We start from the raw sequence: 72089 nt of genomic DNA, 5'->3' as shown, positions 1-72089 counted from the left end.
AGACAAGATTTTTTTTTCATGTCATCCTTTGGATTTATTTGTGCTCCTCCATCCTGACATTTCCAGTTATTTGCCAAATAAGCGCCTGAAATGACAATGCATGAAAATGGAACAAGAAAATCCCTATGGAATTTGTTGTTTTTAGAGTGCATCTCCTCGCATACATCTTATTTTGGTGCTGTAGCAGATGGCTCTCTTTAAACTGACAACAGTCCAAACTGGCTCGGTGTGACATTGGCAACAGCAACGCATTTTGTGTGTGTGTGTGTGTGTGTGTGTGTGTGTGTGTGTGTGTGTGTGTGTGTGTGTGTGTGTGTGTGTGTGTGTGTGTGCGTGCGTGTGTGTGCGTGTGTGTGACTGTGTGCAGTAGCCAAGTCAAACCAGTTCCTACATGCCTATTCTTTATCTGCACTTCTGCGTTTCTAGAGACGATGCCACAAACGGGGGGAAGAAAACAGACTGGCTGGAATGGATTTGGCAGAAGTGAGAGAGAGTTATGCAATCAGAAACAGGAAATATAGTGAGGATATGCAACTAAGTTTATACAGGGAAGAAAATGCACAATTTGATATATATTTTTCCTCCGTTACGCTGATTCAATCAGCACAATGTCACCATTGTTGGGAACTGACTGAAATGTAAAGATATACTAATATACAAGTGAGATGACAGGATTATTGTGTTTATATCATCCCACTGATAATCCATTACAATTTCAATCCTTGAAAATGACTATCACTCCCATGATAAGACGTAATTGATTGATTCATGAAAAAAAGACTTTTTTTTGCAATGTTTTCATTTGACATATTGTGGGTTCAGCTTTAGAGAGAAACAAAAATCAAAACAAACCTGATGCGGGGCTACTTAACACATGAATGTTCTCCAGAGTAAATCCTGTGATATCATCACTAAGCCAAAACATCCAAGTGATAAACCTGTGTGCTCACGCTCGATCTGTTTGCTGAGAGGGGGGCAAACCTGTGTAAATGATTAGATGTGGAAGGCAAGGCTCTATTTCAGGGGGCTAGAGTTAAGGCCAGGCCATCCCTCCATATACTGTAGGTCTAGATCCAGAGGCACATAGCATCCATCTGCAGACACAATATTGTCTTTAATCTTTGGGAACTCGCTTAATCTGTCAAATCCCTGCTTCTGAAATATCAACAGTGGCAGCAACTAAGCTGCTGCAGACCTACATTTTCAGATTGTAAAAGATGTCAAAAATGGGGGGAGGTACAGTATCTCCACCAGTGGCAACCCAGATTTACTATCAATGCAACCCACACAGTAAGAGTGGGGGGGGGGACACAGCAGTTCTGTTCCATAATGCCAAAAACCAGTGTTGGGCAAGTTACTTTCAAAATGTAATATACTACATATTACTAGTTACTTTCATTTGAAAACAATAAGTTACTTTACAATATTACTGTCTGTGTAGAGTAACAAATTACTTATTATACTACTTTTGCATTACTTTCACCAAAATAACTGCAGTAGCAGAATGACATCGCCGCCCCGGAACCATCCCGAAAAATAATTTAAACTGTCCTGAAGTCAGTGTAAACCATCTAAAAGTCTAATGTTATCCTTTTCCTTTGTTATTGTCATCTATAGTGGTTATTTGCATAAAACACACAATTTGATTAGGAAATGATTGTATCTTTATGTGCTTTGATAAAAAAAAAAAGTAACTCAATTTGTAACTTGTGTTACTTGACATAACTGGTATAATTAAATGGCATCATATTGGTAATAAGTTATATTACTGAGTTACTGCTAAAAGTAATATATTACATGTAATGTGTTTATTTTGTAATGAGTTACCCCCAACACTGCCAAAAACATCACAACAGCATTGCATTAGGCTATTCAAGCAGACTGCTACTTTAACAGCTGAAGGAACTCTGTTCTGTGGGCAGATCATAATCTTGTAGACATGACAGATTCTTGTTGATTTAGTTAAATCTCCATTCTCTGAACACAGCTTGGAATAACTAAACTGCGGTGTGAAAACAAGTCAGTATGCAGTCATATTTGACTATCATCCAGTCCAGTGTTGCTCCCTGCGGATATGCTTTGTATTCTGGCAGGCCAATACAGCGTTAAATTAATAAACATTTTCATATTTTGGTTTAGCCCTCTGTGAACCGTGTTATGCAACTATTCATCTCGAAAAATGGTAACATTTGACATCCAGCTTCCTGCCTCTGTGTCACGTGCAAAAAGCATGCACATGCTGCAAGTGTAGCCTACTAGCCTACATGCTTTTATTTGTTTACATGCTGCTCATCAGCTTGTTACACACAGAAGCGTCTTCTATGAAGAAATGCATGTCACATAGGCCTAGACTACTTTCTCCCTCACATTTTTTGTTTTGTTTGTTTGTTGTTTCACAATAGGCAAAAATTGGCAACAAAATGTGTAACGTTAGCCCACAGTAGATACATATTTGTCAATTCTTCATTTTGAAACAAACATATGGCTACATTGTTGTTGTTGCTTTCAGATCATGAAAACATCAGCCGTGTAATACCGCCAGACAGAGGGAACATGCTCAGACATGCTGATAAACGAAACCACCGATGGGAAGAGGAACCCTATAAAACAAGGCAAATCAAAATAAGTTCGTCAATAGAAACCTACCTGTAGCTTTAAGTTGTGACTGTCCTCAGTTGATCACTCCCCAAAAAGTCCTCAAAAACTTTCTTCCCCGTTAGCCTGGACTGCGCAAGTGAAGTTGTCTTGTCCACTGACAGAAGAAACCTTGCTGTATTGATTGTAGGCCTACGTGCGCTGCGAAAGGCGTATTGAGGGAATGTTATAAAGCCGTGGGGGCGAGCAGCCCAGCCCACTTTCCCTGCTGCAGCCTCTATTGGGCAACAGCAGCGGGGCTGGAGCTCCTCTGTGTTGACTCTTTCCAGCGGTTGCATGTAACCTCGCGTCACCAGGCTCTTCAGGTTGCATGAGGAACCTGATGACAGAGACTCATGGCTGAAAAATGCTCCAGAAGCAACTCTCCTAGATTTAACCCAACGGCAAATTACCATAATAGTCTCATAATGTAGGCTAGTAGCCTATGCCTGTATCAATAGTGACCTTATGAGCTTTATGGTAGGCTATTTTATCTTCCATAGCCTACTATGGGGTCATTAGATATCCCCATAAGGATGTATAGTTTTGCTGTGATATTTCTATATATAGTATCCATCTAAACTCTATTATAGGATTAGTTCTTGCTTATAAGGGTAACAAAACCGTTGAGTGGAAGTTGACATAGGCTAAATTCCATTACATTCAGATCATTATTGTATTTGCACCAGTCAGTGGTATGTGGCATTATTTAACCTGCTGGTGTGATACGGTTGATAGTTGAATGCAGAGGTGGTAATTACTGGGTATATAGATCTCACTCCCACATTGCAGTGACAGGGTGTGCACTGGAATCTTGGCATGGCTGCACAAGCTTTTTACACGAGTCAATGCCAAACTACAATTCATCTGATTGCAGCTCAGGAATAGCAATAGGATGTATTTTCACAGTCTCCCAATCAGCCAACATTTTGGATGTGTTTGTGCTGCTAACCGGTGCTGTAGCGGCTAGGAATGCAGCCAGGCCTGCAACCTTGGTCCCAAGAGGAGATAAGTCTGTACAAAGGGAAGCCCTTCCCTCTTTTTGTATCATACTGGCCTTCCTTGATAACACTCCTCCTCCATTGTCTAATCAAAGTTAGTATGTGCGATGCCGACTTTAATCAATGGGCCAACAGAGGCCTCTCTGTCAGTTTGGCCCTATGTGACCTGCTGGAGAGGTGTCACTAGGTGTGCCGGAGCCTGGAAAGCACGAGGTGTAACGGGGCAATGATGTCCTCTACAATGACACTTTAAAACGGATATCTAAGCTGATGTAATGGCCATGTTGAATGGTCTATGTTGTGCCCTGTCATCTTTTTATAGGACATAACATAGTAGTCTGAGTGCTAACGATTGTGCTCGTTACAGAGAACACTGTGTCGAGTGTGTCGTCTGTCATTCCAGATCTGTGGCATGTCTTTCACTTAATTATTACACATCTACTAAGGCGAGTACAGCGCTCTTTAGTGGAATTTTCCACATCATACGGCCGGCGGTTACATTGTGAATCTGCCAATAAGTGCGACGACTAGTGGGAATGACTGTGTGTACGGCCCTTGTCGAGATACAATGGCTGCACTGTGCGCCCGTAATGTGAGGCAATCAATAGGAACACATGGGACAATAGATGCATTGGAGGGGGAACATATAACCACTGTGCTAATTTGAAGTCAGTCACTTACTACACACCACAACCGCAAGCTGAATAAGTTGTACAAGTATAGCCTACAAGGAAGATGCAGTCTCACTTTGAGATGTTTCAACGTGGTTGTACTATCGTGTGTGTATGTGTGTGTGTGGGTGTGTGTGTGTGTGTGTGTGTGTGTGTGTGTGTGTGTGGTGTGTTTATGCGTGTGTGTGTGTGTGTGTGTGTGTGTGTGTGTGTGTGTGTGTGTGTGTGTGTGTGTGTGTGTGTGTGCGTGCCCGCATGCGTGCGTATGTGTGTCGCACTCTACAATCATCCTTGTGAGACACAGATAGTATACAATAGCCTAAGCATTTGGATATGTGGGTCACAGAGAGCCTCAATATGTGATAACGCCTGTGGACTTTCACCTGGCTGATTACAGTGTTTGTGGGAGCAGCCATGCTGCAGCCTGTCCTGGGCCTAACGCCTGGGACACACCACAAGCATCTCCTGGGCCTAACGCCTGGGACACACCACAAGCATCTCCTGGGCCTAACGCCTGGGACACACCACAAGCATCTCCTGGGCCTAACGCCTGGGACACACCACAAGCATCTCCTGGGCCTAACGCCTGGGACACACCACAAGCCTCTCCTGGGCCTAACGCCTGGGACACACCACAAGCCTCTCCTGGGCCTAACGCCTGGGACACACCACAAGCATCTCCTGGGCCTAACGCCTGGGACACACCACAAGCATCTCCGAAGCAGCGCGTCAACGGAAGCGTCGAGCAGGAGGCTTGCCATTCACACCAGAAGGACTCTGTTTTGCTCCACGATGGCTCTGCGCGGTATCTGCTGTCTGTTAGTCAGTCAGGTAGGGGGTCACCCAGTTGAAATGTGTTTGATCACTGGGTTCGTGACCATGAGCCACTGCTGCTCACTGCAAATAGAGCAGATAGTAAATAGTGAGGGAAAGCACATTGGACAAAGCTCATCTATTAGAATGATTACGACTGTATCCGACGCTGCCTGGGGGGGATGCCCCTGAGCAGCACTATTCACATAAACTATATATAACAATGATATGAGAATGTGTCTCACTGCACGTCCCTCCCTACCTCGTGTAGCCTATGTGTATGGCTATGCTAGTATGTTTAACTAGAATGAACCAGCCAGATTCAGTTGTAATGTGTTGCAACAAGGGTGTAACAACAATGGATGATTCAGACACTCATGGCAGGCTTATGTCACGTAGTAAAATGCTTGTAAAGTGATGTAATTGAATCTAGACAGGAATTGGGACTGCTGCATTTTCAGTCACAGGTCCTGAAAACAATTCAATCATGATCAAGAAATATGTAAGGAATAAATGGGTTATTCTTACATGATTATGACAGCAAAGTCGTGGCACTGAAAGTGTCTCTTCACTTTGATAGTAAATCTTTACAGAGTTTGTGTCAAATTAACAACGCACCTGACCAGTTACTCTCCAACCACCTGCAGCAATAAATCATTAGATACAGTTTGTGGGTCAGTCTGTCTGTGTTAATGTAGATCAGTTTAATGGTAAAATGATCACAGAATGGAAGTCAAAACATGTGTCCGGCTGTTGTTTCGTCAGATTTCACTACTGTTTGACTAGTTTTAGGGAACTTGAGAAGAAACGATCTCTGATGTCTCTGCAAGTGTTTTCCGCCACTTATTCAAGTGTTTTATGGTTTTGTTGGGTCATTTTACCCCTCAGCACCACCAGCAGCAAGACCCAAGTCCTTTAGGAGCTTATGCAATGTGTAGTTATTACACCTGATTAGGCGAGTAGACAAACAAACCCGCCCTCTTTTTATTTGGCTGTAAAGTGGTTGTGTCTCCAATCCGGTTCTGATCCGAGGTGTCCGCCTGCCTGACCTGTATTCCAGAGGCCTATTGATTTCCTCAATAAAGTAACAACTGTGATGATAAGATTGCCATCTTTTCTCTTTGTGTTGATAAGTTTGTTACTGAGTGACCAGACTGCCCCGCTGATTGTTACACATTTATAACTAGCATCAAACAGTAAAGTCTTAACAACATCATTTGTTTGGTCTGTGTGAGCGCTTGGGAGCAAAGGTCAAACTAACATAACACCCAAAGTGTGCAGTCTCTTCTTAAAGTCTTTTCTCTTGACTGAATTTCATTTGATCGTTGTCTAATGCAGATGGTACAATATTTTGAGATGTATACATATGATTTTCAGTAAAGTTGTTTGAATCTCATAACCATACTGACATACTGTAAGTGGACACATTCTTAAGTGGGACTAATAAGTCTCTAATTATTAAAGAGCCTATCTTTGAAGGGCATCCATGAATATTATGCTATTGTAAGAGAAGGGTGGCCACAAGACTGGTGACAGATCAAAGTGTGTTCATTCTTCTTTTATTTTATTATTATTATTATTATTATTATTATTATTATTATTATATTCAAATAACCTATTTACAATGATGGCCTGTGCTAGGGTGATTGCGTGACTGTCTAGTAATAAATATGCATAGTTACCCTTGGATGTCGATCAGAATTTACCGTCATCAGGATAAATGTAAATGGCTTAGGGAGACCTGTCATCCAGTTTGTCATGTCATCCTTATTGCATAAGCCATCATGAGGAAACAAACAGTGAGGACCTCAGACTTCATCCTCTCAGAGTCACAGTCACTGTTCGTAGGGGGGGTTCTCCCTGTTACTATCATAGCGCTAATGTCTTTATCACCAACAGTTTTTAGATGCACAGCGTAAACATACCAAGACACATATGGTATTGATGATACAGTAGGCTAGCTACGCAAAGCTGAGATAGCATTTATTTATTTATTTATTTATTTATTTATTTATTTATTTATTTATTTTATTTATTTGAGGGACAATGCACATTAATGAACATCACTGTAAATGTGTCAGTGTTAGCCAGATGGCTAATTTTCAACTGCTGTCCCTTGGGACTCTAGACTTGCCAGTGCCTCACATGCATACAGGAGTATTAACCCTAACATACAGTACATGTTTTTTGATTGGTGGGAAACCGGAGCACCCGGAGGAAATCACACAAACAAACACAGGGAGAACATGCAAACTCTACACAGAAAAGACCACAGGGACGGACCGGGGTTTTGAACCTGGGACCTTCTTGCTGTGAGGCAGCAGCACTAACCACTGAGCCGCCTCTCAGTACATTTTACATTACCCTGTGCTGTGCGCCATGTGTAAATGAGTGCTAGTTTTGTATAGGTTGACCATTTGTGCTTGGAGCGATCCCTTAGATGCACAAACTTTGGAAACAGATTTTTACTATGCAGACTATATATTGGCAGTAAATTGATCTGCTGCTATTTCACGCAGTCTGCTAAATTAATTCCATTCCAAACATGTAGGCCTATATATTTTTGCCACTTGCGGATGTACAGTTATGAATGAAAGTTATTTTGTGTAATTGGAGGGGGAATCACGTTGACCTGCATGGCAGAAACAGGACATTCCAGCAGCAGGTCACTGCCCCAGCAGATAATCTTCTACCAATTACCAAAGTGGAAACTGCACTTAGACAAGCCCGTGTTTTCATTTTTAGAGTAAAAACGTCCAAGGTTAGGATAATGAGACAGGGGCTGCTGGGTGGTACTGCCTCGCACAACTCAAACTGAACCCAAAGAAAAAGCCATGCTATCAGCATTGGACCTTAGTGGCATTTAAGCTCAATGGCAGATTAAACGTTCCCATCAAGTTGATTAACATTGGCACCTCACCTCACAAACATTATTGGAGTATGGGGCGTCTGGGCCTGTGGACTGAAAAGCTCATCCTAGGACCGGGCCCCATCCTGCATCTAAGGGCCGATCTGCGTCCTGTGACATACAGAGGACAGACTGTGATAACAGACCTCGCTGTGTCGCAGGTGGGACTCTGTTTTCGCTGGTCCCTCACACAGGAAAATGAGTTGACGTACTGTGGAGCAACACGGTTTATATATAAACAGTGGACACAGCTGGCTGGAAGGGGCAGGGGGCAAGGGTTTGGGACACTGACCGACTTGCCACCAGCGGCCCGTGAGATATCAGAAGTCAAAAGGGGCACTGGGGAAGTGGACAGGGGTGGGAGGGTGTCACGGGGTGGGAATAGATGGTAGGACGCTGTTGAAATTAGATGGGGGAGGAGGGAGGGAGGGAGGGAGGGCATGCGCGCACAGAGCTGAGGAAGGACACTGAATCAGACATAGCGGGAACTCAGTGGGATTATTATGGTATGGGGGTCATTACATCTTTAAACCACAGGGACGAGTCAACAGGAAGTCTGCATGGAGCGTCCCCCGCGGCTGTAATCATCCCCCATAGGTACATTATGGGTGATGCAGAGGGCAGATAGGGATTTGGAAGGAGACTTTTGTATGTTAGGGATGTTTTGACTGACTTGGTCACCTCAGAGTTACATATTTATTCATGGTGAAGGGAAAACTTACAGTTGATTAACTCTAATATTAAACTGCAACCGAAAAACACATTGCCGTCCTCAGAGGGTCTAGCTCAATAATTGATTATGTTTTGACAACAGACTAAAATGGAGCATTGGGCTATGCTGTTGGCTGACTCAGTTTTTGTTAATAATTGATAGAGACTGGCCTTGATAGCGCAGCTGTTAATGATTTTTCATTCACCTTATAGTGGGGATCAGGTGGGGATAAACAAACAGAGCAGCTTTAGGCAATAGAGTCCAATTATTCCAACAATATTGTTGTAAATCAAAGGTTAATAAAGTGCTGTAAAATTTGATGTTTCGAATGGCTATAAATAAATTCCTACTGAAGTGTCACCTATGGCAGACACTTAATTTTGATAGTGTTTTGATAAATATAATCTGAATCATATATTGTGTTTGGCTATTAATATGCCACTTTCAAGATGTAGAAAAAACAGTGACATCAGCCAGTGGTTGTCAAGATTGATAAGATTTTAACTCTCCCTCCTCACCGATGCACCTTTTGTTATCTTCGTTTAGATGTTTCATTACAGAAAGTGTATGAAACCCATGTCCAAAATAGTCATACTATGTCAGTGAGTTTCCTAGTTAAAATAAATTGCCCTTTTTGCTGGGGACCCCCTGGAACCCTCTAAGGACCACTGGGGGTCCCCGGATCCCACTTTGAGAACCATTAGGCTACTTTGCTCTACATTACTATTATTATTATTATTATTATTGTTGTTGTTGTTGTTTATTATTATTCATTTATTAGACCTACTCCTTGTTAGTTGAACAAATGTTGGCTAATAAAACAATGCTTTTTTCACCTCTATGTTCTGCTACTGCAGCACATGCTCTGCGTCACTGGGCTTGAAAGACAAAACCACAGCCCCTGAATGCAGCATGATGACAGCGTGGCTGGGCTGGGCTGGACGAGGAAAACGAGCACGACGTGACTGCCGTGATTGTTTATCCTCAGTACAGTTAGCCTACAGTAGCTTACGTGTGAGTGCCACTCCTTGAGGCGACCTCCAGTAGCCTACTGAAGAAGGTTTCACTATGAGGAAATAGCCGACACTGCAGGGAGGTTTAGCTCAGCTGGTGACGTGCCAACAAGAAATTACTTTGTAGGCCTACTGCAGCATTGAGACAGCCTAATGAATATAATCAGCTGTAGGCTAGGCCTGCCAAAGAGAAACAAACTACAGTATTTCTATAATAGCCCTAAAGGGATGTAACCTCGACTGTGGTAGACCTAGCCTACATGGTCCATAATTTGTATATTTTATTATAGCATTATTAGGCCTGCAGTTTCTTTTCACACAGGTAGGCCCCGCCTAGTCCATTTACACTACAGCAAAAGTATGACAAAAAGCTGTTTGAAATAGTGTTCATAGCCTATTAGAGATCACATGACATCATATCATATTATGACAGACAGTGCAGTTTAATTGAGAGCCAAAATTAGTAGTGTGTACCAGCAGTGCAGCAGGGTCCCATGGTGTTCCCTGGCCTACATGTAAACAAGCTGAAGAACAGCTGTCCCCAGATTAGCCTGAAACGTGCCTGAAGCATGCACGCACACACACACACACACACACACACACACACACACACACACACACACACACACACACACACACACACACACACACACACACACACACACAGGCGGATTTGAGTCAATTCTGTTTAAAAATAGGAGCATGTTTATATGTTTATGTTCAGGGGTGAGGTTCAACAGATTTGCAGTTGGGATTAGGTTAAGGTTAGGGTCAGGGAATTTATGTAATAACATTCTTACAAGTAAAGCAATAAAAACACAGACACACACACACACACACACACACACACACACACACACACACACACACACACACACACACACACACACACACACAGGCGGATTTTAGTCAATTCTGTTTAAAAATAGGAGCATGTTTATATGTTTATGTTCAGGGGTGAGGTTCAACAGATTTGCAGTTGGGATTAGGTTAAGGTCAGGGAATTTATGTAATAACATTCTTACAAGTAAAGCAATAAAAACACAGACACACACACACACACACACACACACACACACACACACACACACACACACACACACATGTACAGAATAATGTAATGCATTGTATGGCATCCAGAGAAATTCTGGCCTGGACAGCCAATATGACAGCCAGTGTACACTGTCTGTGTGATATTACTGTACAGGATTAACACTTGAACCAGTTTACTGACCCACAGTAAACACACAGCAGCCTCTGAAGTTAATCCTTTAGTGGACACATGCAGACTGGCTCCGGTTTGCTCTGATTGTTCATTTAGAGGAAATAACCAGCTCAATCTCTTCACATTATTTTCCTCGACACTCACTTCTCCACCATTTGACACCACATCATGAAGCCTGCCAGGCAGTCACTATAAAACATGGGTCTGGTCTACAGTCAGAACAAACGGCTTGCTTGGAGCACTGTACGCCTGCCAGACTCCGTACATTATGTTCACATGTCGTCCTCTTCATAGCAAGGCATTGGTAGATCATGTCTGCTGTGGAAGAGGAAAGGCGACGTGTGGAGTGGATTGCACAAAAGTATAAGGAATAAGAAGACAAGCAGCTGAGAAGCAGTGGAGAAAAGGGAATTGAAATGTTTTTTTTTGTTTCTCACTCCCTCTCTGTGTGTCTGTGTCAGTCAGTCAGTCACATGTTCAGCTTTTCTGACTGCCTGCCAGGCTTGCTCTCTCTCTTTGTAATCTCTGTTGAGCAGGCAGAGAGAGAGAGAGAGAGAGAGAGGGCTGTGTCGCAATCTAGGTCGTCCATCAGTAATCCCATAGAATGGAAGTATGCCGACGCCGTGGGCAATACTATGCCAAATGCTGAGCTCACCAAACCCCTCTTCCTCGATCGCCCTGCCTCCAGTCTCATGAGCGACCTCCTACACTTTGAGCCACTGGCTCACAAGTCTCACATGCTCTGATGTGACTTAGGACCAGAGATTTCTGCTCTTGATGAAGGCTGTCAAGTGTGGGCTAAGTAACAGACATGATTGATATCACTCAGTCCATGCTGTTGTCCCCACAACCACTGACCCAAACCCACTCTACTCTAAAAGTGTATACTCTCCATTCTGCAGAGAAGTTGGACACCGTTAGGCAATCTGTGGATTGCATGCTATTTACAGTCTTTCTTACCTCTTGAAGCCATGCCTTTGATATGGATGTCCAGACTCAGTGGGTGATAATGGTTAACACCTGTCCTGTTGAGAGGCCTGTGGCAGGTGTGCCTGTTGTCGTTAACATACTGGCCTAACGTGTCACAGCTTCTGACCCAACCGCTTCTGACCCAACAGCATGTGGTGATGGAGAGTGGGTAGCTAGCTATGCAGTTGGCCTCACCCGTCTCCTTGTCCAGTATGCATTAACTCTGAGATGCCTGAGCGTGTGTGTGCACAGCAGCCTGTGTGAAGGTGTGTCAGTTGAGTGTATGGGAACAGGTCTATGCAAGTAGAAATTAATGTGCGTTTGCTCATAATCCCTTGTTCTTGGCCTGTACCCTGACTGTGTCTCAGCCCCACGTTTCATTGTGCTACATAAAGTCAGGTGCATATCCAGCCACTACTGACTATCTACAGTGGCTGTGCACTTTTCTAGGCCAAAGTAAACCCACATACCAGAGTAGTCTACCTACTGAGCTGAAAAGGTAACACGATTTTAACGTTTTTAAGAGGGGTATTATTAAATCATGGCTAAAACAATTGTTCTCACACCCAATACCCCTGTAGACCTGTGGTGGTACTCTGTGTACTATGTCTGTATTGGGTGTACATCCTTGTCAATGCATTTGCATGTACTGTATGTATTTACTTGTGTTTTATATTTGATGATGTATCTTGGGGTATGTGTTCCGGGGTGTATTTAAATGTAAAAGCCACCCGTGGACAGATGTTGAAAATTAGCGTTCCACTATAAACACTAAACACTGTGCATCTGGTTGTTGTGCATACATGTATGTTACGTCTCTAATGCTGCTCTGTGATGTCCATATCAAATAAACGTAACTAACATTTTGCTAAACCTAAATGATTCTGTTGCTATAATTAGTAGCAGACCAGACAGTGATCAATGTTCAATGTGATTGTTGGCATGAGTTCAAATAGGTGCAGGAGGTTCAGTCCCTGTACCTCGTGGCTGCAAACAGACAAGCTGCAAATAGGAAAGCAAACAGATTTCACTACTACATATTTGCTCACCTCAGTGGTCAGTCAACCCAGAATTACATATACCACTAGCTTAATAATGGGGTGATGAGCAAAGAGGAACAAGGTTTAAAGTTCAGACCTCCTTTTAGCAAATCTCCCCCCACGTCACACAGTCCAACTGCACAATGTCCTGTTTATAGAACCAGTCCAAATGGACTCTATGTGTGTGTGTGTGTGTGTGTGTGTGTGTGTGTGTGTGAGAGAGTGAGGGGAACTCATTGCCCATGATTTGATGTTCTGGATAGCCATTTATTTGTGATTCTATCTATCTAGATCCGATACCAATTTCAATAAGACTCCCTCTCTTTCCAATTTTGACTTTTAGAGATCAGTCTAACACCAGGTGTTGCATCCGCATCGATGGATGCAACACAATCAGGAGCAACACAATAAAAAAATGAATCAATAAAATCTCTAACAAAGGTATCAGGGTGTAAAAGACATCTTTAATGAAGCAGAGTTTGATAGAACAGAAAGTTTGACCATATGAAGTTTACTTTGCTATGCTGCCCTCTTATGGTAAGTGATCATATCACATTTTTTCTCTCTTTTTTTTCTTTTCCAAATTGGAGAATTAAGTTTATTTGATCCATGTTCCATGTACAGTACAGATTTGGTTGGCTAGCTTTCCTACAGTGCCCCCCCCCCCCCCTCCAATCAGTCACTGACAGAGGTAGAGAGGAAGTTGATATGTAATTTGCATCACTGAGCCTGCATCTGGTAGAAGTTCACTGGATATTAGCATTTCATTCTCACTGCTGCCTCTGCTAACAAAATAAAGCTAAAGATGTAAGACACAACACTGCAGTGCAGAACCACCTATCCCTTGATCTATTTGAAAGCATTCTCAAAAAAATCACATTTGTATTTTCACTCACGAAAACATAAAAAATATACTCAAAAAGTGCAATGCATTAGGAAATTGGTTAAACATTTTCACAAACGAAAACGGCGCGCCTCCCGACACAGGATGTGTACAGGATACTTGATGTAGCTGGTCTGTGGGCTGCTGAAGTAAAAGGGGGTGTGTTCCATGGGTGTCGTGTAGACGAGGAATGAAGGCTCGGTGCACACTCGCTTCTGGAGTGGCCTGGTGAGTCCACAGTCTCTGCTGCCCCCTGTTGTGCAGATGGGGTAACTTCCACCTGGAGCTTGAAGCAGAGGTGCGGCAGGCAGACAGTCCCAGCTGAAGGCCCTCTTTGCTGCAGCTGCTTTCTCTGTGGAGCGAGGCTGCTGCTCTCTGAGCGGAGGAGCAGAGGGGGCAGAGTCTCTCTTCAGGAGGGATTCGATGGAGAAAGGACCACTGAACTTCACCTCACCTCTCATCTCCACCGCTCCACAGGCCTCAGGTCCAGCTTGAGCTTCAGTGAACTTCACCTCACCGCTCATCTCCACCACACCATAGCCCTCAGGTCCAGCATGAGCTTCAAGGAGAGTGGTGCAGCGCTTGGTTGCTCTGCTCACGGTCTCCATTCCCTCAGGTCCAACTTGGGCCTCACTGAACTTCACCTCACCACCTCTGATCTCCACCGCTCCACACGCCTCAGGAGGTCCAGCTTGAGCTTCAGGGAGAGTGGTGCAGCGCTCGGATGCTCTGCTCACGTTCTCCATTGTCTCTGTGGACGCCAGCTCAGGAAACTGCTCCAGCATTCCCTTGAAGTGACGACGCACCATCTTTGCTGTGACTTGACTGTGGTCGAGCTTCCAAAAGTTTCTCTTGCACATTGACACTTCTGCGCTCATTGGAATCTGAAGAGTGATTAACAGAGTTGAATTAGAATCACTGACCCATCTCACCCTCGACATGCTCCTCAACACTTTACACTTTTTTACACACACACACACACACACACACACACACACACACACACACACACACACACACACACACACACACACACACACACACACACACACACACACACACACACACACACACAATTTGATGTCCCATTTACTGGGAAATAACTGCGGTGCAATATCTGACTCAAAGCCTCGTTCACATTGAACGGTAAATTTATTTATTAAATAATGGTTCAATATCTGGAAATATATCTGTATAATCCTTTGTTTATGATCCTGTGTGGCTTATTTAGACATATACATAGCCTACATTCTTTCATATGTATTTAAAATAGACACTTTACACCACACTTATTTTTTTTTTGTAAATGTTTGTTTTAATTTGTGCACACCGCTTTCTCTGCACAAGTAGGCTACTTTGAGAGCAACGCAGCCGGAGTCAAATTCTTATGTGTAGCCTACATAGGCCTACTTGGCCAATAAAGCTGATTCTGAATCTGATTTTGAGAAAATGGCGACTTGAGGTCACTTTAAATAACATACTTAATGTGATAATTGAAAAAGTAGCAAATACCTTTGGGGTTCTTACTTTGACAAAGCATTTATTGGTTGATAAGCAGACTCTGATGTTGTTCTCAAAGGCTTTTCTGTCCCCGCAGACAAAATCTTCCAGATTGTCCATCAACTGCAAAAACACAAGACAAAAAAACTTTAGACATGAGAAATACCTACTTAGGCCTAGCACATTATAAGACTTAATCATGAAAGACGTGTCACTTTCCAGTTTCCAGTGAATTAATCGCCTACATTTACTCCAGTTACTGCAAGTAACCTTTGGGGTAGGCTACTTATACATTTGGATAGTCAGTAATTTTTCTTTTAGCCTGTAGTGATGTTGGCTACTAAGTAGGCTACATCACTATAGGCTATCACATGCATTACAGAGTAGCCTACACATTTTGTGGCTCTCTGAGCAACAGAAACTTGACCAATGTAGACCTAACTGACACAGTGAACGGTCATTCAGCAGAGAAGAGAAGAATATGGCTTTACTTTTTAATTTTCTACAGTTAAAATAATCTAGTTTAAACCCACTCTCATAGCGTGTTATACATCGTAGCCTATATTTACTCCAGTAAATCATCAGCAAAATAACAGCATTTACAAGAGTAGCAAATTCTATCATTTTCCAACGCCAGGGATGGTTACCTGAGAGAAAGTGAGCATGTTGTCTGGAGCGTCCTGCAGGACAGTAGCGATCAGAGCCAGGTAGGTGGCGCACTTCCTCAGCTTCTTCCCCCGCCGAACGCCCCAGGGTGAGACCGAGTCCAACTGGGACTGAGCCATGTTCGTTCTGTTGGTTGTAGTCGAGTCAAGTGGGACACAGAGCACCAGCTGTCTGAGAGGAGATGTGGAGACTGGTGAACTCACAGACCACCGCTGGATATATAAGTCCTCCTGGCACAATAGGACATTAGAAGGTGTGCATTCCAGGTTAATGAGCACCTTTTCACAAGTGGATGGGCCATGATCGTCAGGGCGGGGCCATTGGGCCAACGATTAGACCATGTGCAAATATTTATCAGCAAGTCCATCTGGTTGCTATGGGAATCTAACTCTATTCAGTTTAGAGGTGAATTTTCCAAAATGAATGAATTAAAATCAACAAAACACCTTCCCCATAATCCAGCCTAGCATATTAAGTCTATAACAACACGGACACCCTATACAAAACACACTTTCCATGAGGTTTATTTGAAGCTGACATTGATCACTGGAGAGTCCAATATAGCAGGGGTTTTCAAAGTCTGAGACTGTGGGCCTCCCCCCCCCCCCATCATAAATATTATGTTATTTGATCCAATTGCAACTCAACAATTGAGCCAAGATAGCCTGATACAGTAGCCTATTACTGACATACTTCAGACTACACCAAATACACAGAAAACGTCTGTCTGAAGGCATGCATTTGTTTGTGACTCTGGGAAAGAGTCAGGCTATGTGATCTCCCTTTGATAACTAATAACTAATGTCATATTTTTCACTTGCATTCACTGAGCCTCCCCTGAAACGGAGCTCAAGCTCAATTTGATACACTTAGGCCTATAACCAAAGGGATTCCAAAAAGGATTGGATATTGAGTCTTTTGTTTGGGGGGCGGGGTATTTTTGCTGCCACAGACTGGCAGCCTATGGAAATTGTAACTGCAATAAAGTTGTGTAGAGATCTGATCTGATATGGATGATTTACATCAAGATGATGAGGAATTCAAATTTGGAACTTTATTGCTCAGAAGCAAATTCCATCCATCCATCCATCCATCTATCTATGTATCATGGAGGCCATCCATTGCCAGACAGCCTATTTCATAGGCAGAGCAGAGGGGTTTAATTAGAGTAGGCTAATTTTCCTTTGAAAATGAAATCAGCCATGGCTTCTATGGGCGTTTTCATTTGAATGGTCTTAACTGAAAGGCCTATAGCCCATTTAACAGATGTAAAAAAAACAAAATACACAGTGGTCAAGATGAAATGAATCTGAATGAAAGCATTGGCAGTGCTGGACGAGGTGACAATCACTGGAATGTGGGAGGGTCTTTTCATTTAAAGGTCAAATCTTGTGTAAAACAAGTTTCCCTTGCTTCTTATAGAGGACTTGGGCGTGCTATATCAACATCGTGGTGGACGTCTCAAAACACACGGTCGGCAGATAAAGCCACACCAGCCATGTAAGGAAAAAGTGTCTCCAAACAAGCAGTTTTGACTTCTGTGATTTTATGATGTCACAAAGTAACACTAATTTAATTTGCCCGCTTACAGCGCCGCCCCGCCAACAGAATGTGGAAGACCAAACCTTGTTGTCTATACCATCATAGATCATAGTATCATAGATGTGTAGAATGAAAAAAATACATTAAACATTCAACAAAGCCGGATCTATCCCACAGATCATCTTAGCTTATCTCATCAAAACAGTGCATAGTTAATGAGGGGAGAGACTAAGCAGGCTTGATTTGATTTTTTTTGCAACAGAATTCATAAGCTTGCCTTAAAGACCCACGAGACACGTTTTATATAGTTAAAAAAGTAACATGATATGAGACCTTGAAGAACAGACTTTTGTTAAAGCCATGGTGATATTCCAACAGTTCACATCTCATCTTCACGTTATATTCTTTTGGGTAAAAAAGAAGCGCTAAACATTTTGTATAGAGATTTGATCGAAATAAAATTCTGCTTGATGTATTTATAAATGCATCAAGCAGAATTGTATCTTTTATATGTCGATAAAAATAGCATATATAAGACTAAAATTGTCTTATATTATAAGACTATTTATATTATTTATATTAATTATTTATATTATATTATAAGACCCCTCCCATGCACTGAATTCTGAGTACGAGTTACTGCAATCTGGCAGGAGATACAGGGTACCTCTGTGTAGGTATAATAGATACAAACATTAATTTGTTCCTCAGTCAATCAAACTGATAAATGAAATTAATTAGTGAGCAATTAGCACTTTATCATGGGTGTACTGTATGTGCAATGGTGTAATGTGGTGTAATGTTGTATGTTGTGTTGTTAAACTGTATGTATGTACTGTATGCAGCTGGCCCTTACTCTGAAACAAATGTCTCCCTAGGGAGACGAAATAAAGACACCTTGAATCTTGAAAATAATCAAGGATAGATCAGCCAGCCAGCCCAGCTGAGCAGCAACAGATGACTGATGATCCCCACTGGACAAAAGTCATACACATTCACCTTCACATTGTGAAAAAGGGTCCAGCAGCAACTTGACACAAAATCAATTCTAAGATGTTGCCTCAATGCCTGAGTGAAGCTTTGGGTGCCATGGGTTAAGCCTGCCATGTCTATTGTCTACTCACCCTGAGGTTGTTGTCCAGAGGAGCAGACTCGCTGCAGCAGCTTCAGCTTGACTGGAGGAAGTAGCTGCAGGTGTGTTGTTCAGCTTCAATCTGCCTGCAGTGCTTCAGACCTTCACACAACCAGCCAGGAGAGTATATCAACTCCACTACAGTCGCCCCGTCCTTTAAACATATGTTTACAGTAGTCTAACATGGCATGACCTTTGAATTATAAGGTTACATCTGACATTTTCCTCAAGTATGAGTTATTCACATGGCAGGCAGCTTGGCCTGAACTGGAGGTACCTTACAATGTGATAACCAGTGGCGTTGAATGTTCACTGTAGTGTGGTATAAGCATATTTGATAAATTGATATATGGGGCAAAATACAAAATAGACTATATACCATTCATGTTATGTTTTGTTTGCTTAAACACATTACATTTTAATGCCTGACTGACACATTCCAGCAGTTTTCACATCATTTATCACTCCTATTGTCTCAATCCTACTGCCTATCATCCTCTTTAGTGACAAAGGCTATTTGCATGGCTAATCCTGATACTGGATAGGCCTATTAGCATTACCTGCTGCACTCAGTGTTTTCTGCACAATGCAAACAACTGGGCCTACATTCTTCCACAAGACTTCATTTGATTGTGACTTTTTAAAGTCAGAATGAACCAAAGACAAATAATTCCCTCCCAGCAGCAGGATTCTCAGGTTTTCATGCAGGTTTTACGCAGATAAACATCTTGCCCCTGCTAACTAGGTATATATCACTGTAGATGAAGATTGTGCTTCACAGCAACAAATCAGAATATGTGAGATGATAGGCAGGATTCCTATTGGCTATGGTTTACATTTTAATATTCCATATTGACCTTGTGTTCTTGACTGGATGTGATTTTGGTGGGTATTTTGACATAATGCATGCTGACAGTGGCTGGTTAATAAGAGCATCTGAACATTATTCACATCAACAAAAAGTTAGTCTCGCTGGCCAGCCTCCTCTCCTGGCCAGCGAGACTAACAAAAAGTTGACTCAAAGTGGCTCTACAACAACATAAAAGCTATAATTATGTGTGTATCAAACCTGAACCACAACATTTTCCATACTTTTTTTCAAATCCCCAAACTATTCAAGACCTGGAAACGATCAAATTAATTTGTAATACTTTTCTAGACTTTCCAGACCTGCGTAGGAACCCTGGAATCTTCAAGGATATTTTGAACAAGGCATTTTGATGTGTCGTCATGTCTCGACAGTTAGGCTAATGGCTATATAATGGCTACTCTTTGGTGAGCACAGCCTGATCATCAAATACACCATTTCCACATTGCAGTAAAGCAAAGAGTTTGCCCTAGCTGTCAAAACAGGTGCCTTAATATCTAGCTAATCAAAGATAAAACACAATGAAAACAGCAGCTCATTAGTCTGGAAACCTATTCTATATTAGTCACAAATAGAAAACTGATGGCTGTGTAAGCAGTGTTTTCTACTGTAGTATAGCCAATATAGTGGAAGTGATGTCAGTTATGTTTAGGGAGCATGTACTATTTAAACAGGGAGGGAAATATGAATAATAATCCTAAATGGCGTAGAATTTATTTCTAATCCAATCAGAAATAATATAGCGCAATTTGAAGAAAAGTGAAACAACATAATAAGCACCTTTTTCTTTCTATTGTAGGTAGAATATAGGGCCACCATGGAGAAACAAGATAACTTCCAAACTGATGATTCTATTTCTTTCATGTTTAGGATGGTTATTCATTTAGCCTAACACTGAAGAGGTGGTAGACATTTCCTTTACATAGGTTGACATTTTCTGCCAAAAACCACATATCAACGTTTCAATCACATACTTATATTGTCCATAGCTCCAACCATTTTCTTCACTGTGGGCCAAAGATTGTAATGAAAAATAAAAATGTGTTGATGGTGTGTCAGTGACATGGCCTCCTCAGCATCTGAGGTGTGAAGCGTAGACTTTTCCAACTGAGACCTGCAGGTTTTGACACTGACAACTTTGGCATAAGCCTATAACTTTATCTTAAATGTTGTAGTATTATGTGTAACCACAACCTTTTATGACTGAGGCCCTAACAGATCATCAACATGTGATTTTACACCTCACTGGCCAACATCAGTAGTGGCCATGTCTCATTTGTAATCCAGCGTGCAGGATGTGGAATTGAATTTCCCACATTACTTTATACCCATGTCAGAAAAATAGAGGAAAATCCATCCAGTTTCTTGGAGGTTCATGAGAATATTATTCTTTCTGGATCATTGCTATATCTTTCCATCAGTAGAGACAGAAGCAGATATAAAGGCTGAAATAGTCCACATTTGTCTACAGTTACATTTAATGCAGTAGTACCATGTGTAAGCATAATATAAATAATCCCCACAATATAAATAGGTTTTACTTGAAGTTTTTTCTACAAGAAATATTATTATTATTATGGTAAACTAATATAGCTAACTAATGGAAATTTTACACTGTGCAAAATGGCCTATAGCTGATAATGGCTTGCCTGCAATGCTTTTCACCTCAATCAGTGTGGTAATGGGGAGGGTAATGTGTTATTTGCATGACTGAGCCTGTGTCTGCTCAAACTTCAGAGGATATTAGCATTTACTTCTAATTGCTACTAGCGAGTGTCTGCACAGTCCAAATGCAACTAAAGATAAACTGTTTGCTGTAGGACAGAAGTAGTAGGTTAGATTTGCTGACTTTTGTCTACAGAATTTCATTGAAAATAAACATAAATAAAAGGTGCAATGCAGTAAGCTTATAAATTGGCTAAACTTATTATCTCAACACATTCTCCCACGAGGACACTGGCAACACTTTTGAAGAGTTCTTCTGCTAGATATCCCTGGAGATACACCATCTCTGTATACTGTACTGTTATATTCAGAGTTGGTGTTTTCCTCCACAGAATCAATACTGCGTGACTCACCCAAAACAGTCATGAATTGATGCAGGAGTTGTGGCCTTGTAGAGGCAGGCTGTCAGAATCTGGGTTAAAAGACTCAAGATCTGTACTGATATTCTATGCCTGAATATCTGTATCTATAACAAACTGTTATCCAGGAAGAATAATATTTTCATTCAACTGACATCAATCATATTCAATTGAATTCAGTTTAATGAATTAAACTCATGTCTAGATGGGGACCATGTTACAAATTAAGGAATTCATACATAAGGAAAGGATTAGTTCCACTTGGTAGCCCCATTATATCTAACTTCTTTCTGGTTTACACCTCCTCCAAAGATGAAGTATGACGTTTTCAAGCATTAGTTATTATATTTGCTGTGGATGCAGGCTTGTTTGCTGATGGTCTGTCCAGATAGTCCAGAGATAGCTGTGATCTCATCTTGCATGGGCACCTTCTGAAAAATGGGTTTGTTTTATTTATGGAAATCATGGACTGATGAGCAGTCATAAACATGCTATTTTTCTTTCTATTGTAATGTAATTTGCACCAATTGGCTGAATTAACATGAAGAAATCGCTTGATCTCTCTCTCCCTCTCTCTTACTTCCATGCCCCTTTCTTTCTCCCCTCCTACTCTCTATTGATGATATATCACTTCCTTGTTTTTGACCAACCAGCTTGCACATTGGTAGAGAACCATCTCCCCACTCAACTCATTAGTGTAACACAGTATAGGCATGTAAACTACTCCTGACAATGTGCTGGAGATGAGATTTGTATGCTGTAACCATTTGATTTTCTTTAACCAATTGAACACTGTTAGTAATGATGTGTGGTCCATTGGCCCCGCCCCACCAATTATCTAGTAATGAAAAGGTGCTCATTAAGCTGCAGTGCACACCTGTCCTATTTTGCCAGCAGGTTGTCTCACCAGTCCAGCTCCATTGAGGCAGGTTGTCGCACAGTAGCCTATGCTCTGCAGTGTGTGTGACTTGAGAACATGGCTGAGAAGTCTGGCGCTCGCCTCTTTCTTCGCACCTGCAGCACTTGGAGACCCAGGAAGAAGTGCACCTACCTGGCTCTGATCGCTGCTGCCCTCCAAACTGCTCCACACAACATGCTCAGCTCCTCTCAGGTAGGCCTTCAGTAGAGCCTATATAGGAAGCAAGACTGTAAATCTTTAGCTATGAAACCCACATCATGAGAGTAAACTTTCAATTATTATTTTTTCAGTTGATGGACAAGCTGGAACCATTTAGGCCTATGTCTGGTAACAGAAGAGGCTTTGCGGCAACAATCAGGAGTATCTTATCAAAAAATAAATGTTTTGTCAAGGTAAAGACACATGCCAAGGAGCAGTTTCCTGAGCTGGTGTCCACAGAGGGAATGGAGAATGTGAGCAGAGCATCCAAGCACTGCACCACTCTCCCTGAAGCTCAAGCTGGACCTGAGGCCTGTGGAGCGGTGGAGATGAGAGGTGAGGTGAAGTTCAGTGGTCCTTTCTCCATCGAATCCCTCCTGAAGAGAGACTCTGCTCCCTCTGCTCCTCCGCTCAGAGAGCAGCAGCCTCGCTCCACAGAGAAAGCAGCTGCAGCAAAGAGGGCCTTCAGCTGGGACTGTCTGCCTGCCGCACCTCTGCTTCAAGCTCCAGGTGGAAGTTACCCCATCTGCACAACAGGGGGCAGCAGAGACTGTGGACTCACCAGGCCACTCCAGAAGCGAGTGTGCACCGAGCCTTCATTCCTCGTCTACACGACACCCATGGAACGCACCACCCCCTTTTACTTCAGCAGCCCACAGACCAGCTACATCAAGTATCCTGTACACATCCTGTGTCGGGAGGCGCTTCAAGCTCCAGGTGGAAGTTACCCCATCTGTAGGGAAGCCACTGCCAGCCAAATATGTACTGTGTATGGAACATGGATCTAGACTAGAGCAGCAGCATCGCTCCACAGAGAGAGAGCAGCTGCAGCAAAGAGGGCCTTCAGCTGGGGCTGTCGCCCTGCTGTGGCTCTGCTGCAAGCTCCATGTGGAAGTTACCCCATCTGCACAACAGGGGGCAGCAGAGACCGTGGACTCACCAGGCCACTCCAGAAGCGAGTGTGCACTGAGTCTACTGCTTTAACACTGAACTCTTTTGATATTTATTTAACTGAGAATTGTACTTTCCTTTTACTAATTGTTTTGCTGAGCCTCTTGATGTTTTTAATGGTGATAATTGTTTTTCTACATTTTTACTAATTGTTACACTTAACCATTGAGTGTTTTGTTTGCTTGATATAAACTAAAAGCATGTGTGTGAAACTTGCACCTGATGTCTTTTTTTAAAAAGAGAAAGTTAGTGCAATCAAATGTAGTTATAGGGTGTGTAGATTAATTGAGTTCTATGTTGTAGATCAGTAGTGTCCAGCTTTACCTTCCAACAAAACTACATGTGACTTCACTCAGTTGCTAATGAGTGACATCATCTGGTGCAGAAGACTTTTAGCTTGTTGGAATGGTGCCAAGACCAGTGGGCTAGTGATGTCGGTGTGGCTCAGTGGTTAGCACTGTTGCCACACAGCAAGAAGGTCCCGGGTTCAAACCCCGGTCCATCCCAGGTCCTTTGTGTGGCGTTTGCATGTTCTCCCGGTGTTTGTGTGTGTTTTCTCCCGGTGCTCCCATTTCCTCCCACCATCAAAGATGTGTATGTTAGGGTTAATACTCCTGTCAGTGCCCCTGACCAAGGCACTGGCAAAATAACTGGAGTTGGTCCCCGGGCGCTGCACTGCGGCTGCCCACTGCTCCTAGCTCTAGGAAGGTTCCTAGAGGATGGGTCAAATGCAGAGGATGAATTTCCCCATGGGGATGAATAAAGGATAACATAACCATGTCATACTACTACAGCAAATCACAAGGTAGATTTGTCATGACCTGAGATGAGATATGAAAATGATTGAAATGCACAGCATACATCTTTGACATTGGTCATAAAAAATAACGTATTACAGGAGCTGATCAGGGAAACTCCTTAGCCTCAAGGTTTCAAAATGGGTTATGTCTACTTCTGGAGTGTAGAGAGTGACATGATGCGCTGAAGGGCATCTCTTGCCCCACTGTAACACAGTCAGTTTTAGTGACCTCTTTTGTAAATTAATTAATTTATAGATCTACATAACATATTTACTTTTCAATTTATGTTAATAGGTCTATTGGTCTCCAACAAATTACAGCAAAAAGCATGTTTGTAAAGTGTCTACACTCTCATATGGGAAAAGTACACCAATTTTTTAGTTGTGTAAAAAAGAAAAAGCACTGATTCATAACTTGTTTACTCAAGTAAAAGTAAAAAAAGTACATGCTCTGAAATGTAAGTATAAAAGTAAAAATGTTATTTCTACCGGCTGTTTCTGTGCAAAGCCAACTGAACCCCTCGAAACATGTTTTAAGATAAGACTACTTGATTATTAGTAATTACATTGTTTTTGTTTGCCATGCCTCGTCCTTTAAAACTAGCCTGTTTTGTTGTAAAGAGTAGAAAGTACAGATATTTGTGTTAAAATGTGGGAGAAAAAGTGCAAATCCAGAAAAATAAATACTATTCAGTAAAGTGTGATATGAATACACTGACAATGTTTCAGCTGATGATTATGGTAATATTTATGAATGACAATCAATTTCCATTCCCATTTCTGTGTCCTGCAGAAAAGCCAAAAGGCTCTGCTTCAAGTTCAAGATAATGCACTTTGTACTTTGACCTTTCCTGTGCTAACATGAGCAAACATGCACTATATATGCCTGAAACAATATATTTTCTTATCTTTTCTTGTATTACCCCCAAATTCCCTTTTGCTGTCCCTAAATGCTCTGTTTCAATTCAAGCACAGCACCATCATGTTGCTGTATCTTTGTGACAATTTTATTTGATTATCAAATGGGTATATTTAGAAAATGCATCACCACTGCCACCTCCTTATATTTATTGCTGTTGTTGTTGTTGTCGTCGACGTCATCATCATTTTATTTTACATTCCGTCAGCAAACTTGAAACTGACCCTGTGTGTGTGTGTGCGTGCGCGCGCGCGCGTGTGCGTGTGTGTGTGTGTGTGTGTGTGAGAGGGGGGGGGGGACTGATTGGCATAGCAGCCATAATGCTTGCCAAAGTAATTATTTCGGATTTTTAGTGGCCAAGATATAAGGGGAAGTGTTTTGCGTGTTACCGAGTTCAACAGCCTGTGTTAAAAACATTTATCATACCTCTGGATCACACATTCCATTCTAATGAATACAGTTCGCCTGTGCAGTGTGCGTAATATATTTTGGGAATTTGTATCATTCGTTTAGAAAGCTCGGAGTTTAGGTATTCGCTTGCTCTTGGCAAATACACAACAATTAGAACTGAAGTGATAACTGTAACGACCGTTTCGGTGCGATAACTTTTATTTAATAATACAGCGCTCTATATTTCCGAGTGCGGCAGAATATTTTTCTCCTTTCGCCATCTTGATGTTCGATCGTACAGGCGGAGGCATCATCTTCGGCGGAGCAACAGCGGGTGTGGTTCGGACTTTTACGGGTGGTTCACCTAGCAGCTCTTTTCCCATTTCAGCCGAGCAGAAAGGAGAAAATTGTCTTAACACGGAGGAGCCGCTCGACTCTGGTAAATACGCTACATTTCCTAGACTTGTTGTACAACGTATTTAAAACGCGTCCGTGGCTGTTTCAGCAAAGAAAAACCATCTTTGGCTAGGGAGGGGGCTCCGTGGCTGGCAACACAGCAGGTTTTGTACGGTTGCGTTTGGATCTACTTTTCATACGAGCTGGCTAAGCTAACGTTAATCAAACCAGACTAAGACATGTAGCTAGATGGGTTTTTGGCTGAAAGACATTATTTCATTATTTAAATAATTTGCTATTAGAACAACTTTGTATGCTGTTTGCGCGTCCAGACGGGTCTAACAATTTGAAATTGTGAGCGGAGCCTGAAGCAGTGTTTGTTTATGTTAGCTATTTAGCTTGATGAGAGGTTAGCTATGCTCGCTAACGTTAGCTAAATTAGCTTACAAGGTAAAGGTAGCCAACCTGTTAGCTAGTAGTGGGAGCTAACGCTGGCTGGGTATCTGTCGGTCTTTTATTACAAATAAAGTGTGTATGATGATATATACATGTCGCTATGTTGTTAGTTTTGGCCAAGTAGCTAGTTATCTTTGTAAGCCAACGTGAGAGGAGGAGTCATGGAAGTGATTGCGGGGCGGAGGGGGAGTTTTTCTCACTGGAAACCCAAGCTGCGAGGTCGGAACTTGGCCGTGGTAGGGGGAGGGGGAGAAATATGCCTTTGATGTTCGTTGCCGCTGAATGGTGAATTGTGTTCATGCTGGCCTGGAAATACCCACCGCTTTGCTCTGTCGGCTAGAGGTGGAGGCTCGGCATTTCCCCTCATAGCTACGTTACCAAGCAAAACAAGCACTTGAATCAGGGAGCTGGCACAGGTAGCATAGCCCGAGAAGACAACATTTGGATTCATTCAGACCACGTAGAGTTGAAAATGCATAAACATTAGATTTGGCTTTGGCAAACAAGAGCTCAAGGTTAGAGTGCGAGTCTTGTTTTCACTTGTGTACTAATTTCCTTTCACACAGACTAGTAGCTGTGCGGGCTGAGGGCAAGCAAGAACAATGGCTACCCAGTGTAAGTATGACAAACTTTTAACAACCATGATAGAAGTATTCATTCTTTTCACATGAACAAGTTCGACTTAATTACTAATCTGCCATCGGAAGTACCTGATTACTCGTTCATGATAGGAGGGTACTCGAGTATTTAAAATACTTAAAATGCCCATCCCTACTCGTATTTCCCCAACCTTTCTGCATTTCCCCCCATAGTGACTTATTCTGTCTATGCCGTTGCCTAATCTGTCATTCCTTATGTTCTACCCTTTTCCCCTTCGTGAAGCTGATTTAATGGAGTTGGACATGGCGATGGGGGACAGCAAGGCTGCCGTGAGCCAGTGGCAGCAGCAGTCCTACCTGCTGGACTCTGGCATCCAGTCTGGTGTCACCACCACAGCACCCTCACTGAGTGGCAAGGGAAATCCTGATGTTGAGGACGACGACCCGGGCCTCTATGACTGGGAATTCAACCCACCCTTCACTCCTGAGACAACCGGTATATACAGTCATGCACCTGCATCACAAACACCAAACTGTCTTTCACTGGTTAGCATGTGCATTTGAGTGGCTAGAAACAGAGCATTGATGCCACAATGTTCTCTTTGCTTATCACTCCTAGATGACACCTTTGGATTTATAGCTATGCATGTGTTGATGATTTAGTGTTGGAGTAATCCTGAAGCATATCTATTGAATCTTCTCCTCACATCTCTTCCAGACATTGAGGGCTATGCCATGACCCGGGCCCAGCGTGTGCGTGCTGCCATGTTCCCCGAGACTTTGGAGGAGGGCATTCAGATCCCTCCCACCCAGCTGGATGCTGCCCACCCCACGGCGGTGCAGCGCCTGGCAGAACCCTCTCAGATGCTGAAGCACGCTGTGGTCAACCTCATCAACTACCAGGATGATGCTGAGCTGGCCACCCGTGCCATCCCTGAACTCACCAAGCTGCTCAACGATGAGGACCAGGTACACCTAACACATGCACAGATTCCTGAAATGGTATCCATTAAGCTCATGATCATAAGGATGAACGCACAAGCACACAGATGTACATTCATAACTCCCAGCAGCGATAGGGCTATAAACCTACGATATTATATAAGCCAACAGCAGAGCAGCACACATCCCTTTTTAGAGCATGCACGCTGACCAACATTGTCTCTCTGCCCCAGGTTGTGGTGAACAAGGCAGCCGTAATGGTGCACCAGCTGTCCAAGAAGGAGGCGTCACGCCACGCGCTGATGCGCTCGCCGCAAATGGTTTCTGCAGTTGTTCGTGCCATGCAGAACACCGGTGACGTGGAGACAGCCCGCTGCTCTGCTGGCACTCTTCACAACCTCTCCCACCACCGTGAGGGGCTCCTGGCCATCTTCAAGTCTGGGGGCATCCCTGCCCTGGTGAAGATGCTGGGGTGAGAAGTGGAAAGTGGAGTAATAGGGGTGCTCTATTTATGAGATGTGAGAGAATTCATGTGCACAGGACCAGATGGTCAACACTTAGGAACAGGAATGTGGAAAGGCTGTCGATCTGGGGAGAGTCGTAGACTAGCACCATGCTTCCTCCGACACCTGTGCGGTTGCCACACCTGACAGCGAGGAGCTTCACCAGCAGGACATAGCATGTGGGAGGATCACGCTTTCCCACCAGTTCCCTTCCGCCCCGACCAGGACACATACCCTTAATCCGGCTTCCCACCTGCAGACACAGCCAATGTGTGATCTGTCTCTGAAAAATGCCATTTAGTCTCAGAATTTTCAACAGAAAATGGGCAGAATATTTCGTAAATGACAGGAAGTGAGTTGAAGTTGGGGTGTCTTGCTTGAAATCCCATTGTCTTTGGTGTTAATTATTCCTATTAAACACTCGGTGAAGAACCAAGTGGATGCTCACTCAAAACGAAAATCATACGCAGTTCTAATTGTAATTTTGTCTATGTCTCATCAGCTCGACAGTGGACAGTGTGCTGTTCTATGCAATCACCACACTCCACAACCTCCTGTTGCACCAGGAGGGGGCCAAGATGGCCGTGCGCCTGGCTGGGGGCCTACAGAAGATGGTGGCCCTGCTGGCTAACACCAACGTCAAGTTCCTGGCCATCACTACTGACTGCCTGCAGATCCTGGCTTATGGCAACCAGGAAAGCAAGGTATGGGAAGACACAAGCTGATTGATGCATGCATTTGCGTTGAAACTTTGAAAGTCCTTCACATACTGTATGTATAACTAGGAATCTCGCATGCTCGATTCCTAGGCTCGCCCACACTGCGTGCTCGGCTGCTTCACGGCCTTCGCCCGTCCTGCAGCTCACTGAGCTGCCCTTGAAGCTCGCCAAGCTGGCCCTGCAGCACGCATTCGCAGTTCAGCCGCTGCACGGCCTTGCCCGCAACTCGGCTGCTACGCGGCCTTGCCCGCAACTCGGCTGCTGTGTGGCCAATCAGACCAGCATCACTGATGATGTCAGGTTTATGACATCACTGATGTCATCAGTGGGATTTATGACATCACTGATGACGTCACAGTGGGGTCGGGCATTTATGACATCACTGATGTCAGTGGGATTTATGACATCATGGATGATGTCACAGTAGGATTTATGACATCACTGATGTCACAGTGGGATTTATGACATCATGGATGATGTCACAGTGGGATTTATGACATCATGGATGATGTCAGTGGGATTTATGACATCACAGTGGGACAATCACAGTGGGACAGAGAAACAAACATTATCTGACTTGCATGGGGCTGGTAAACTAAAAGAAAGGCGACCTGTCAAGAATAATTTTTTGAGTGATTGACATTTTTCACTGATTTTCAGCTATTTCATGTATATAATTTGAAAACTTGCTTATTCACAATGGATGAACTTTGTAATTCAGCATTAGGTGCAACCAAATTCATAGTTAATTAGATAATTCTTAAAGCGACTACAAGGAAGTTTCAACTGGTTATGAAATGTAATACTGATGCCTCACATCTTACCTACATCAGCAAATGAGACCATCGGTGAGGACGGAGATTGATCATTTTTCTATTATTATTCCAAATGCCTGCTGTGCTGACCAGGCGCTGCGTCCGTCACGTGTAACGTCCGTGTGAAACTGGTTGTAATTTTTGTTCCGGCCGGTGAATGAAGCAGTGACGTCAACCGTATGCAGCAGTACATCAGCTGGGGAGGCTTGCTGACTTGGAGAAGCCCTGCCTGGCCTGCTGCGGCTCAGACAGTCGGGTGGAGTCAGCGGGAGGAGCCTCTTTGTTCAGGAAATTCATTTTTGTTCTGGGCGAACAGTAGTACCGCTTTTGTCCACAGGCGCCGCTACAATAAACACTAACCCTAACCCAAGTGAAAGTTCCCCGTAGCTGCTTTAAGGCGATCATCTTGGATAGAATCAAAGTAAGACATCCCAGGCGCTTTTGGAAATGAGTGAGGTAATTAATTAATACTAGAGCCCTGCATTCTGGCCCGGGCCCGAGGGGGCGCGGCCCGACCGTAGGGCCGTGCTAGGGCCCATTTTCACATCACTAGCTAGGGCCCGGGCCTGCCTGTTTTTAGTTTAGTTTAGTTTTTTTATGTTTGAACTGACAAACCTGTGGTGTTCAAAGTGTTTTAATGTAGTTTTTTTGTATAGTGTTGATTTGATAGGCTTCTTAGGCTATTATGCTTAGGCTATATCGGGCTCGGGCCTGAAATTCTAGGGCTTGAACATGTAGGGCTCAGACCGGCTAGGGCCTAGATTTGAGGCCCGTGCATGGCTCTAATTAATACTCAAAACATGAAGTTAGAATTAGGAATAGGAAGTGTATGTGAGGAGCCAGGAAAAACCTTGCCTGTCTGTGTCTTAGCTCATCATCCTGGCCAGTGGCGGTCCCCAGGCCCTGGTCAACATCATGAGGACCTTCACCTATGAGAAGCTGCTGTGGACCACAAGCAGAGTGCTCAAGGTGCTCTCTGTTTGCTCCAGCAACAAGCCTGCCATCGTAGAGGCTGGTATGTACACACACACACACACACACACACACACACACACACACGCAGAGTGTGGTTCAGACAACAGTAAATATACTATTAGTAGGAGTTTCTGTGTGGTGTTAAAGGTTCCATATGGTGTAAAACAGGATTTTCCTTGCCCCAGTGATTATAAATAGGGTCGGATGGTCCATCTGGTCCATCTAAACATGGTGAAAGTATCAAAACGCATGTTCGCCAACTATCCACACAATCCATATTAAGGCCCTGACAGACCGACAACACTTAAAAGGACTAGAGGCAACTAGATGCCGACCAATACGTCACCTCAACGTCTCCTGTGTCGGTGCCCAAAAAGTTGCATTTGAACACGTTGCAAACACGACACCCGACGGGCAGCTAGCACGTACGTTCTGCACCTGCGTGAGACCTGATTCATGAAAGATGAAATAGAAAGTAGCATTTGCCTAGCATTTCACTCAGCTAAACTGCTTCATAATATAGCTACTTCCAATCGAGAATATGTCTGATAAAAAGTTGCAAATGGTCTGGTCTTTTGCTGAAAGGAAGAGGCGGAGATGAAAAATAAGGAGAAACTGAACTAAATGGGTGATATCATGCAGCGAGAGGGACTTTCCCAACGGCACGTCATTGTGAAAATATCCGTGTTTTGGAATGATCAGATTAGATAAGTTGGAAAGTGAGCAGTGTTTTGTGTGCCCTCCTGCTTCGCTACCCCTGATCAGCCAATCAGAGTGATTTCTCTACCCTTGACCAGCCAATCAGAGTGATTTCTCTACCCCTGACCAGCCAATCAGAGGGATTTCTCTACCCCTGACCAGCCAATCAGAGTGATTTCTCTCACCAACGACCTGACGCCTATCGGCCAGAAAAGCCCCCGACAAGCTACCATCAAAGCCGACTAGAGCCAACGGTGTGGGGGACACCGCAAATACTAGAGCGAGAGACGCCCAATCATGGCCGACCACGACAAATCGGCTTGGTGTGTCACAGGCTTTAGAAAAGCGACCCTCGAAACTAGCGGTTCCAAACCTTTTCCGGCGCCATCTTGAAAATCTCAAAACTTTTCACGGCCCAAATAATGTGTTCAGAGCACATTTCATTGTCCACAGTCACTAACGCAGCATCTGAAACATGTTACATTTTCAGTGTTACAGTTTTCAAGGAGCTCTTTTTTGTTTTGTTTTGTTTGTTTAATGTAAAATACAATGTAATTATTTGGCAGCCCACAGGTTGGGAATCGCTGCTCTAAACGAACCGTTTGGACAAGCGGGTGTCATTGTTTCTTATTATTACCAGAGAGTTTTCCCTACCTGCAGCTGCGGTGTTTCACTCTTGAAACGGTTAGCCAATCAGAACAGAGGGATTGTTAAGGAGCCTTAAACACACAGCAACAGAAACGGCCTGTTCTTGGTAAGGTTCAGAGACATGCTGGAAAATGAAGGACGGTGTACAAATGGTTTGAGAGTGTTTTTGGTATCCGACACCACACACAACTTTGAATGGAACTGAAGAAATATAAAACACTGGAAAGCGGAGTATATGGGACTTTTAAGACTTCTCAGTCCTCACACTATAGCTGCAGGTGTTGTCACGGGCCACAAAGCTGTGGTCAGCTACTGAGATGAGTAAGAGGGGTGTGTGTCTGTGTGTAGGAGGTATGCAGGCCTTGGGGCTCCATCTGACCGATCCCAGCCAGCGCCTGGTCCAGAACTGCCTCTGGACCCTCAGGAACCTTTCAGATGCCGCCACCAAACAGGTACGACACACACTCGCAATACCCACAAATGGAATAGCGCCATCCTCCCACGTGCTACGTCCTGTGATTAGACGACATGAAGACGGGGCACATTGAGAGGGAGGGGCTGAGCTGCAGCAGTACTGGGGGTGTGTGTCCCTGTGTTTGTATGGAGGAGGCAGAGAAAGCGCTGTCGATATTGATAAACTCGATACTGTGGCAAAGGAGTATTGTATCTGTTTAGTATTGAGTATGTACCGAAATATCGTTATTTTTGACAACCCTACTCACTAAGCACTAAGCCATCCTGCTGCCTTGTTGTAAACACACTCCTATGACAGACGAGTTGGCACATTATCCTGTCCTGTTCTCTTCCTCTTGTCCTCCTCCTACCTTGCCTCTTCATCTTCATCGCCCCTCCCTGTCTGTCTCTCTCCAGGAGGGAATGGAGGGTCTCCTGGGGACCCTGGTGCAGCTGCTGGGCAGTGATGACATCAATGTGGTGACGTGTGCCGCTGGCATCCTCTCCAACCTCACCTGCAACAACTACAGCAACAAACTCATGGTCTGCCAGGTGCGTACTACACATACACGGCTTTTGAGAACAATATTTTGCTGTCTCACACTCTCGTGAAGATGGGCTTCTAAGATTTATTTGGAGATTTGGAGAACCAAGTAACCCCAAATGTGTGTCATGATGTACCTGTGACCATCACTGTATCTGCGATACCGTTACCGTGTAACAAACGATACCTGTACCTAGAGAATCTTAAGATCTAATTGACCTTGCCATGTGTTAGGTGGGAGGCATCGAGGCTCTGGTGCGTACAGTGCTTCGGGCTGGTGACAGGGAGGACATCACAGAGCCGGCAGTCTGCGCCCTGCGCCACCTGACCTCCCGCCACCAGGACGCGGAGATGGCCCAGAATGCTGTGCGCCTTCATTACGGCCTGCCTGTGGTGGTCAAGCTACTGCACCCACCATCCCACTGGCCACTCATCAAGGTACTTTTCTCAAGCTCTCTATACCCTCTGGCTTATACTGACACCTTCATATTATGTTTTTCCTGCTTAACTACACGCTCACTGTTAAGCCTTGCATGTAGCGACATCATTGATGAAACTGATGCAAAGTAAAGTAATTGCATGCTAGCATTACCTGCTAATTTCTTGAGCCTTTATCAGTGGTAATTCTGACTAAAATTTGTGTTTGTTTCCCCCCCTTATCCAGGCTACAGTTGGTCTGATTCGCAACCTGGCTCTTTGCCCGGCCAACCACAGCGCTCTGCGGGAGCAGGGAGCCATCCCCCGACTGGTCCAGCTGCTAGTCAGGGCCCACCAGGACACCCAGAGGCGCACCAGCATGGGAGGCAACCAGCAGCAGTTTGTGGTATGAAACCAAGCCAATGAAAATCCAAACACTTTTTGAACTCAAACAGACTAAGTTAGTCTCCTTTTGTAAATGAAAAACAGAAGAAATACCAAAAAAAACTGCGAACTTAAAAAAGATGTCACAGGCACACTGTTCAAGGTGAAAAAGTTAAAAAGCCATTTTTAACTTTTAACAAAAAATCTGTAGCTCTACAAAAGTTAAAAACAGAGCAGTAGACCATTGTGTTTCAGCTCAATCTTTTTGAACTCTCTGGAATTGATGTGCATGATTTACCCCCTTCTGTCCAAACACATACAGGAGGGTGTGCGTATGGAGGAGATCGTGGAAGGCTGCACAGGAGCTCTGCACATCCTGGCCCGGGACGTCCACAACAGAATTGTCATCAGAGGGCTTAATACCATTCCACTCTTTGTCCAGGTAGAGCAGTTACTACTGGATTATACTACAGTGTCCAGGTAGAGCAGTTACTACTGGATTATACTACAGTGTCCAGGTAGAGCAGTTACTACTGGATTATACTACAGTGTCCAGGTAGAGCAGTTACTACTGAATTATACTAGTGTCCAGGTAGAGCAGTTACTACTGGATTATACTACAGTGTCCAGGTAGAGCAGTTACTACTGGATTATACTACAGTGTCCAGGTAGAGCAGTTACTACTGGGTTATACTAGTGTCCAGGTAGAGCAGTTACTACTGGATTATACTACAGTGTCCAGGTAGAGCAGTTACACTACAGTGACTGTTACTACTGTATTATACTACAGTGACTGTTACTACTGAATTATACTACAGTGACTGTTACTACTGAATTATACTACAGTGTCCAAGTAGAGCCCGGCAGTTACTACTGAATTATACTACAGTGTCCAGGTAGAGCAGTTACTACTGAATTATACTACAGTGTCCAGGTAGAGCAGTTACTACTGGATTATACTAGTGTCCAGGTAGAGCAGTTACTACTGGACTATACTAGTGTCCAGGTAGAGCAGTTACTACTGGATTATACTAGTGTCCAGGTAGAGCAGTTACTACTGAATTATACTACAGTGTCCAGGTAGAGCAGTTACTACTGAATTATACTACAGTGTCCAGGTAGAGCAGTTACTACTGAATTATACTACAGTGTCCAGGTAGAGCAGTTACTACTGAATTATACTACAGTGACTGTTACTACTGAATTATACTACAGTGACTGCTCGCCTGCAGTCCCACATCAAACACATGTCTTTGCAGTTAGAAACATTTGTTCAAGTTTTTGGATACCGTCTGTATGATCAAATCTCTCTTTTCTTCCATCTTTGATCCACCTCTCTCCCTCTCCTCCGTTGCGACTGCCTGCCTGTCACCAACTCCCCTTTTCTCCTGCCCGCCTTAATCTCTTCCTCTGCTCGCCCTGCTCTCCAGTTGCTGTATTCTCCAGTGGAGAACATCCAGCGTGTGGCAGCAGGTGTGCTCTGTGAGCTGGCTCAGGACAAGGAGGCCGCTGAGGCCATCGAGGCCGAGGGAGCCACGGCACCGCTCACAGAGCTGCTACACTCACGTAACGAGGGCGTCGGTGCGTATATACCAGTGCACATGCCCAAACACAGATAGCGCAGCACACAAACTTGTTATCTGCGTGTGCGCCTTCACACACAGTAGAGATAATCAATTTGACAAATGAGGTCGATGTGCGCGCTTTCCTAAATTGTAATTTGGTAACTTGAGTGTATATCGCTTAATTTTTCTGGTGCATTCTCTCCTGTAGCAACCTACGCTGCAGCCGTCCTGTTCCGCATGTCTGAGGACAAGCCCCAGGACTACAAGAAACGTCTGTCAGTGGAGCTGACCAGCTCCTTGTTCAGAACCGAGCCCATGGCCTGGAATGAGGTACACACACACACACACACACGGCCAAGCATACACTCTTCCACATAGGCTGGGTTCTTACTTGCCTGTCTTTGTGTTTTCATAGACTGGAGACCTGGGTCTGGACATTGGAGGTCAGGGAGACCCTCTGGCCTACAGACAGGACGGTCAGTTTCTCTTCTTTCACTGGTCAAATCACCACTCGACACTCTTTCCATTCCTCCAACCTATTAATTTAAGTTGATCTCTGTTGGCACTTAATGGTATGGCTTGAAGTGATTGTTCATGTATGAATACAGTCTGGTTGCATTGAATTCATTTTAAAACTAAACAAAGAGCATTATGGCATTGGAGCAATTGAAGACTATGAAGGGTGAAACCCTTGAGTTCATCAACAAACACCCGTCATATGGAACTTTCATTATCAGTCATCCTTCCTCTTCCCTGCTAGATGACATCGTACTGTTGCTTTCAACACTGACAGATGACTATTCTGTCATTGTTTTGGAACAACTTATAGCCCAGAATGTTTCTTTGTGTGACTGGAATGTTGTGAAATAATTTCACGAGGTTTTCTCTGTGCCTTGTCAGACGGAGCCTACCGGGCCTACCCAGCAGCCTTTGGCCAGGAATCCCTGTTGGACCCCATGATGGAGGGTGCCGACTACCATACCGACACTCTGCCCGACCTGGGCCACCACACCGACCCGCTGCCCGACCTCGGCCACACCCAGGACCTGATGGACAGCAGCCAGCTGGCCTGGTTTGACACCGACCTGTAGGAGAGGTAAGCAGGTTTACCACCGAATTATAGTAAAGGTTAATGTTGAGATAAATGGCAACCTATTCTTTCAATTCTTTGTCCTTGTGCTCTTTTGCAGTTGTATTCTGATAGAACCTGCATTGTGATTGGCCTGTATCGTCTGAAGCAGCATTGTGATTGGCCTGTAGAGTTGTTGAAGGTATTGAGAAGAATAAGGGATCTTGGAAAGTGCCTGACACACAAATACAAGGGAGATGGTTACCATGGGAATGTTGGAGCAAGTCAGAACGGGGGGTGGGGGGTTAAAGTAAAGCATCAGTGAGAAGCGTGGAAACACACAATGGAGGTCTTGGAGAAGGTTGCCCTAAATGGAAGAGTGAACGAGGTGGATCTTAAAGATGGAAACACAGATATGTTTTAGCCTTGCCTGTATTCTTATCAGTTTTTGTTTCTATTTTTCTTATTCTTTATTTTATTTTATTTCTTTTTGTATTACTCATTCTCTGTTATGGTACTGACCCAGCTTGCCTTGGCACTAGCCATCTTTATTTTCTCTTCAATTGCCAATCATTTGTAATCTTTTTTTCTCCCTTTTTTAAACGTATGTTATATGTAGTGTTAAGTTATAGTGGTATTATACAATGTTCCTTTTGGTTTATGGCCGAATGTGTAGAACACTAATAATCAGTTGAATCGTACTCTGACTTAAAGTGTAACATTGTGTAGTTTTTTTTTATAATCTCAAAAATGGAGAATATGCATTCTTATTATGTGCTTGTTAAAGCATAATAAAACATGTCAGTGTCACAAATGTTCTAATGGGGATATGGGTGAAATTGAGGGTGGGTTGGGGATAAATCTAGAGACAAGTGTTTTATATACAGTATCACTGGTAGGTTAACAACTATTTTGTATGCTATCATTGGATGTCTGATAGAAAAGTCCTTTATGCTATCATTGGTGGTCTAATAAAACCAAGTTTTATGTGCTATCAACGGTAGCTAGGTTGATGAACCAGTTGTAGTCCTGCTGTGCTTATTTTGGAGACGAGGTTATGACACGGTTGAACAATAAAGTGGCATTTTATTTCATCTTGTTTGTTTCTGTCTTGTGTTCCTTATTTGTGATGTATGACTTATTAGTTTGGTGGTCTTGGGAAAAGTGCCTGAAATGGTGCTTATGAGGTCTAAGTTTGTTTGCCTGAAATTCCATGTCAAATGGTCAATAACAGGAAATGTGGAACTTAATACAATCATGTGTGTAGAAAATGGTCCATAATGGCCCACCATCAGGCCTGTTCTTGGGGCAATTGACGGCCACGAACCAAGGCTCCAACGACGTAATGATGATGACACCGCCGTGACATCATCGATGATGTCAGAGTTCACCTGTGAGGTCATCAGCGATGTCAGACGGTCTAGGCTGACTGTGATAGCAGACGTGACTTTATGAAGTCACCGATGATGTCATACCTCCCCGGACGTTGTGACATCACCAACGATGTCATACATCGAATGTGGGGGGGTATAAAAGGTGTTGTTCTGCTATGATATGTGTTGGTCCTATTCCCCTTTCTGCAATCTGTAAGCTATGTACGCGGCTTCTGCCTTGCTCCTATCTGCCTGATATTTCATTAAAGCTTGAATAAAGCTTGTGGTTCTAACCGATCACGGCCCGTGAGCCCTTACCGAAGATCCGGCAACTTCACACAAGGCAAGCACCCAAACTTCCTTACAATGTGTCTAAAACATGTGAAACTTTTTTGTGACTTTATGATAATTATTTCAGATAAAGCCACAAATGATAATTTGATTTGATAATTAAAATTATTATTTGTTTGCACCTACAAACCTACTCTGAAGTTATGTTTAGGATAAATATTTGAGGAACAAAGAGGTTAGCAACTGATAGACCAAGGTATGGTACTGTAAGTAATAAATGAAATGTTTTGTTATTTGTATTCACTCATACATACAAGTAATCATATTTATCCCCCCATCATATGCATTATATTTTCACAACTCCTCTGAACAGGACAGTATACTAATTTTGATGCAAATATACGTGAATGACATTTATTGTCCATTAGGAAATTTGATGTGTACATCATCATTGGTGGCAGACGGCAAGACAACGAGCATCATCACCATCACATCACAAGACAGAAAAACATGAACAGGACTAGGGATGGGTGTTGTTAAGGAATTAACGATACTACTACTCTTATAGATACTGCTTATCGATCCGGTACTTTAACGGTGCTCTTATCGGTACGAACCAAGGGATTTCATCCACCAAACATTTTTCTAATCTACGTTTCATAAAATGATAAAATGGTTTTACTTGGTCTTCGATTCAGCTATATTTAGAATAAAAAATGAATGGCGGAAGAGGGCGTGACATTGGCACTCAATCACCAGTGGAGTCCAGTGGGTCCAGTTAACACAACGGTGCTCCAGGCCTCTAGGGGGAGCGCTACATGCAAACAACTTGATCTTCGACCTGAGAGACGAGAGAGAGATAGCAGCGTGCTGCGTGTTTGTTGTGTTTGTTTGGTAACTTTGGTTGGTTTTTGAAGCGGGAAGAAAAGTGGAGTAAAGAGGTGCGTAATGTATTCATTTATAAATTTGGCCTTAATCTTTTACAATATAAAAGCAGCAGAGCAACAGATTTACGCAGCTAGCGTTAGCGTGCTAACGTTAGAGACACTTCTAGCGTTACAATCTTTATCTCCTCTCTGATGGTACGTTTCGTCTCCACATAATGGCAATTTTTTGGAGGAAGGTGGAGAGGGGACAACTGGAAGTGAAGAGGTGAAAAGGAGAGCAGAGAAGGTAACGTTATGTAATAAAAAAGGGAGATGTGCAGACTGCAGAGTGCAAACTTAAGAGAAGCAGACAGGAGATGACAAATCGAGTGCAAAATTGAAAGTGAAATTATGGCATGGGGAAGTAACAAGGAGAACGAGGTAACGTTAGAGAGAGCACAGGGAGATGACGAGGAAAGAGAAGTGTTTAGAAGAGGGACTCTCATGAAATGACAGGAAGCAGAGAAAGATAAATCATAAAAGGGAGCAAGTGGGCAATCTACGATTTTTGTCCCGGAAGTGTTGTCACTCACTGGAAGTGATGTCATCAGTGATGTCACTTGAGCAATTGTGATGTTACTGATGATGGCACAATGTCCTCGATGTCACTCGAGCACTCAATGTGATCAGTGATGGTCACATCACCTATGCTGACATCAGTGATGCGAGGTTGAGCAATTGTGCGCTGAGTGATGTCACTCGAGCACTCCATGATGTGATCAGTGATGGTCACTCGAGCAATTGTGATGTCATCAGTGAGTGATGCTATCAGTGATGCAAAGTTGGGCAATTGTGCGGTGCGTATGCCAATAGAGCAGGCGAGGCCACGCAGCGGGCGAGCTGCTGGCGGGCGAGGCCACGCGGTGGCCGCTAAGCTGAGATGCCTAGTTAAGACAAATTAGGAAGGTGATGATGAGAGGTGAAGAGGGATAGAGAGGGGTGACAGAGTAAAACAAACATAAAAACATGCATATCCAGAAGAGCAGCAGAAACACACACACTCACTATCTATGTAATGTTTTGATTGAGTTGACCAAATGGATTCACATTTCACAATGTCTGTCTTTCCAGGCTGCCTATCCTCGATCCTGTCCAGGTTGCAGGCTGCCATGTTTTGTATTTTCTGTGGTCATGATCTGGGACTCAATGTTCAAGCCTTCTGTGGCTCATGTGGCAACAATGTACAGTCTTTGACAGCTGAAAACAACAGTAAGTAAGTCTGAGTGTATTTGTGTTTGTTTGAAGAGTATAAAGGTTCAACACACACAGGGTTACCCTGTGTAACCCCCAAAAAACCATGGCCGACCCCTCCCACCCAGGCTATAAACTCTTTGAGGCACTCCCACTTGGCAGAAGACTGAGTTCTTGCAGAACCAGAACCTCTCATCACAAGGACAGCTTCTTCCCAACTACCCCTTCCCGCCCCCATCATGCCATTTTAAAATGTGATTGTTTTTCTGTGTTGCTTTGTCTTCTACTTTTCATCTGAATGCTGCACTGCATACTTGCACTAAGTCGAAATTCCTCGTTTGTTATCTGATTACTTTCTGTAGCTATAAAGTGAATCTTGAATTTAGGATTTAAAGAATTGCTCATACAGATTGCGATTAATCGATTATCAAAATAGTTGGCGATGAATAGTTGACAACTAATTGATTAATCGTTGCAGATCAGAGGGGCTGCAGGTGTACAGATGTGTATAGACGGCAACTGTCCCAACTGTCCAGCACCATGGGAGGCATGCACGACTTGAGGAAACAGGTGAGTGTATGTGTTCTTCAGGGAACCCTCAGATGTCACCCTGGTGGTTCACTAAGTGTGTGTATATGTTCTTCAGGGAACCCTCAGATGTCACCCTGGTGGTTCACTAGTATTGTGTGTATATGTTCTTCAGGGAACCCTCTGTGATGTCACCCTGGTGGTTCACTAAGTGTGTGTATATGTTCTTCAGGGAACCCTCTGTGATGTCACCCTGGTGGTTCACTAAGTGTGTGTATGTGTTCTTCAGGGAACCCTCTGTGATGTCACCCTGGTGGTTCACTAAGTGTGTGTATATGTTCTTCAGGGAACCCTCTGTGATGTCACCCTGGTGGTTCAGGGAAAACACTTCCCTGCCCACAGAGTGGTGCTGGCTGCTGCCAGCCACTTCTTCCGCCTCATGTTCACCAGTAAGTATCTAAGCATGGATACACACATGCTATGCGATCATGAATAGACAAATTAAGATTTTGAGTAAAAGTCTCGGCTGCTAGAGAGAATGTGATACCAAGAGATTGTAATTGTAATCATTGTAATTGCCCTTCCAGAGACAAAGAAGTAAAGGGCCAAAGCTTAGAGTGGATAATAGAATGAGCTTTTATCATAATAAATTATATCCAAATCAGTACAATTTTACTACTGAAACCTGCAGCAGAAGTAAAAAAACACTCCCAATTATTAGTTTCAATTATTTGAGGAACTAATTATTTTACTGCTCTTAATTAAATTTATTTTAATCTCCTCTGCCTCTCCATCTCTCTGTCTCTCTCGTGACTTTGTGTGTGAGTGAATTTATGACATCACTGATGATGTCATCAGTGGGATTTATGACATCACTGATGATGTCATCAGTATGATTTATGACATCACTAATACATCATCAGTGATGTCATCAGTGACATCATCACTGAACTATAGCCGTGTTATGACATCACTGATGTGGGACAGAGAAACAGAGCCCTAGCTCCCATTACTGATGATGATATAGATAGATAGAGCAGTCAAGAAGACTGATATTAAACATAGGCTGCCACCATATTGTCTTCCTCTGTCTTCCCTTCCTCTCTTATTCCAGCCAGTATGATGGAGTCCATGTCCCATGAGGTGGAGCTGAGGAGTGCTGAGCCTGAGATCATTGAGCTCCTGGTTGAGTTCATCTACACAGCCCGGTAAGAGACAGCTAAACCTGCACCATCTACAGCAGTGGTTTGATGGTTTTGATGATAGAGAGGGCCACAAAAAATGCCTTGCTACCAGAGGGCCACATTGTGACTGTGCACTTCCACCAGTAGCCTACTGTAACCCTATCACTCCCAATTACAGCTACTAATTTGATGAAGAGGACAAAATAAATACTGGTATCAAAGTTTATTATACCAAGTCAACATGTATATTTTTCATATTCAAAAAATATATTATACATATTATTTAATTATAATGCTTCCATTCATTTAATGGGTTCCATTCATTTAACTTAGAAGGGGGGCGGGTCACATTCCTGAGTGATATATCAATATTTCAGTGCAATTGGGTCTAAAAAAATCATTCAATAATGGTCCAAAAGTGAACACAGTCTTCCATTTTAGCTTTCACTAGAGCACAGGACATATCAAGGAAAAACAGTGGTAAAGTGTGTGTGTGTGTGTGTGTCTCAGAATCTCAGTCAACAGCAGTAATGTGCAGTCTCTGCTGGATGCAGCCAACCAGTACCAGATTGAGCCGGTGAAGGAGATGTGTGTGGAGTTCCTCAAAGGACAGATTGATGCTACAAACTGCCTGGGTGAGAAACCGCCTCATTTCATTAATAACCAGCAAGCTGAGAAAAGGGACGATGATTGTTCGGATGGCGAGCGGGCGACTTAGAAGGCCCAAGCTGAGGCAGGCTTCAAGTTTACCACATAATGTTTATTGTAGAAGAACTGGGCGTTTTTCACTTGAGGTGCAACAACAAAAATACACAATGGAAAAATAGTCAAAGGTGTTGAAAGCCAAGACAAAATAACTTGAGGATGACAGCAGATCTGAACTGGAACCTAAGCCTAGGCTACACCCATGCACATTTGGGACCTAGCTAACAGGCTAGCAGCCCTGTCTCTTTTTTGGATGAAAGCAGAGTGAATAGACCCTTCTCACGGGGGCCATTTTGTGTCGAAAAGGCAGGGTAAACACAGGTGCAAGCAAAACACTAATGAGGGTTTCAAACTTCCATGATTGGAATTTGGAAACCCTCATTAGTGTTTTGCTTGCACCTGTGTTTATTCGGCCTTTTCGACACAAAATGGCCCCCGTGAAAAGGGTCTATAGGCACACAAGGGTCCTTGTCTCTAAGCCCCTCCTACAAACACAGCACAGCACAATCAGTGTCAATTAACTGAACAGATCAAGGGTTATATTCAACACTACACAATCATTTGGTACAGCATTGGCATCACTGAATAACTGGATCACCAATCTCATATATTGCAATGTCCCGATCATCCTAAAACACTCAAAATGAAGATTTATACATTGTACATTGTATTTTACTCAACCACACTTGACACGTTCCACTACCCCTCCCTCCAAATGAGACGTTCCACTACCCCGCTCTCCAAATGAGGGTGGACTCCTCCGCCTCTGTTTCACACACCAGGCCTGAATGAGGAATTGCCCAGTGCAGTGTTAATTAGCCCCAATGCAGGTAGGCCTCCCAGCATACGATACATCGGCAATATGACCCCGCCTCCTTTTAGGGGGAAAACACACGCCACTCGCCGTTGACTTAAATGTAAAATAGCAGTACCAAAAAAACAAACAGAAAAATGACAGAATTAATTTCCTTTATTAATGACCTCATGAATAATCAAGATTAATTCTGTTATTTTTCTATATATATTTCTTCTACTGCTATTTTACATTGAAGTCAATCGGCAAGTGGCTCGTGTTTTCGACCAATGGTCAGCTGTTATTATTTAGGTTAACTCATTGAGTGCCAGCCACTTTTGGAGAACGGACGCTCCCAGTGCCAGAGTTTCAGAGCGTTTTCAGTGATTTCTCGAGGCCCACAGAATATTGTGTGATATTACTATGTAAACACCGAACATGCACAAAGAACGAGGAGACTCTATTGTATCATCAGCAAAAAAATAATTATTGATACCATTTTCCGTTCTTTAGTTATCAGCCGGAGAAGATAGGTTGTTTTGAGCAAAAAGAGACGTTTCAAATTAGAAGCTGAGATATTCAGCCTTTTGTGAAATGAAGCATTTCAAGCACATTCACTGACTCTGAAGCTAATATTTTCTGATGTGACACCTCAAAAATAATTTCCTTCAATAAAACAGTGAAAACAAAGGAATTTTGTTTGGCCAAATAATATTTTTTAGCTGCAACCAGCAGCGCTGGCCCCTGCGTGCGCAGACCCTACACCTTCTTGCTGGTCTTGATTTACTGCTGGTGGGCATCAGATATTCTAGCTTGTTTGCCTGTCTCAGTCCATCGAGCCTGCTGTCTGGGTCTGTGTTTACTGTCAATGGTTGTATGCTGCCCTGCGTGCCCCACCCCCCTCCTCCTCCTCCGTGGGAGTGTCTCTGGTAGCTCTGCTGCGTTTGCTCTGCGTTTGCTCTGCACTGAAAAGTGCGCTGCACCCCGCTTTTTCACAGCGTGTCGCCGGCTCCCAGCTGAGAATAATGTAACTTTTCAGAAAGACGCTGGTGTCGGCAACTAAATCATATGGAGGGGCTATCGCAGCGGAGACGGAGGGGCTCAATTGTGGCAGCAGATTGACTGCTGTTCACAGGCACAGCTAACGTTATGCTTCATGCATATCGATGCATACCGATGCCGTTTCCGTTTCCATAACGACTTCTTCTCTGTTTTTTACTCAACTTTCTCTAATCTGGAGAGCACTGTCGCCACCTAATGGGTCGGTAAAATAGGTTATACACATTCAACATGCCCCAAAATTTTACAGGAGATGGATCTGGCTTTGATACACGTCCCACCGTCAAAAAACGCAATTGACGACAATCGTCATCATTGGCACTCTTCGTTAGTAATCGAATTGACGACGATTGGCGTCATTGGCACTCAATGAGTTAAGTACCAAAGGCTTTTGTAGTTGTTCATTAAGTTAACATTTGGAGGCTGTGGCAGGGCCTGGTATGTAAATTCAAGTGCATTTGGAGTGATCTAAATATCAAAAGTCATTTTCCAACATATATTTCTCTGCTTGTCACAGTGTTTGTGCCACTGACCCTGTCTCGTCCTGCTGCAGGTATCTCGGCCCTGGCAGAGCGCATGGACTGTCCAGAGCTGAAGATAGCAGCAGAAGACTTTGTCCAGCTGCACTTCACTGAAGTCTATAAACTGGACGAGTTCTTACAACTGGACGTTACACAGCTCGCACATCTACTGCACCAGGACAGACTCACTGTCCGTGCAGAGGCCCAGGTAGACAACGCACGCAGATGGGCCTCATTTAGAAGAATGCTCTTTGACTTTATGCTTGATTCCTTTTGTGCAATAATTTTACACAATATAATAAAGAACAAAATTATGCCATTCATAGAATTTAGCATAAGCTGTTGTCGGTCTATTGCAGACAATTGGGTAAAAAAACATGATAATAATATAAGATTTTATTTAAATCACAATGGAAGAGATTGCCTTTGCTTATTCTTATTATTTTTTAGCCTTTATCTAGTTGAGAGAAAGGAGAATGACTGACCCAACAGGACACCCTGGGTGGTAGTCGTGACTACAAAGAATAAACCTGGTAACATGTGTATGTATACTGGTTATGGTTGGTGTGTGTTTAGATCTACGACGCAGCAGTGCGCTGGCTGAAGTACGACATGTCTAACAGAGAGCCCTACATGGTGGAGGTGTTGGGGTGCGTCCGCTTCCCCCTGGTCTCCAAAACCTTCCTGTCCAAGACGGTGCAGGCCGAGCCCCTCATCCAGGACAACAACCAGTGCCTCAAGATGGTCATGAGTGAGTGGAGACACACTCAGATAGCCAAACCAATTTATAGTTAAAGGTTCAAAATGCATTGTTGAAGTTGGAGACCTGCCAACCTGCACACGTTTTTCATAGCAGGCACGCATTTTGGAATTAAAGTACGCTGGGTTCCCCCCCCCCCCCCTTTTTTTTTTTAAGTATGCTGGTACAATTTGTTAAAGTAGTTCAAACTATGCAAAAAGGTGTTGACGCCTGTGAATTCAATTGCGTGTGTGCAGTATCTGAGCATATCGTGTGTTGCGATGAATATATTTCTCGTGTGGTCAGACCCTCCGTGGCTACTGCGAGACTAGCGATAACCTGACCAATCCAACCGACGAAAGCAACGCGTCTAGCCAATCAGAGGCAGAGTAGGGCGGGTGTTAGTGTGCGAGTGAGCTACTTCCAGTCTGCTGAACCCCACTTCTGCTGCAGCTTTCTAAGATCAAGTTGGTAAAATCACATACATTTTAGGTACAGTATATTCTCATAGATTCTTGAGTAGGATTTTCAAATTTCCCACTTTATTCTTAACTCATCATAATTCAAAGTTTTAATAATAATAATAATAATAATAATAAATAATCATGTGCTTTTGTCCCAGGTGGGATGCGCTACCACCTGCTGTCCCTGGAGGACCGGGAGGGCCTGGAAGAGTGCAGCCGACCGCGACGCAAGAAACACGACTACCGCATCGCTCTGTTTGGATGCTCCCAGACCGACTCCTGCCGCTACTTCAACCCCAAGGTGCTCAGAGCACGCAAACATGCACAGACATACACATTTTATATGCAACATTTTCACCCAACAATGCTGAATTATACATAAATGTACAACAAAGTATAGGAATGGAATGTAGTCTAGTTTTGTCCAGTAAAATGTCACAAGCTGATATTTGCCAGTAGCTACTCAAGTTACAGTATTTAGCTCACGAGTTTGTCCGTTCCCACGCGCTCCACCAGGACTCCAGCTGGACAGACATCCGCTGCCTGCTGGAGCAGCGGTGGGGTGCCACAGCCGTCTCCTGCGACAATGTGGTCTACATCCTGGGCGGGGATACCTGCATCACCAAGCGCATGCTCATGGACTGCTACGACGTCCTGAAGGACAGCTGGTACCCCAAGCTGGGTCCGCCCACGCCACGCGACCAGCTGGCCGCCTGCGCCGCCCAGGGCAAGATCTACACCTCCGGAGGGTCGGACGAGGGTGAGTGGCGTTCAGGAGCTGGGGTTGAGGGGGGGGTATTGTGTATCTAGTGAGTCGATTGGGCTTAGTGAAGTGCTCATGCCAGGATGAATGGATAGATTAAGAGTTTCAAGTTTGTTAAAAACAGGGTTCTTGTGCAGGTTTGGAGAAGTGTAGATTTTTTTTTTAATAATTTTCAAGTCTTGAAAAGTTTGGTAACTGCATAAAACTGAGGAACAACGGAGTGCCCAACAACTACCCAGCATACTGTATAATATCAACCAAAATCTTCAGATGCAGTGAGGAAATTAAAATCTGGATGTACCTTGTGTAATATTTAGTTTGCCCGTTTACTCCATTTTATATGGCAAAGTGCATCCGTGCCTGAAAACGTTTAATGGTGGCATTACATGTGGGTGTGTGTCGACTCTGCAGAACTCTCACCGCTGGACCTGTTTGAATGCTACGACACGCGGACAGAGTCATGGCAGGTGAAGAGCAGCATGCTGATGGCCCGGTACAGGCACGGCTCGGTGGAGGCCAACGGACTCATCTACGTCTGTGGAGGAGCGGTGGGCTACGATGGCAGGGTCCTCAACAACTGTGAGGTGTACGACCCCAACACAGAACAGTGAGTCACAGGAGCATGCTGCACAAACTCACAGACACACCCCAAACGATGCCTGCGTGCTAGTACACTCATGGACAGACAGTTAGGCCCTTTGCCATTGGCTCGTATACAGTCGTGTGTATGGATTTAACACTGAAGGGTGAATGTTATCAAAACGGTCACAACAGGGAATCAAAGACCAATTTGAGCTATTTACACTGTTTGCAGTCTAGATTAACATACCACTCAGTGTTGCCCCTATAATTCTTGTCAGGCCTGGAGGGACTTCAAAACCTAAACCGACTGCAAGGGGGACCCTCGCTGGCGACCGAAGTTTTGGCTGTTTGGAGCCAGATTTGGATAATATTAACATTAAAATTAGACTGGGATGTCATTATTCATTTATATTAGTCATTTATGTTATTAGTAAAAAAAAAAAAAAAAAAAAAAGGGCTTGGCGGGGGCTTCTTTGGCCTGGCCTGTACAATTGTAGGGGAAACATTGCCACTGTTGACAGGTACAAAACCTTTCAAGAACTAAGAAAACAGCTCTGTTTTTGCTTGACAACCATGCATTTTTCACCTTATCCAATGGGTTTTGAAGGGCTTTAATGAGACCAAGGGTTGTAGAATTTTCCCAATAATTCAATCAAACCCATTCAGTTCGTTTTAAATCAAATCACCAAAATTGAAGTGATGAGGTTTTCACCTGACGACAACATGCACACACAACAGTGGTGGGTCACCGCCTCTTCTTGTTGCACTGGTTCATTTCAGTCAGGAGAGTGTAGTGTAGTGAATAGAAATCCCCCCACAGGGAATCCCTCCACGGGGAATCCCTCTGGAGCCATGACATTGGTGGTGGCAGGGGAGGAGGCGGGGCAAAACGACTGGTACACGGGAATGATGATAACTGCAGAGTGACAACATACATGCATTGGTGTAGCGAAACCACATAGTAAGAGACATGAACTTGAAATATTCTCAACCGCTTCGATTGGTTCAGTGGCAAAGCGCGGGGAGGAGATGGCTTGCACAGATTGGCTATTGATAGCGTGGGACAGTGAGTGTGGATAACTGTGATTGGATAGAGAGCGGTATGGGTGTGAGCCAAGTAGTCTACCTGATTGAAATTGTGCCAAGACTTCACTTAACTGGGATGCATTTGTTCTCTGTTAAGGTCTTTTCAGACCAAAAGCGAATAATCCCCCATGTGAATAACTCCTCACATGGCAAAAAAAAAATCTCTATGAGCCTATCCACACCAAATCAGAAACTCCCATATTTCGCGGTGCAGATTTATATCTATATATAAAAAAAATGATTTGGTGTGGAGGATAGTCCCATAGAGATAAATGGGTTCTGGGTTTTTTATTGCCCCTGCGATTTATTCACACAGATTATTCACTTTTGGTCTGAAAAGACCTTTGCACTCCAGTTTTAACTTTGTCCATCTCTGCCTTTTCCCTGTGTGTCTCTCTGTCACCCTCCTTCCCTCCTCAGATGGAGGGAGGTGTGTAGCATGAAGTATGCCAGGAAGAACCACGGGCTGGTGGTGGTCAACAATAGGATCTATGCTGTTGGAGGGCACGGATTCACTACCTACCTACAGCGTAGATCCTACCAGGCAGCGCTGGGTAATAATAGTACTATTACTGTATGAATAATGAATGAATGAATGAATAATTATTTTATTTGCGTGTCATGCCACATTGTGGCCCATCCCACATGGGATTATATGACACAGTTACACAAAATATATACTTTTTCTTTTTCTTATTTTATCTATACATTTCATTCCTCCTCATCAACCAAGCCTTTTCTAAGAAAGTGGCAAATGCAAAAGTTTCATATTGGAAGAGCCGTATGAATTTTTCAGAGTCTTCCAACCACACAAATTCATTTTCTTTGTCTACCTTATTAAAAAAACTCTGCCTGATAGTATTATAGAAGGGACAATAGAATACAAAGTGTGTTTCGTTTTCAACTTCCTTAAGTTCACACAGACTGCACAGTCTATCCTCCTCAGCAGTGCCCACAAATCGGCCTGTCTCAATATGAAGGCCAAGTATGCCAGCTCTGATTTGAGCACATAGAGAGCGCTTTTTCTTAGACAGATTATACAAAACATAATTCTCTGTGCCGTACACATGCTTTATTTCACAGAAGGTGCGAAGTTTTGGTTTGTAACATATATCTGATGCCCATTTATCCTTTACTTTCTGAAAAATAATGTCTTTCACTACACTAATAACTATGAGTTGCTTTCTGTGAAAAACATCTTCCAACCCAGCTCTTAGAAGGACATCATGCATGTCCCTAGCCCATGCTCCGTTTACCATCATATCCCACTCAAAGACCTTTCTAGAGATTCTGTTGGTATTCAGACCCAGTATCCTATTCCAAAGTCACATCATACATACTCCAACGTACCTCATTAAGGCTGAATTATGCTCACCCTGCCGTGAAGGGCGCGGGGGTGGAGCGAGGGGCGGGCGCGTCAAATTGCGTAAATTTGTTGGGCGTGGTTATTCACTAGCTCCAGCGGCCGCTCGCGTTGTGCCTGACTTTTTTTCTAACAGCGCGAGCTTCTCTCCAAACATGGCCGCATTTAAACCATTGAGCCCTGAACACTGAGCTGTGTTTTCGCCACATTTCTTGACCCATGTGGTAGGCTATAAACTTAGATTTGCAACTGTTCGTTTTTAGTCATTTCACCAAGTAAATGTGTTGTGTTGAGAGCATTATTGAGAGATTAAAAGCAGCACAGAGTAGTAGGCTATCAGGGCTGAGTAGTAAAAACGGCTTTCAGTGAAAACAAGTTTGGTGAGTCCTTCATGTGCTGATGTGCGGTCGTTTGAGAGTGAAAGCGCACTCAGTACTGCACAGCGTTTCATTGCGACTTTTCACGGGCTGTTTTCACCATTGTACAATGCACACAATACATGCTGATCACTTTCTGAGTATAATGGCATCTGCCCCAGCGCGAGGTCTGCACGGTGACTCACGGAGACTCGTGGGGCCCCACCCCCACGGAGCTTTGCTCGAGCATAAGAGCACCTTTAGGCTCCCACCCCATATCACCCGTGACAGCCAGGATTGGTACAAACTTATGTACGCCCAAAAAGTATCGTATGGCTCTGTTGTGAACAGCCTCACTTTTGGGGTACTGTTTAAATCCCCACACCCCTGCTACATAGTCCAACACTGGGCAAACACAGGCTTGATATAGTTTGGAGTAGGTAGAGAAACCAATATCCTTCAGAGCCTTTGTTTTCCCTATAACACCCCCAAGCGCTCTGTTTGCTGATTCAGCCAACAAGGTAGTGCCTTTTAGGAAATTCATGTGTTCGTCAAGAACAAGTCCAAGATATTTATAATTCTTTGTATAATTCAACACCTTATCCCCAAATTGAAATGGAAAAACACTTGTACGCCTGGTTGGGTTTTTAAAATGCATAATTTCAGTTTTCTTTTCATTTATGGACATTCTCCATTTCCTACACCATTTATCTGCACATATCAACATCTTTTGTAGATCGACTTCTGTTTCTGCCATCATAATGATGTCATCAGCATAAAGAAGAATGCTAATCTCTTCCTCTCCGTACTTGACCCCACACTCCAGCTGTTTGATTTAATTGGCTAAATCATTAATGTACACAGCGAACAGCGTGGGGGACAGAGCGTCCCCCTGTTTGACCCCTGATGGCGTAGGGAACCAGTTGGTTAGGGTGTCATTTAACTTTACACAGGCTTGGGGTGCGCTATAGAGAGAATAGACTGCCTGATAGAACCTTCCATTTACACCCGTTTGAATTAATCTATAGGCAAGGAGGTCTCTGTTGATCAAATCAAAGGCTTTCCGAAAATCAATATAATCAATATAACTAACTACTGTAAGAAGAGGAAATTATGCTATTCAACATAGTAGCCAGTACTAGCCACTGTAGTCATAATACTGTGTCTTAATATGCAGCTGTGCTTTTATTTAGGAAACTGACTGTGCTGTGTGTGTGTGTGTGTGTGTGTGTGTGTGTGTGTGTGTGTGTGTGTGTGTGTGTGTGTGTGTGTGTGTGTGTGTGTGTCTGTCTGTCTGTCTGTCTGTCTGTCTGTCTGTCTGTGTAGAGGAACTGGACTCGGTGGAGTACTACGACATCCGCATTAACGAGTGGCACAGTGTGGCGCCGATGCCGTGGCGAGGCGTAACTGTGAAGTGCGCCGCGGTCGGCGACATCATACACGTAGTGGCAGGCGGAGCCCGGAGAGGCCAAGAAGAGGTGGAGCTTAGACATGTTCTCGAGTACCACACCGATACTGACAGGTTGGTGGGGGTTTTTTTTGTCGTCTGTATGCGGGGTGGTGTAGTGAGTTATTTTAACACTGAAAGTTTGACAGTGTGTTAATCTTCTAATCTCGTATGGCTCTTTTATTCCTATTTGACACCGTGTCCAGGTGGGTGACGACCAACGTGCCAGCGTTCCCCCTAACCCCCTGTATGATCTGTGTGGTCGATACGTCTGAACTCGACGAGGACCTCACTCAGACACACACTGCACCCGTTACTCCTTCATCTGCCTCGTCCTCATCCTCCTCATAGATGTGGGAGATTGTTTATGTTTATTAAGGTTCCCCATTAGTCTACCGTAATGGAGACTATTCTCCCTGCGGTCTTCCTGGGTTGTGTGTAGAATTTCACATGCATATTTCCTGTCATTGTGCCTTATGTTACTGTCGAGGCAATAAAAAGTGAATTACAAAAAGGTTTTGTATGCACATCAATTTCACTTGCTGTAAATAAGACATGATCCATAATATCACAAGACTATATAGTTTTAGTGTCAAAGATAACTGTAGCACTCGGGGGTAAAAGCAGAGGGGAGCACCTGTGGCGCGAGGTGTCGTGGACCCATCATCGAAACACCAAGGAAGGAGGGTACCCTACCGACCTGATGACCCCAATGAAGTGGCTACCCCCTCCTGCTGACTTATCTCCACTCAAGCCGGGTAAAACTTTTGCACCGAAAGAAGGTGTTTTTGTCTTGGGAAACCATGAAATTGCTTACAAATTGCATGATTCTTAGTCATTATGATTATGCAAGTACATACTGGTACAGTGGTGTTACTGCAAAAAGTAAACATGCTACAAACTAGCCAGAACAAGACAATTAGACTGGTCTTGAATTTGCAGCCTAGTGGAACCCATATTGAGCCTTTGCATTTTAAAATAATGGGATGGCTTCCTGTGGAGCAGAGGGTCTCTTTCCTGAAACTGGGACATATGTACAGAATGATAAACTGAACTGCTCCCAGTTATCTATGCTCTGGCATTGTCCTTCGCGACCAGGTCCACGGACGGCAGCTACGGTCTGGACCACTCTGTTTATGAGCCCAAAAAAGGCTCCCAGGACAATTCAAAGCTCTCCCTCCCACTGTTACAGGCTTCAGGAGGGATGTGAAGCGTCATTTGCAAGGAATTGTGTCCTTGGGGGCTTTGCGTCTTTCCTGAAGAACAGGTACCGTACTTTGTCTCTTTGTGCATCTGACTCTTCATATGTACTTTTTATACTGTACAGCTATCTTAAATGTTCTTTGTATCCTTCTTGGGACCACAGTGGAAATCAGTTGAACAACTGTTTTTTATCCTTGTACTACTTTTTTTTTTTTTTACATACTTTGTGTAATATTCTTGTACTAAATAAAAATCAATCAAGACAGGGAACTGCCAATTATCACAAGGGATTGTAATATCAAGTCCTATGAGCTCAACACTACTACCTTATTTTCAAGCATTGTATCAAAGAGCATAATGCTGTCATTGACAGCAGAAATATCATTTATATAGGAACTATTTTCTATTTTCGACTGAACTACACTTGCTAGTTAGCTGCTGCTAGTTTCATGTAGGAACTAGCTAGCGGGTGTAGTTCCTACATGAAACTGCTCACAACAAGGCCTGTGGATTATCTTGAGTAACTGGGTCATGATTTCTGCTTGTGGTGCTTTGAGCACCACAAGCAGAGTGCCATCCAGTTACATTGTATTGGAGAGACATCTCTACAGCCAATATCTCCAAAACCCAGCAACTCACACCAAAACAATCTAGATGGATAAATAGCACTACAGGTGAGAGGAAAAATATGTATCCGTTTGCCCTGATGAAGGCCAATGTTTGCTGGCCGAAACATGTATACTTGTATACTATAAACATGTGTACTTGTTTTTAATTGTTCTATAATGAACTAGCCATTTATTAAAGGTTTTTTACTTTTGGACCTGAAGAGCTACCTTAGTTTCCCCTTTTTCAATGTTGATGTCCCTCCAACTAAAGAGCACCTTCAAGGTCTACTCCACACTCCTGATATCCACCTGAGCACTTCTGTTTGCTGCCTGTTCTACAATATGTATTTTGGATTTTAGGGTGAGCTGTCCCTTTAAGGTTGAAACGCATTAGCTCTAAGCCATGACAATAAATGCTTTTTAAATGTGAAGCTTGTCTCTTCCATCTTTACTGGATGACTACCATGGACATTCTGAACACAGCTAAGAGTTTTTCCCTCAATGGACTTTTTCCAATCTTAGAGCTAGTATCTCAGTTTTATACAGATTTGATATCTGTTCCCAATGAGCTCCTATAAACTTGATTTTTTTTTAAGAAAAAAGAAAGAATGAATATCATGGTCAAGCAAAGAACAGGAGACTGGTGGTTGAATGCGAATAAATACACCTTTTAATTGACTGATTAACAGATCTGATTATACAAACGCCAACACGGAGCTCTGAAATAACAGGACCAATCAGCGAGACAATGACTGTACATTCTTGACGTGACCCCTCCCACATCCTGACCCCTCCCCCCCCTAACTATGGACTTGAATCACTAGTCCTCCTATCTGTACAAGTAAAGCACAGCTACCCTCCCACCCCTCTACTGCCGTCCCTTCATCAGTGCAATGCCTGCTATCTACAAGTCTGAGCAGTGTACCATGGTGGGGGGGTTGGCCAACTGCAGAGCTGGGTGCCATGATGGGCCCAATGTGCTGTCCACACAGGACTAGTGCTTGTGAAGTGAATATTCTGTAGTGTCGTTTTTGTCATGTTTCCTGTAGTGTCGTCGAGTCATTTCGCAATAGTGTATGCACCGTTTTAAGAGCTTGTAGTGTAAGAGCATAGTTAAGTTTCTGTGTGTGTGTTAGTGTGTGTGTTTTTGGTTGAAGATGCCAACAGCCAAAAATCTCAATGTACAGCTCCGGCCCAGTTCACTTCCGCAATTTTTTCTACCTCTCTCTCTCACACACACACACACACACACACACACACACACACACACACACACACACACACACACACACACACACACACACACACACACACACACACACACACACACACACACACACACACACACACACACACACACACACACACACACACACACACACACACACACACACACACACACACACACACACACACACACACACACACACACACACACACACACACGTGCACACTGGTATGTTTGTCCCTTCAGCTAACAAAACAAGACAGTTTCCAATTGTTTCAGGCATGTTTTTGTTCTCCTTCTCAATCTCTTTGTCAGTCCAAAATTACTGGCCAATCATTCCTTGCCCAACACACATAAAACACACACACACACAGACGCACTCTCTCTCTCTCTCTCACACACACACACACACACTCAGACAGCACGCATCCCTACAGTACAACTGCATCCACACAACCACACCCCTTCAACAATTGCTACAGTAAAAAGACTAACCGTACCATCACAATAAATGGATGGATAAAATACCTCTTCTCTTCCCCTCTCGCTTCATCCATTTCCAGTTCCCTCGCTTTCAGTCTTGCAAGCCATCTTTCTCAATCTACCTGCCGCTCAGGTTCCTCTCATCCTAATGTCCCCATTAATCCTCCATACCACCCCCCCCCCCCCCCCATGTAACAGAAGGTCCTGCATGTAACAGTGACAAACGCTCTCCCTCCCTCGGCACAGCAGCCAAACACACAGAAAGAGGAGGGAGAGGGCCATGACGAAGGAGTGGTGGGGGGGAGCGGGGAGAGTGCAGAGGGTGAGGTAGAGGAGGGGGAGGGTGGATGAGAGGGGTAGGACCCACCCTGCATCCCTTTCTCCCTGCATCCTCTCTGTGACAGAGGGAGAGAGGAGAGGTGGAGGGTGGCCGAGGATGAGGGGGACGGGGGGTGGTTTGGAGTGTGTTGTTCTTCATGTGTCCTGGCCGCCGTCAGCGGGGGCGTCGTTGGGCGGGTCCGAGTCCGTCTCTCGGTTGGATATGCGGTCCAGCTCCGCCTGCACGTCGCTCAGGCCCAACTTCGAACCTGCATCCGGTGTAGGCACGCACACATACACACAATGAGTACGGCATCACAGAGAATAGAATCTGCATACACACACCATTTTAGCCATTGCGCCAATAACGGAACACACTATCAAGGCACGTCCCTGAGCACGGAGGCGACGACGCAGAGAGTTAGAATCATGAGCAACGAGGAACAAGACAGATGAGATGCTACGAGCCGGGATGCAGTGCAACGTGCAAAAAACAAATGGGGAAGTGTGGTGTCGGTCAGACATGGGCTGCAGTCAGGCTCAAATCTCAGGAGCGGGGGGGGACTTTGAGAAGGGAGTTCCGATCAAATGCTGTAGGGGGCGATGATGTTCAAAATGTTGGGGAGTGGAGAGGGTGGCAGAGAGGAACGATCATGGGCATAAACTGTCATTATTAAAGGACTCTGATATTAGGCACGACTACACAGTGACTTCTTTTCTTTAACCCAAGAAGGCCAAAGACAGGTGCCGTACCATGTATAGAAACATGTGCAACAACCCAGGCCTACATCTATACAGTATCTTAGTATCTTAAGGAGTGCTGCTCTGCCTGGCCACTGATATCAAACACCTATTCTTTCTTATGCATATAGCCACTGAAAATCCTCGTGAATGTGTGCTATCGCAATAGAGCTCAACAGTCATGTGACGTTTCTTGGCCCAGAAGTGAATTCCCCATTCATTTTCTCCATAGACATTTAGAAAAATCCTTATATAACGAGTTTTAAGGTTGGAACCGAGCCAACCTGTCTTCCAGGGCGTCGTGAGTGACCATAAAACATTTCACTTTCAGCAAGAAGAAAAAATAAAAGCAGGAAAAAAAGAGATCGAACATTCGATTCGATTCTCTGGAAGACTGGTTGGCTTGGTTGGTTCAAGCCTTCAAACTCGTTATATAAGGATTTCTCTAAATGTCTATGGAGAAACTGAATGGGGAATTCACTTCTGGGGCAAGAGACGTCACATGACTGTCGAGCTCTATAACAGACTCCCATGACTCATCACTGACTCCTCAGCTTTCCTCCTCACATGGATGCAGATCCCTGATACACTCATTTTCTACTAGTACAGGTATCTGTTTATGGAATTTGGCCAGTCACGAGCCTAGTTGCTCTCCGGGCATCAGAATGACGGCATGTTAAAGCAAAATGAATTTATTAGCAATAGCACCATCTCCTGGACCACTATTTTACTTCTCAGCCTGGATAGTTGCTGACTAAAGTAACAATGACTTTGACATCATCCACAAGCTGGTGCAGTATATGTAAACAAACTTAATTGGTAGCCCACAGTCCAGCCCAGAAGTTGGGTCCAATCAGAGTCCAAGTACAAAATGAAAATGGCTGATATAGGGTCCAGGCATGCTGGGGACAGGAGAGCGAGGTTTAGGGAAGAAGGGGATGAAGGTGGTTCTGGGAACGATCAAGGAGACATGATGATGAGAACGTCTGGCACACACACCTTAACGTGGCCAGCATCCTCTGACTAGCACATACACACACATACACACATTATGAATGATGTTAACTTCAATGACATCGCACACAACAAACACTGTGATATTGGTAAAGAACAAATGACATTGTAACACACAACTACAAACAGGCATAGAGACCGCATGTGTGTGTGTGTGACATGCACTCCGCCCCTGTCATGAGTCTCTTTACCATGTGCCATATTCAGAGTTCTGGAGGCCAGGGACAGGTGGAGAGAGTGGGGGGGTAAGGGGGCGTGGAATGGAGGGATGTTGGGAGGAGGGTGTTGAAAATTCATAAAGCAGAAAGAAGCCCAGAGATGAAGGGAGCGGCAGGAATGATAGAACAGACCTTTCTGGCACAAATTAATAGATGTAATCAATGATGATCACTATGTTCTACCACAGACGCACACAGAACCTACGCACACAGAACCTAACTACAACCACTGGCGTGTGTTTGTGTCCTCACCTGACTTGCGTACGGTGCCTGGAGTGTTGCCGCCGCCTGGCGTCCCAGGCGACCCGGTCCCCGCCTTCTTGGTCAGTAGACTGTTGAAGAAGTTGGCCAGCACGCCCTCGCTGGTCTGACCTGCAGCATACAGGGAGTGCGACAGGGTTTAACTTTAAAGGACACACACACATACGCTAGTGCATGGACTGGAGCAATAGCCATAGGTGGCTTTGTGCAATAAGCAAACAGCCTGTGCTCCCTGTTACCCTCAGGGAGGAGATACAGGGTCCCAAAAGCACGCACAAATCGCTTGAGGGACAGTTTCTTCCCGCAGGCCACGAGATTCCTTAACATACACAAATATTGTAGTAGCTGTACTGTACCGTACTGTAGCTGCTACCATTACGTATGTCTAATGTTCAATTAGGTATATGCTATTTGCACCTGTGCAAACAGAACGTCAACTATGTTTATGTATGTCTAAAGTATGCACATGCCATGTGCACCTACGTGCAGTGAATATGCCACTGTCTCTGACTTGTCTCATCACTCTACTGCCTTATTGCTTGTTGTGTCTCTTGTTGTTTTCCTGCACCCATATGCCCTGTTATTCTTTGTACTTTGTTGTAAACAGGGTCCACAGCACAAGAATTTCACACGTGATACGTGTACTACGGACTGGAGTGACAATAAAAATCTTGACTCTTGAATCAAACGCACCCATATAGACACACTGGGGGTTTAGTACCTGACTGAGGCATGATAGACACACTGGGGGTTTAGTACCTGACTGAGGCATGATAGATAGAGGGGGTTTAGTACCTGACTGAGGCATGATAGATAGAGGGGGTTTAGTACCTGACTGAGGCATGATAGACACACTGGGGGTTTAGTACCTGACTGAGGCATGATAGACACACTGGGGGTGTAGTACCTGACTGAGGCATGATAGACACACTGGGGGTTTAGTACCTGACTGAGGCATGATAGATAGAGGGGGTTTAGTACCTGACTGAGGCATGATAGACACACTGGGGGTTTAATACCTGACTGAGGCATGATAGATAGAGGGGGTTTAGTACCTGACTGAGGCATGATAGACACACTGGGGGTTTAATACCTGACTGAGGCATGATAGACACACTGGGGGTTTAGTACCTGACTGAGGCATGATAGACACACTGGGGGTTTAGTACCTGACTGAGGCATGATAGACACACTGGGGGTTTAGTACCTGACTGAGGCATGATAGACACACTGGGGGTTTAGTACCTGACTGAGGCATGATAGATAGAGGGGGTTTAGTACCTGACTGAGGCATGATAGAGGGGGTTTAGTACCTGACTGAGGCATGATAGACACACTGGGGGTTTAGTACCTGACTGAGGCATGATAGATAGAGGGGGTTTAGTACCTGACTGAGGCATGATAGACACACTGGGGGTTTAGTACCTGACTGAGGCATGATAGACACACTGGGGGTTTAGTACCTGACTGAGGCATGATAGACACACTGGGGGTTTAGTACCTGACTGAGGCATGATAGACACACTGGGGGTTTAATACCTGACTGAGGCATGATAGATAGAGGGGGTTTAGTACCTGACTGAGGCATGATAGACACACTGGGGGTTTAGTACCTGACTGAGGCATGATAGATAGAGGGGGTTTAGTACCTGACTGAGGCATGATAGAGGGGGTTTAGTACCTGACTGAGGCATGATAGACACACTGGGGGTTTAGTACCTGACTGAGGCATGATAGATAGAGGGGGTTTAGTACCTGACTGAGGCATGATAGACACACTGGGGGTTTAGTACCTGACTGAGGCATGATAGATAGAGGGGGTTTAGTACCTGACTGAGGCATGATAGACACACTGGGGGTTTAATACCTGACTGAGGCATGATAGACACACTGGGGGTTTAGTACCTGACTGAGGCATGATAGATAGAGGGGGTTTAATACCTGACTGAGGCATGATAGACACACTGGGGGTTTAGTACCTGACTGAGGCATGATAGATAGAGGGGGTTTAATACCTGACTGAGGCATGATAGACACACTGGGGGTTTAGTACCTGACTGAGGCATGATAGACACACTGGGGGTTTAGTACCTGACTGAGGCATGATAGACACACTGGGGGTTTAGTACCTGACTGAGGCATGATAGGTAGAGGGGGTTTAGTACCTGACTGAGGCATGATAGACACACTGGGGGTTTAGTACCTGACTGAGGCATGATAGATAGAGGGGGTTTAGTACCTGACTGAGGCATGATAGACACACTGGGGGTTTAGTACCTGACTGAGGCATGATAGATAGAGGGGGTTTAGTACCTGACTGAGGCATGGTGTTAATGGGTTTGGTAGTACCTGACTGAGGCATGATAGACACACTGGGGGTTTAATACCTGACTGAGGCATGGTGTTAATGGGTTTGGTAGTACCTGACTGAGGCATGGCGTTGGCTACGTTTGCCGCTGCCGAGCGATTACTCGTCCTGGGAGAGCCGCTGGGTGCTCTGCTCGCGGTGTCCTGTCAGAAAAAACAACACCGTTTCCTTTACACAGCCTGGAAAAAGTAACGGAAGTCACTAATAGCAAAACTGATCATCTATGGAGATTTCCTCGGTCTTGGGGAGGCCGAGGGAACACTCACCACTGGTCGCCCTGCAGTCACAGTGGGCTGTTTGGCAAGCAACGACTGAAAATTAAAGCACACACACACACACACACACACACACACACACACACACACACACACACACACACACACACACACACACACACACACACACACACACAGACACACACACACACACATTATTTCACAGGAGCTTCAAGATCCTCAATTTGAATTTCAGCACACACAAGCAGCAAACCCTGGGACAGCAACATGACAGATGTTTTCTCACCTGCAATTTGACGAGGAACACTTGGTCATCTTCGGCCTGAATCTCCTTCTCATGTACAAACTGGTGAGAGGCAGAGGGAACAGCAGTAATTTACTCTCTTTCGCTTCCAGTTGTGTTCATTAATAGCAGCTGCAGTACAACAGCTAGTACGTTAGCTCTGATGACAACAGCTAGTACGTTAGCTCTGATGACAACAGCTAGTACACTTAGCTCTGATGACAACAGCTAGTACGTTAGCTCTGATGACAACAGCTAGTATGTTAGCTCTGATGACAACAGCTAGTACGTTAGCTCTGATGACAACAGCTAGTACACTTAGCTCTGATGACAACAGCTAGTACGTTAGCTCTGATGACAACAGCTAGTATGTTAGCTCTGATGACAACAGCTAGTACGTTAGCTCTGATGACAACAGCTAGTACACTTAGCTCTGATGACAACAGCTAGTACGTTAGCTCTGATGACAACAGCTAGTACGTTAGCTCTGATGACAACAGCTAGTACGTTTTAGCTCTGATTTGGGGAAGCTTAGCGCATTGGCCGTGAAATGCAGAAATAATGACGGCCATGTGATATGTCAGGGTTTTTCCTGCATAGAGGGATTTTTGGTGCCCCCCCCCCAAAAAAAAATCCTGACAATAACTATAATATGTGAGATCAGGGTAACGGACTACACACCAACTCAAAATCAAGCATTTTTTTTACCGTATCAATTCAGTGAATTTCAATGTTAAAGTCTCACATACAGTACATTGAATGAAATGACTTTATGTCTGAAACTTGGGGGTCACATTACTCCATAATTTCTGATAATGATATATTTGTGTTCAGGATAACCCTGACTATACACTAACCAAAAAGTCAAATGTAGGCTATGCACGACAGTAAGCATGTACTGTCACCCCCCAAAGGCCGATTCTGAGGCAGGAAAAACCCTGTACTGTATGAGGTACTGCAGCATTCATCAATCTATTGCATTTGAAGCTCAGCGTGCTTCTGAGGACCGTGTCTTATGAAGACTGTGTCTTATGAGGACCGTGTCTTATGGGGACCGTGTCTTATGGGGACCGTGTGTGACATGGCTGCATGCTCTGGTGGGAGCACGTACCTTTCTGACTGGTGGTTTGACGATGACTTCTTCAAAGTTGTCGTCTGCTTTAAGTGTCTGGAAGTTCTCGTGAAGGATGGCAATCTTCTTTTCGTTGTCCCACCCTGATGGACTGGTAGGGGAGAGGGAGGGTTACACACTTAACTTACACACAAACCCAAAACAAAGGGCTGTCATACACTCCTATTCCAATGCACGCGCACACACACACACACACACACACACACACACACACACACACACACACACACACACACACTAGGTGTTTATAACGCTAGTAGGCTAAACAATGGACACGCTCGCAACAATAAAAGTCCTCAGATAGCGAGAAAAACAACAACGAACGTGCGAAGCCACATATAGTTATAAGCCATAGTAGCTTACGACTTTGACTACCAAATACATTTAGAAAAAGTAAACACATAGAAAAAGACAAGATAAGAAGAAGATCAGCAATGGCAGGCTGCGCGTGCCTGGGGCAGCGCTTTAACGGAGAACATGCTACAGCGTTAAAGGCCGTGCCGTATGCGCCAAGGGTTGCGCCGCGGCTGGTGAGCCTGCCCGTGCAGCTGGTGAGCCTGCCCGCGCAGCTGGTGAGCCTGCCCGTGCAGCTGGTGAGCCTGCCCGCGCAGCTGGAGAGCCTGCCCGTGCAGCTGGTGAGCCTGCCCGCGCAGCTGGTGAGCCTGCCCGCGCAGCTGGTGAGCAGCTCCCCGAAAACATGCCTCAACGCAGCTGAGGCGAACAGTGCAAGTATAATAGAAGGTCGATGGGGAGATAACAGGACAGAGTGAAAGCTATTACCGTATGCATTACATTCTCTCCTTGGGCTAACTTCTAGTGATTGAAATCCTAGTGAAATCACACAATTTATTCCTTTTGCTGGGGACTCCTCTGCGACCCCCTCATCAAGCTTACGTTCAAGTATATAGGTCGAGCGGCCGTCGGCAAGGCTCCAAATCGAAGCTGACATTGTAGCATGTTTTCCGCATTTGAGCGCAAGTCTCAAACTACCTGAGGACTTTTCGACGTCCTCAGCTAGGCGTCGACGCGTGACAGCTATGTCGACGAGTTGGTACAACCCCTAAGCCTAACACGTCACACACACACTTACATGAAGACGGCATCTCTCTCCACCACTTGTGCAGGGCAGTGGAAGGGGAAGCCGTAGAGTCTGTGGACCAGGTATTTGTACAACACATCCAGGTTCTTCATCTCCTTCACTGACGCGTATAGCAGAGACGCCCCGTCTGGCATGGCTGTCAAGGAGATTTCCCCCGTTTCTATCCAAATCAAGCTGGCACTAGGGAGCAACTCAAACTCCATGACTCTAGGGGCACTACAGGAAAACAAGTACCGCATCAAGTTTATCACTATTTGAGCCTAAGCTATTTGTAAAAATGGGTGATGACGTCAGACATTATAATGGTCTGACGACTGATGTATGATAGACAGATAATACAATATTTACAATGATACCCTCTGCTGTTAGCTAGCTGTTAGCCCATTAGCTACGTTTGCTAACTAAGTGTTCACCAGGCTCAAAACGCTGCGATGGTAACTTTTAACCAGTTCGAGTCACGCTATTTCCATAAATCCCATCAGCTTTGATATTTGTTTGTTGACAATAAGCGATATTTTGGCTTCTAAAATTACATTTGTCACAGAGATATGAGCGGAAACAGTATGGCCGCCACTTCCGTTTTATCACAGAGTTGACAAGAAGCGATGCTGTTCTGCTTCTTTTACAACAGCACCTGCAGTCATTACGTTGCAGTGGAACAAACTATTAGTTACTACTACTAAACTATTATTGCTATTATCTTACCAATGTAAGCTGTTTGGCACAAATGGTGATGTGCGCGATACAGCGCGTGATACAGCGCGTGCGCATGAACATTTTCATAGATCAGCAATGGTGAAACAGGTAGGAAAAACCGACTGGAGGGGGGGCTTTAAGCTCAACCCAGCCAAAAAGCCCTTCTCTTCTCGCAGACAGCATTGTTTGAGGGAACCTTCTCGCAGACAGCATTGTTTGAGGGAACCTTCTCACAGACAGCATTGTTTGAGGGAACCTTCTCACAGACAGCATTGTTTGAGGGAACCTTCTCACAGACAGCATTGTTTGAGGGAACCTTCTCACAGACAGCATTGTTTGAGGGAACCTTCTCGCACACAGCATTGTTTGAGGGAACCTTCTCGCACACAGCATTGTTTGAGGGAAGGATACACTGCAGACAGAATCGTCTGATGTGGGACTGGATGAAGTCGAGGTGTTCGTCTCTGTAGTCGTGCTCCTTCTCCAGTGTACTGATGGCATCACACTGAGGACAGGTAAGTAGAAGTTAGGTTGAAGTTTAATAGAGCTTGACTGTGGGTGTTCCACTCAGAAGCAGCGTAAACTAGCTCCATAATCCGGCAGTGAAGGCGTGTGTATACCTTGGAGCAGACCACCACCATAGGAATGCCCAGGTTGTGTGTGAGGGTGTTGTCCCCCAGCGGTAGCAGCACGCTCTCCTCCTCTTCACTCCTCCTCTGGGAGGTACCGTCCTCCCCACTACCTGGCTCTGTGTACTCCTGGAACTGCTTTACAACTACACACACACACACACACACACACACACACACACACACAATGAAAGTACACAAACATTAATAAATATTAAGAGCCATCAGAGGTTTTCTTAGCTGCATCTGTTGCCACTAGGTTTGATTGCATACTATATTATAAACAGCTACCGGGGGTTTATAAGTGAGATATTGATATATACTAGCTTCCTCTGTAGAGAAGAGATGTGATGTTTTGATGGACTTTCAGTGTAATAGATGTCTAAATCTGGGGTTTGCAAAGTGGGGTCCGGGGACATCCAGGGGACCTTAAGATGGATTTAGGAGGTCCCCAACAAAATGAGGAACATTTGAATTTCACTATTAATTTCTTTCTTTCAAGCAGCTACGGGGAACTTTTCACTTTCCTTTCCTGAACACCGAGGCTCCTCCCGCTGTCTCCAACTGTCAGCGACCCTCCCCCACTGCATCATTGTTGACGATTGACGTCACTGCTTCCTTCGCTGGCCAGAAAAAAAAATCTTCAAAAATCTTCTTAAATTGGGCTCCTGTGTAGATTCCCTGCCTACCAACACGAGGGTCGCAGGTTCGAGCCCCTGTGTTACCTCAGGCTTGGTCGGGTGTCCATACAGGCACAATTGGCCGTGTCTGTGGGTGGGAAGCCAGATTAAGGGTAGGTGTCCTGGTTGCTGCACTAGTGCCTCCTCTGGTCGGTCAGGGCGTCTATTCGTGGCGAGGGGAACTGGGAGAATAGCATGATCCTCCCATGTGCTACGTCCTGCCGGGGAAACTCCTCACTGTCAGGTGAGAAGAAGCGGCTGGCGACTGCAGGGGGAATTGACCAAGTAGAATTGGGGAGAAAAGACAAAATTGTATGGGGAACATGATCCAATGTATATCTTTGGTGTGTGTGTGTGTGTGTGTGTGTGTGTGTGTGTGTGTGTGTGTGTGTGTGTGTGTGTGTGTGTGTGTGTGTGTGTGTACATGCATATATTTAGGGTCCCCTTGGCTGAATACTGTTGTCACCTTGTCATACCTCCAAGAACATTTTCTAGCGTGAAAAGTTTAAACTCATTCACCTTTTTGTTGTTGTCTACCTACTCTTCTGCCTGTGTCTGTTCTCCGGGCAGTGTGTGTGTGTGTGTGTGTGACTCACGTCTGTGCTCCAGCTCCCGCAGCGTCTCCGGGGTGACCCGGAGTTTGTCGATATGTTCCCTAGCAACGGCGGCCCACTTCTGCAGCGAGTCCAGGGCGTTCCACGGCCGCGACATGTCAACCACGATCAGCAGCAGCGAGTTCCCTATCGCGTCCACTGGTACCGCCACCCCCTGCAGACCTTTGTGGTAAAGGTCCCCGTCTAACACCCAGGCATTACACCTAGTGTGGTCTGAAACACGTCGCACAGAGACAAGGAATAGACTCAGAGAAACACACACTCATATACAAATACACTTGATTATTATAGCTATACCCACAGAGCGGCAATGATATACAACTGTACCCTACAGTGGTTACTCTGTTGTGTTTAGAGTGCATGGCTTTGTGAAAGAGATTTGGGGGTCTGTGAAGTGCGAGCAGTCGCTGGTTACCATCAATGTCGTCGTCATGGACACTGAAGTAGAGGTATTCCAGGCCACGCCCTTTCATGTACTCTTCAACTCCCTGTAGCTTAGCAACCAGGGTAGTCTTCCCCGAGCCCACCTCACCTACACACACACACACACACACACACACACACACACACACACACACACACACACACACACAAATCAATTAACATCTTCCCACAATACTACAGTAACACTAATCCACCAGTCTATTAAATAACAGATGCACATCATCGTGCATCGTTACTGCCTCGAGGCGGACGCCGGACAGCCAGGGAGGCAGCCATTGCCGTTTTGCCAGCGGCGTTCCTGATTGGCCAGTTACGATGTCAACTACGAGGCGGGTCGCTGATTGGCTTGAACACTGTAATTTCTGAAAACACCCTCCCAGTGCTGGAGGCCAGACGGTCTGGTACAACGAAATTAAATGTGAGTTCACGTGACCGGCTGGTTTACCAGCCAGCTGTGCTCCCATTAGTAGATTTAACAGCCATTGTGGTCTGTAGACTAAAAACGTTTCTTTCCTACTCTGGAACTCACAGCTAGAAAAATATTAAAGTAATACAACTAGGAAATATTGTTTAATAGAGGTAGCCTATTCAAAAAGAAGACAAGAACTGCACCCAGACATGGGATAGTGCGCAGGTCTTGGAGTGCGCTAAGAATTTAAATTCTGCAAATGTATTGTATGAGGTAGGACTAGCTGAGGCCTAATGGCATCACACTACTCTGCCAGAGTCAGCAGCCAGACGAGCTGCACTATGACAGTGTACATGTAGCCCGTGCATCCTGCCCTAGTTACACACAGGGATGATAACCATGGTGGGCGGTCGGTAGGATGTGGTGTGCACACATACACCACATACTATCCAGCATTATGACTGCACAAAACCACATGTCTAGATTTGTGTGCATGATGGTACACACCTTACAATCCAAACCTCTGGAGAAGATGAGCCACATAGGTTCATCCCTAATATTTTTGGCTAACATAAAAAAAAAGCTACAGTAATATTGTAAGCTATTGTATATGTCAGGGCTACATCTATTGCCGTCTAAACCTTGCCAGAATTATGCTGACAGGGGGAGTCGATGCATTAGTAAGGCAAAGCCTGATGATGTTTTGATGATAGTACAACAGACAGGTTGAAATGGCCTGACAGTCAGTCCAGAGCGCTAACCAATCGCTGATTAGCTAGCTGGCTATGCCCGGGGTGTGGATGACGGTGCGTCTGTGGGTGCCAAAGACACGTAATAATAAGCGTCGTGGCAGCCCGTCCAGCCCAGACACACTGGTTCATCCTATCCGCTCAGCATCATATCATCTTTAGCTGCTACTAGCATCTCCAACGCTAGAATGACTTGCACTGTTTCAAAGCGAGGCTCGGTGTGTGGAGGAGAAGGCGCTCATAAAATACACCTGCCTCTCACTGGCAGTCCAGACTACAGGCTTGAAGACAAAAGCTGCATCATTTCGGGGGCAGAATAACGTGTGTGAACTGACCGAGAGAAAGCTAGGATAGAGCAATGATGATGATCAGCAGCAGCTCTAGGCTATTTGGCTATATTACAAGCTAACGTTGACTAAAAAGCGGTGGCTACTAGCCAGAACACTGCAGGCAGACTGATACCCACCCATGACCAGGACATTTTTCCCAGACGGTAGCTTAGATCTTGAATGGGTCGACACTTCACTCAGGATGGTCGACCTGCAAACAGAACAACCCTTTTACAACATTGACAAACGGGACTTCCTCATGAATTAACAAACAGCGACTGGCAGTAGCTGAGTGAGGTAGTGCTGCTTTGTCACCACACAGTGTGGCTAACGTTATGTCAGTCTGGTACTGATGCTAGCCTCGTTAGCCAGCTAGCTGTCACCCCATCCTCATCTGAGCACAACAAACACTCCGCGCCCCAAAGCGCACTCAAAATAAGCCTGACATCAGTCTGTTTTCGCCCACCATAGATCCTGTCCATCGTCCTCCTCCGGATTGGGGTTGTCCAGTGTGCTCTTGTGTGCAGTTGAGGTGGAGGATAATAATGCACTCCTCCCTGAAGTCGCCATCTTCGCAGGGCTTGTAAACCGAGCGGAGCGCCCGGATGTAGCAGCCCTAGCTGGTGCACAGCACGCCGGGGCCGGGGCGTGGTCCACTCCGCCAGCTTCACAATGCGGGGGTCGCTGCTCACTGCTCAGGCAAACAATGATCTCATCAGCAAAGTGACAATCTGGACATAACTATGCACACCGCTTGAGTAAAACACACCAAGTAATATACTTCTTGGTGTAATTACACCAAGAGTCTATTCATTTACAACATGAATGTGAAAAAAAAGAATGGGGAAAGGAAGGCCGCGGGTAAAATAGCTAATGATGATGGGAATATGTTGTGATCATAAACAGATAAAACGGCTTAGAGTGACCCCCGCAAATCCGTTTCAGACCGTATCCTCTTACAGTGTACACTGTCTTCCAAATCAATGCCTTGATGGGACCATGTCCACGCCTATTCAGGTAAGGATAATTTGGTTGAGCCTCCAGAGATTTCACTACAGCTAAATGGTAAATTGTGGTGGTAAATATAGCCTAACAATAGAGCATAGGCCCACATGTTATATATTTAATAAATAATAATAATAATAATAATAATAATAATAATAATTAATAATAATAATAATAAATCAATAACTAAATGTTATTTTCCGCCAATAGCAATGCAACCATTCAAGGCCCTTAATAAACAATGTGATTGCTATGCCACAAATTAAGTAGCCTACAGTGATTAGTTAGATTAGTGATTTTCGGTTAGCCCATTGCTTAGCCTACATGTCTACAGGTCCTACATATCCATATCAACTCAAGACAAGACATCGAAAAGTCTTTAATGGGTTTAGCATATGTCTTAAATCCTGTTCTAGTGGTCTAATATTGCAAGAAATCAGCAGTCACACGTTTAACCTACACCACACACACATCATGCTCTGATATATAGGTCTAAAGTTATTTTAAAATTTAGTTTATTTCTGTAGCTAAACTGATAGGCTATAGCCTAGTTCATTGTAACAGCCATCCGTTACGTAGCCTAATGTATTAAAACCTCAGCCTCAGCCTGATGAAAGTTGTGGACGCCATTTAAAATTTAAATTGCCTGTTAAAATGGTCTCAGGTGTGCGGTTCTCGAGTATTATGCAATGGCTGCGTCTCGGCCAATCAGAGCTGTGGAGCGGAACCGTGCGTTTAGCACGCAGTAGCAGTTCAACTCAACGACCACGAGATGGCGGTGTTGCTCCATGCGTTGCAGCAACACGGTCCCCCGGCACGGCACGGCGCGCTCTATCTCCGCGGCCGCCGGTGAAGCCAGCGGATTACAAACTCCAGTTAAGTGGCGCACCGTCCTCCTCCTCCCCGTCTTTCACCCGGAGGACAGCCAGGCGCACAGAGGGAGCGCATCCCCACTGTGCTGCTCACCTTTGAGGAGGATTCAGTTGTGTTTGTCTGCAGAGCTCTGCGGGCTGGTAGGAAAAGCTATAGCCTAACAGTAGACACAGAGAGTGGGGAGAGGGAGATGGGTCCGGACACGGTGACATATCCGTGATTGTCAAGTAAACGGCGACGAAGTTCCCCAGGCTGCGCTCGGATCTTTCCTCCAGGTCGTTGAGGTGAGTTTCTCTCTGCAGGTAGCAGCCCGAATGGTGCATGTGTAGATTGTCTATACCTACCTGGTCCTGGTGCATGTATAGCCTAGCTATACTATCTGAACATTATTCTGTCTACCACACAGCTGAATCTGATGGCTTCATGATTGATGGACATAGACACTCACTATTGGTTTATGACATCACATTTAATAGACATTGTTGGAGCCATGGATACAACAGAAAACAAATCAAGCCATGACTTCACATTTTCATGGGAATTTCTATTTTGTAATTCATGGTTGGCTTCATGGTTGTAGCCTAGCTGTTATTTATTCTCCAGAATAAAAGAGAGCACAACACTATGTTTTATTTATCATCAGGGTAAAACATATTCTTCAGATGTGGAGCTCTCAGATCCCTGTAGTATTTCTTTCTGGGAGAAACACTTTACTGTCTATTCCTAGAAAGCCGTTGCCTTGTCACTTAACTCAGAAGATGTATCACAGACTCTATTCTGTTGAGAAGAGAGGCAATCACAAGAAATAAGATATTGAAAACAAACATGTTGTATGGGGGTCTATCAGATGAGACGAGAAGATAACTAGATTCTCCTCTCTCTCTCGCTCTCCCTTTCCCTCTGTCTCCCTCACTCTATCTTCATTCACTCTCACCTTCCTCTCTCTAATCCTTCCTGCATCTCACCCCCCCCCTCTCTCTGTGGTTCTTCTCTGTCAGATCTAATAACACAGTGAGTTGAGTTCACTTCACTTCTGATACTCCTATCTGCCTTTTCTTGGCCCGCGCCTGCATGCTTCTATATCCACTCTGTCAGTTCAGCACATTGCTGTCACCTGTCAAGAATAATATTCTGTCTCGGCTTGCCTCCTTAGTTTATGCTGTAAGATGTGGTTGGATGCTCTGATAATCAATAGTCGACAGGGCGTGTGTCACAGACCTTCATGGTCTCTGACATTAATGCCACATCTGTCACAGGCACACCAGCACACACCAGCACACACACACACACACACACACACACACACACACACACGCACACACACACACACACACACATACAGTCCAAGATCTTTGGCGATTGACCTCTGAGCAAAGATTGATTCTCACTGTGTGGAGAGTAAGAGCTTCATCACAGTGAAGAGCCTTGGAATCATTTTAAGGCATCTTAGATCACCAAGAAATCAAGCAATGCCACTCTGGCAATTGCTTGTACATTATATTGATTTATACCCCAATTTCAAACACATAAACCGGTTGCGCGCTCTTTCTTTTTTTCTTTTCTCTTTGGTCAAAGCATCCAGTCTCGTGTTCTCTAATTTGTATGTTTGAGCTTGTATGTGCAGGCTTCTTTAAACAGCACTACAGTGCAACACAATGCAACAAGATGATTGGTTTACAGTACACACACACACACAAGGGTATATAGTAGGCTATAGCTTTATACACAAACCCTCACATCCAGTCAAATTAGCTACGGACCCTATAATACTGCCTTCCTACATACTATTGCATGATTAGAATGACAATGGCATTACTGTACAGCAGCCATTCCCAACCTGTGGGCTGAAGGTATTGCAAGTGGGCCGCCAATGCAAAACATTACGATCTTTGTGATTATTATTATTATTATTATTATTATTATTATTATTACATATGATTGAGGATGCATTTCTCCATCGTTGAATGATACCATTATTTAATTTGTAATCAATTATTCGTTAATCAGCCTATTGCAGACAGCCCCTTGTTTGGTTTCTGATTTCTGTGTGCAGAGCTGCTTTTATAGTTCAAATAGA

General features: G+C 44.4%; 4 protein-coding genes across 5 annotated transcripts in view; 2 read left to right on the top strand and 2 right to left on the bottom strand.

The window, feature by feature from the left end:
• Window positions 1-2785, bottom strand: part of ndrg1a (N-myc downstream regulated 1a) — a 19188-nt gene extending 16403 nt beyond the window's left edge. The window contains exon 1 of the mRNA XM_083646462.1: window positions 2647-2785. The gene's annotated coding sequence lies outside the window, so the exon portion shown is untranslated. The remainder of the gene's footprint in view (window positions 1-2646) is intronic.
• A 23337-nt stretch (window positions 2786-26122) lies between these two features.
• LOC310785576 (catenin beta-1-like) lies at window positions 26123-38115 on the top strand. The gene is made up of 17 exons (XM_083646700.1): window positions 26123-26276; window positions 27256-27304; window positions 27572-27784; window positions 28007-28257; window positions 28464-28702; window positions 29236-29437; window positions 31138-31282; window positions 32938-33041; window positions 33460-33594; window positions 33821-34024; window positions 34251-34409; window positions 34710-34829; window positions 35818-35968; window positions 36161-36282; window positions 36368-36428; window positions 36853-37048; window positions 37143-38115. Exons 2-16 carry the CDS (start codon window positions 27292-27294, stop codon window positions 37041-37043), a joined length of 2310 nt encoding a protein of 769 aa, XP_083502826.1. The 5' UTR covers window positions 26123-26276; window positions 27256-27291; the 3' UTR covers window positions 37044-37048; window positions 37143-38115.
• Window positions 38116-39528: 1413 nt separating this feature from the next.
• On the top strand, window positions 39529-53540 carry LOC310785470 (kelch-like protein 7). Of its 2 annotated transcripts, none has more exons than XM_083646554.1 (14): window positions 39529-39626; window positions 40683-40820; window positions 41281-41372; window positions 41677-41779; window positions 42445-42538; window positions 43025-43149; window positions 45625-45800; window positions 46169-46343; window positions 46954-47096; window positions 47312-47555; window positions 47970-48165; window positions 49647-49780; window positions 52272-52467; window positions 52599-53540. In XM_083646554.1, the coding sequence occupies exons 2-14, from the start codon at window positions 40721-40723 to the stop codon at window positions 52741-52743; spliced, it is 1923 nt and encodes a 640-aa protein (XP_083502680.1). In that variant the 5' UTR covers window positions 39529-39626; window positions 40683-40720; the 3' UTR covers window positions 52744-53540. The 2 variants fall into 2 exon arrangements, with proteins under 2 accessions (XP_083502680.1, XP_083502681.1); XM_083646555.1 differs by lacking the exon at window positions 39529-39626 and adding an exon at window positions 39805-39858.
• A 1993-nt stretch (window positions 53541-55533) lies between these two features.
• On the bottom strand, window positions 55534-68704 carry dync1li1 (dynein, cytoplasmic 1, light intermediate chain 1; the record flags this gene model as incomplete). Its single annotated transcript, XM_083645526.1, has 13 exons — window positions 55534-56501; window positions 58458-58577; window positions 60890-60977; window positions 61101-61145; window positions 61357-61416; window positions 62465-62576; window positions 63576-63711; window positions 64692-64785; window positions 64901-65055; window positions 66186-66416; window positions 66619-66735; window positions 68272-68345; window positions 68601-68704. 13 exons carry the CDS (start codon window positions 68702-68704, stop codon window positions 56389-56391), a joined length of 1449 nt encoding a protein of 482 aa, XP_083501652.1. The 3' UTR covers window positions 55534-56388.
• Between the last annotated feature and the right edge of the window lie 3385 nt (window positions 68705-72089).

The sequence above is a fragment of the Poromitra crassiceps genome (genome assembly GCF_964638095.1).
Source record: "Poromitra crassiceps genome assembly, chromosome: 11".
In the NCBI taxonomy this organism is placed as follows: domain Eukaryota; kingdom Metazoa; phylum Chordata; class Actinopteri; order Beryciformes; family Melamphaidae; genus Poromitra; species Poromitra crassiceps.
The sequence above is the reverse complement of the archived record's forward strand: the minus strand, read 5'-3'. Positions and strand labels throughout refer to the sequence as shown.

Bases quoted from the DNA above. Each gene is read 5' to 3' on its own strand.
- LOC310785576 (XM_083646700.1), top strand. The intron at 31,283-32,937 runs GTATGTACACAC...GTCTGTGTGTAG, and splicing joins GCCTGCCATCGTAGAGGCTG to GAGGTATGCAGGCCTTGGGG. The intron at 34,830-35,817 runs GTAGAGCAGTTA...CCTGCTCTCCAG, and splicing joins CCATTCCACTCTTTGTCCAG to TTGCTGTATTCTCCAGTGGA.
- LOC310785470 (XM_083646554.1), top strand. From the start codon at position 40,721: ATGTTTTGTATTTTCTGTGGTCATGATCTGGGACTCAATGTTCAAGCC. The intron at 40,821-41,280 runs GTAAGTAAGTCT...TAATCGTTGCAG, and splicing joins TTTGACAGCTGAAAACAACA to ATCAGAGGGGCTGCAGGTGT. The intron at 45,801-46,168 runs GTAGACAACGCA...GTGTGTGTTTAG, and splicing joins CTGTCCGTGCAGAGGCCCAG to ATCTACGACGCAGCAGTGCG.